General features: G+C 49.6%; 2 protein-coding genes across 2 annotated transcripts; both read right to left on the bottom strand.

Moving 5' to 3' along the window:
- Window positions 1-1,817: 1,817 nt before the first annotated feature.
- Window positions 1,818-23,527, bottom strand: LOC101323948 (interferon-induced GTP-binding protein Mx1). Its single transcript, XM_033856099.2, is given in 14 exon segments — window positions 1,818-2,874; window positions 5,220-5,361; window positions 5,771-5,893; window positions 6,240-6,318; window positions 9,094-9,292; window positions 11,066-11,085; window positions 11,087-11,202; window positions 11,850-12,004; window positions 12,752-12,815; window positions 12,817-12,891; window positions 14,112-14,303; window positions 18,650-18,775; window positions 19,797-19,874; window positions 23,381-23,527. Coding segments are annotated over 12 exon segments (1,569 nt in total). The 5' UTR covers window positions 18,755-18,775; window positions 19,797-19,874; window positions 23,381-23,527; the 3' UTR covers window positions 1,818-2,575.
- Window positions 23,528-34,335: 10,808 nt separating this feature from the next.
- On the bottom strand, window positions 34,336-55,013 carry MX2 (MX dynamin like GTPase 2). The gene is given in 16 exon segments (XM_033856098.2): window positions 34,336-36,662; window positions 37,668-37,817; window positions 37,820-37,924; window positions 38,934-38,944; window positions 39,748-39,795; window positions 39,798-39,888; window positions 40,191-40,313; window positions 43,342-43,348; window positions 43,878-44,076; window positions 45,965-46,103; window positions 47,428-47,609; window positions 49,356-49,378; window positions 49,380-49,485; window positions 50,834-51,026; window positions 51,628-51,928; window positions 54,508-55,013. Coding segments are annotated over 15 exon segments (1,794 nt in total). The 5' UTR covers window positions 51,805-51,928; window positions 54,508-55,013; the 3' UTR covers window positions 34,336-36,422.
- Window positions 55,014-59,714: the final 4,701 nt, after the last annotated feature.

Here is a 59,714-nt window from a genome sequence, read left to right as displayed (position 1 = left end):
GTGGAAACGAGTATTAAGGAAAGTGTGGAATCTGTGTTGATCGTCTTGTGGCTTCTTGCAGCTGGGGCAGGGGGAGTTCGCAGCGTGGAAAATGAATGAACTTTGATTCGCTTCTTGCTGAGCTGTTATGGAGGTCGGGGTACAGTCCTACCTTAAACTCGGGTCCCTGGCCTGTTCTCAGCTCCTTCTCTCTGGTTCTCCTGTGGTTTCCCTGACCTGGCTCTGATTTCAGAGACGTTTTCCTTATGGCCAAGGCTTCACCCTGGAACCTGACTTTTTAAAGAGACACACACACACACCCCTGGTTGAAGTCAAATCCTTTGCTGCTTTGGACGCAGAGAAGGTTATGTGGCACGGGCCAGAGCTCTTCTCCCAGCGCCCCCAGTGTTTTAAGGGCTGCAATTTAGGCTACTTCCAAAGTGACACTTAAAAGATTCACTGTTGTACCAGCTACCTCATTTTAAATGAATTAACCCCATAAACATGGGCGTTGCTGTGATTAAAGAACCTGATCTTATAATCCCCTGAAAATCCACTGATCCATTTGAATCCACTGAAGGTGAGTGGATTCAAGGTCAGTGCCCCTTTTGCTGCTTTTATGGCTACCTGGCGGATGATTTGTCCCTGGGACTGGATTCCTTTCCTCCCAAACAAAAACTGACCACGGGGCCTTTTCTGGCTGGCTGGCTGCTTTCGTCTTTGCTTTCTGCTCCAGAAGGAGAGAAATAAAGGGAGGTCTTCCATAGCATCTTAGAAAATAGTCAGGCATCCGGCAAGTCATTTGGACAAGTGCCCAGCATCTCCTATGCCCACTCCACCCCTCACAGCATTTAGTAAGCACCTGCAGACCCTGCATTCTGGAAAAATGAGGCCTCCTACTTTGGTCAGTTCAATGTGATCTGGCCCCTCTCCTTGCTCTGCTCCAGACTCAGCCCCATCCTATGGGATCAGCTGAAGCCCAGGCTTGCCTGGAGTGAGGGACCACGAGTGGGCATCACTGCTATTCTAGCACATTCTGCACACGTTGATGGACCTTCAGGCCGATGCTGTACAGCAGGCAGCAGACCCTGGAGTTGCAGGTTCTGATCCGGGTGCCGCCCCTCATGGGTGGAGATGGGAGATGTGAGAAGGAGAATGGCGGGGGCAGTTCAACCCTTTGCCTGAGCCTCTCCGCCCTCTGAGTGAAGGACTCACACAGAGTGAACTCCAGGGCTGTCTCTCCCTGAGTCCTGAGCAGGTGAGAGGAGAGACAGTGCACTTCTCCCCTATCGATGGCTGGTCGGAACAGGCCTGAGGGATTCCTGGACGTCTGTTCTTTCGGGGTAACAGGAAAGTGATTATGAGTACCTTGTGAGTCCCCAGCGGGCTTGCTCCCTGGGGAAATTCCCGTTCTCTGGAGCACGTACTATCAGCTTTCTTCCTCTACTCAGTCTAGGAATCGCCAGGAAAACCGTAGCGACAGCAAAGAAGAACGCTTGGCAACACGAACACCTCTGATTCTGGTCCCTTGTTGGTATTGGAGCAGTTACTCAGTCCAGCCACGAGGGGGCGCCAGCCTCCAAGTGTCCAGAGCATCCCCTCTCGTACATGAATTCGCATATTGTCCCAAAGCAATGAGGATCACGGAGTCCTGAGTGTCAGAAGGGCCCTGGGATGGGGGTGCGGGTACGGTGGGGGCTGGGTGGGAGGGGACAGTGTAGCTAGTTCACCCCCCTCCCCCCAACAACAAGCGGTTGTCCCACTGGGCCTGGGAGTGGACAGCTCGTGAGATAGCCACTCCCTTCCTGGCGGGCTGTCTGCGTGCGCCCCCAGCCCTGCCCAGTCCAAGGACACTCAGGACCGTGCTGTGCTCCTTCTGGCCAATTCACGGTTAACGGTCCACCTTCTCTGCCCCCCAGACCTGCATTGGCCTGTAAAACCCCGCTGGCTGGGCAGTGACTTCTCTGGACGTGGGCTTTTTACCTGTCAGCCTCATGCCAGGTGGCCAGCGGTTAAGCAGACTGGACACTTGATCAGCACACGTTATACACAACGAATGCCGATTGCTTCACATTCTGTCCCATTTCTTTAACTGGATTCCCCATTTCCCTTCAGCCTCTCATCAATAACCGACCACACTCCTCTGTTCAACTGTTCGCTGTGACCTGATCCAGCACCGAGGGAAGCGGTAGTGCCCACCGACTGCTCCAAGCGTTCCCGCCTGCTGTCACTGTCAGACTTCTCCCCCCCAGATAAAGAAGGTGTCAGAGAAATGTCTGGTCGAAACGAGTTTATTACAAATCAAAGAAATAGGCTTCTGTGTGCATTCACACACGTGGCACTAATGCCCCTAAAACGTCGGGTGTGAAAGGCCACTACAGAAACCGGAATGACCCTCTTAGGATGCTGTGTGGGCATCGGTAACTGATGAAGTGATGCAGAGAGCACAGGGCAGCCGTGGACCATCTGTGTAAATCACTTTATGCCCGAAGCCAGCGTGCCCATCACAGCTTCTTACTAGGTCGTCATCCACTAACAGCAGGGATGACGGCTACAGTCTGACTGCTAACCACTGGCGCAACTGTGAAATGATCAGCTAATGACGCGAGGCTGGCAGGGAAAGATGTCGGTCGCCGGCTCCCTGGAGACCCCGGGGCGGGGCGGAGGGCGGGTTCAGCCGGGGAACTTGGCGAGCCGAGCCCGGGTCAGCCGCTGCAGCGGCTCCCTCGGGAGCTTCCTCCTGTCGCTGGTGTCGCTGCGCTCCTTCAGCAGCCTGTCGTACTTGTCCTTGTTCTGCAGCAGCTGCAGCATCCCCTTCCGCAGCTGGCCGAACGTCTTGAGCATGAAGAACTGGATGATCGAGGGGGTGTGGCTGGAGATGCGGGTGCTGACCTCCTGGCAAGAAGGGAGGGGCAGTTCACAGGAGGGTGAGGGGCTGCGGCCGCCAGGAGACCCTGACGTCACCGAGGAGCCCCCGGCACGGACGAGACCTGGCGGGTGCAAAAGCTCCCCACCTGGGTTTCAAAGGCACCCTCGTCCTCTGTGCTCCAGGAGGCACCGCGTCGGGGGCCAACCCCAAGCCTGGGCTCCCACCAGCCTCTCCTGATCACTAAATGCTTACTTCTGATGCAAGAGGGTAAAATGTGCTCTAAAAAGGTTAATGGGCAGACTGAGTACAAAAACTCTGCCCCGAAGATTTTATAACCTTTTTTTTTTTAAATCAAAGCTAAAATTATTTAGCAGAAAAGGAGCTGGGCTATCAAAAACCACAGAAGGGAGCTCTCTGAGTTCTGGGCACGTTGAAAGCTCGTTTCGACCTTCCTTTCTCCCTCTCTGTAACTCAGCAGGACCCAGTGGGGTCCTGGGACAATATCCCCTCCTCACCCCACCCATGTCCTCTGCTTTCCTTTTGTCTCTAAAAAAAGAAAATGTATCCAAAGAATAAATTTAATCTGAGAAATGAAAAAAGGCAGCAACAAAGGAAAATAGTCAAGCCAAACAAAATAATAACAGTTTAGCCGCTAAACAAAGTCAAGGACCTTTAGTCCCTCCTCAAGGGCTACAGACAGTATTTTGCGCCATGTCCTCTGAGCTGCTTTACAGAGACTAAAACCCCCACCACATAAAAGAAGTTAATCATATGCTGCCCACAATCACGTAGCCCCCAGATCAGTTGGAACCAGAGGGTTGAGGATGTTGACGCTTGGTGACCTCACCACCAACCAATCAGAGGAATGTCCACGAGCTCATCACGTACCTCTTTAGCATGTTAACCCTTCCTCTTTTCCCTACAGAATCTCCAAACAAAACCTGGAAAATGGGGAATTGGTTCTTTGGGCCATGAGTCCACCTTCTCCCCAGGATTGCCGGCTTCCTGAGTAAAGCTGTCTCTCATTTTACCCAATACTTGTCTCTCAGTACTGGACTCTTGAGCCATGAGAAGCAGAACCTGAGTTGGGTAATGTCACCACACCCCACCTGCTAGTGCAAAGTTTCTCTTTCCTGAGATAAGTTGATCTCTCAACAAGCTGATATATACTGGTACTGTAGCAAGTTCTGCAACCTCTCCGTGCTTCACTTCCCTTCTTTATAGTATGAGCACCTGGCCTCATGGGAGGGCTGAAAAGATTACATGAGCTAAAAACAGAAGTTTATAAAGGTGCCAGGAGTGGAGCAAGCACTCAGGGTATGTGCGTGGAGGGAATCAGTGAGCTGGAGCTGGAACACATGCTCCGTGCCCCAGGATGAGGGCAGGCGAGGGATGGGACCGCCAGTGTTACCAATGCAGGGCGGGAGAGAAGGGACAGGCAGATGAAGGCATTCCAGGGGGATGCTGGGGCCAAGAAACCGACGTCTGATGTTGGAGAATGGACACCAGCTGAAAGGAAGGGCTGGTCTGTCTGACCGGCAAAACCACACACCCAAACAGCTTTTGAGAGTCTGGTATGAACATGGCTGCAAAAGTCATTTTCCCGTTGTCCTGGAGATCATCCAAATCATCCCTGGTTTTGGTGAAGTAGGAGATGGGTAACGTTCAGCCTGTGACCCGCGTGTAACAGAAGCAGGGGCGGCCAGGCAGAGCCACACAGCGGGAGGGGAGCAGCACGGGTCAGACGGGGAAGGAGAGGGAAAGCCTTTCCTGCCGGGGAGCTATCTGGTGAGCACAGTAGCCCAGTGAGCAGGGCTGGTGCAGAGTTCTTCCTGACCAAGTGGGTGTGGGGGAGCTGAGGTGGTGGGCCACACAGAAGGGCCACGTTGGCATGAGACCATCTCTTGGGAGCTGAGAGGAAATTTCTGAGTAGTGAAAATCAGCTCCCCTGGACCTCTCCGTTGTATTTTCTTTTCATCACCGCAACTGTAAGATCCATTACGAGACACGTCAGGCTTCAAGGCCTTGGTGGGTTAACCAAGATCAAACTGGGTTATTTCAGGGGCAGCACCACTGGGAACAAAAAGAGTGTGACACACATGATATGTCGACTTGCTCACTATTGAGGGAGGGCTGATTCTTCTGAGAGTCATGACTGATATGGGCCAATGAATCTGTATTTTCTCTCTAGGTGTCCTCTGAAATCAGTACTAGGTACTTGCTGGCCAGAGTTCAGGGATCTGAAACAGCACATGTGGCTTTCACGCCACTAACCCCTTCCTCTGGGCGTCCTTCACCGACTGCATCACCCAGCCCCGCGGCCCTGGACTCAGCTTGACTTGCAGGGTTTCCCATGGTGCCTTGGACTCACCTTTCCGGAAACTGTTTGCAACCACAATACTCCATCTGTAGAACTCGGTTCGCATTTTGTTAAACAGCCGAGAGTCACGCTCTCCCACGAATTCTTCCCCTTCTATTATATTAGTGATCTCTTTATTAAATGCATCAATTTTCTGCCAAGAAGAAAAACGTTAAGTATCAGCGGAGATATTCCAAATACAAGCAATGTAGTTTGGCGGTCGCATGCGTGCAGAGGGTGGGCGAGCCCTTCTCTGCTGCCTTACAGGCCCGGGTGCGAGGACAGGAGAGAAGAGGCTTTGGCAGCAGACAACCCCAAACTCCCCTCACTGCCCGGGGGTCTCGGGTGAGCGCGCTTGAGGAAGAGCCGATGCTGTGAATGGGATGGCCTGCCACTCCCTGCCCACCATCCTCCAACCCCAGCCCCTTTCTGGTGCTAAGTGGCCAGAAGGAGTCCGGATCAGCTTTAGGGGAGTGAAGAGAGACGTGCACAAGGCCCACGCACGATCCCTTTGTAGACAGTGACGTGCGACTCTCCGGCTTGGTGCCCCTGGCAACACTCACATCTATCAGAGAGAACATCTTCCCACTTGCGTCTTCCGGGATATCTGAGCCGTACTTCTGTAGCTCCTCTGTTATTCTCTGGTGACTCTCCTTTATCTGATTTTCTAACAGGGGCAGAGATTTCTGAGGAAAATAGAAAACAGTGGAAAGCCATAAATAGGAAGAGGGAATGAGTCAAGTTTGGCGATGACGGGAAAGGAAGAGTTAGTCCAGTGCTCATAAGATGCCACTTTGTAATCAGGCCAAGTGGATAGTTTATGAGCATCCCACTCAACGTGTGGTCCTCTGACAGGCAACATCCACACCACCTGGGAGAATCCCGGGCCACATCCAGACGCCCTGAATCTGAGCCGGCATCTTCACGAGATGCACAGGAGATCCACGTGTGCTGACGTTTGTTAGCCGACACGGTTAAGCTTTGTGTCTGCAGGATTCTATTCAGAGATTGGACAGCTTTGCAAGTACTTACACAGATGTGCGTGATGAGTTCAGTGGTCAGTCTTTCAGCCAGGCACGGGACCGTGGCCCTTCCTTCCTCCAGAAGATCCCTGTGAGAGAAGACAACGTACGTGTCCATCTGGGTCTAGCCAGAAAATGCAAGTCGGCTCTGCTGCTAGGGAAAGCCAAGGCAAATCCAGTTACTTCCCGCTGGATGGGATGTCCTGCATCTGGTCCCCAAGAAATGTTCAGAATTGGATTGCATAGAATTGACTGAATTTCAGTAACGTTAGGTATTTCAAAAATGGTATAGAATGATCGCTACCAGCTGATATATTGTGTCTCATGACATCTGACTATAGAAATGGTCTTTATAAAAATATACAGTCACCTCTAGATACATTTTCATAACGTGCACATACCCTTCTATATACGTGATGCACGTCAGTATCGAGCCTCGTGAAAATATACTGACACAGGTTTACGGATGAACCCTGAACTGGGGGACCCACCCTTCCCCAAGAGGAGAACTTAAACCATGGGCTGGTTGGAGGAAGGAAGCCAAGCCCTTCTCTCACTCTTTCCAAATATGTGTTTGCAGGGTGAGTTATTACATGATATTCTATATTTTAAGGGACTTTTTAGGATGAAGGGCGGCCAGGAAGCATGAGTCCACACACCTCTTTGCAAGAGTACACTCGTACCTAAGTTTCAGTGTCCACACCTGTCAATTTTTAAAATTTTAAAATATGCATAACATAAAATTCACCATTTCGGTCGTTTGTAAGCCCACATTCATTGTTATTAAGTACAATTACGTTGCTGTGCGTCCATCACCACCATCCACCTCCAGAACTATCCCATCTTCCCCAAATGAGACTCTGTCCGCATTAAACGTCTCCCCCTCCCCCTCCCCCCAGGCCCTGTCTCTATGAATATGACTCTTCTAGGGGCCTCGTACAAGTGGAATCATACAGTGTTTGTCTTTTTCTGACTGGCTTATTTCACTGAGCATAACGTCCTCAAGGTTCATCCGTGTTACAACATGTGCTAGAATTTCCCTCCTTTCTGAGGCCGAATGCTGTTCCACTGTATGGACGGACCACATTCTGTTTATCCCATTCATCTATCAATGGACACTCGGGTTGCTTCCATGCTTTAGCTAGTGTGAATAATGCTGCTATGAACACAGGTGTACAAGTGTCTCCTCTGAATTATATGTCTCTGCAGGCTTCCGGGAGCATCAAATGTGATAACGTTTACGAAGGACATGGGTCTCCACCTACGTACACATGTGTGCACACAAGGGATCTCAGTGACTGTGTCACTTTTTTCTCCACATCTTATAAGCTCCTTTTCATTGGCATCTCATTGCACAGCAGTCTAATGGTTGCCAACGCTGTGATCTCTTATTCTGGTTCATTTATATAAATCCCATGATTTTCAACATTTAGATTCCAAATTTTCACAATTAAAAACAAATCTGTGGGCTTCCCTGGTGGTGCAGTGGTTGAGAGTCTGCCTGCCGATGCAGGGGACGTGGGTTCGTGTCCTGGTCAGGGAGGATCCCACGTGCCGCGGAGCGGCTGGGCCCACGAGCCGTGGCCGCTGAGCCTGCGCGTCTGGAGCCTGTGCTCCGCAACGGGAGAGGCCACGGCAGTGAGAGGCCCACGTACCGCAAAAAACAAATCTGTAAAAAAAAATATTGTACAATATTGCTTATATGTGGAATCTAGAAAAATGGTACAGATGAACTTATTTGCAAAGCAGAAATAGAGACACAGATGTAGAGAACAAACTTATGGATACCAAGGGGGAAGGGGGGGTTGGGATGAACTGGGAGATTGGGATTGACATATTCACATTACTATGTATAAAATAGATAATGAATGAAGACCTACTGTATAGCACAGGGAACTCTACTCAATACTCTGTAATGACCTATATGGGAAAAGAATCTAAAAAAGAGTGGATATATGTATACCTGATTCACTTTGTTGTACACCTGAAACTAACACAACATTGTAAAGCAACTATACTCTAATAAAAATTTAAACAAAAAACAAACCTGTGCTGAATATCCTTTAGCCAACATTAGTGGATACATCTCTGATTACTTTCCTGGGTGGAATTCCTAGAAATGGAACTCAACCTCGGACACGCACCTATGCAGACCGGTTCGCATGTGACCTCAGCACACATTCCCAGCAGCAGAGGTGAAGGTCCACGCCCCTCCTTTCCCACCAACTCTACATCTTCTCATTGTTTCAAATCTAACCAATTTATCAGTCTTCTCTTTTTTAAAAAATGTCATTTTTGGCATTAGGGTTAGAAAGACTTTTATGCTGGGATTATAAATTCTCCGTCTATATTTTCTTCTGGGATGCTTATGGTGCCTTTCTTGTACTTAATTTTAAACTTCAACTGATATTATATTTTGGTATCCCATGTTAAGTAAGGTCACGATTTAATTTTTTCCCAAATATTAAACAATTATCTCAATGCCACTGATGGATGATCCAACAGACATAGCCCAGGGATTTGAATTGCCACATTCATCATAGACCAAATATATGTATCTGAGTCGTATTTCTGGGTTTTCTACTTTGTTTCTATCCTGTTTCACTTACGTTTATATTCCGGTTCCAGAACCATACTATTTCAGTTATTGCAAAAACCTCTGCCTTATTTTGACGTTTTAAATTTATTCTTTGCAGTACTTTGTGAATTCCTCCTTTTTTCTTCCAGGCAAATTCCATGGTCATTGTCAAGGAACAAACACACATGGACACTCTCAAAATCTGATCTCAGACAGCATCCATTTTCCCCTGTGAGGACGGAGGTCCTTAATTTTGGTTCACACTCGGAAAACACCACCCGCCTACCTGAAATGGGCGTGGTTCCCAAAGAAGTCCTGCTCCTTCTGCAGGGCCTTGGTCAGGCTCAGCTGGTGCTGGATGTCCTGCTGCCCCCGGCACTTGACGATCATGTAGCCCTTCTTCAGGTGGAAGACGAGGTTTCTCACCATGTCCACTACCTTGTCTTCGGTGCTTTTGTCCACCAGATCGGGCTTCGTCAAGATTCCTGCGACCCAGAGACTTTGGTTAGAGAATGCTCACAGCTTCGCAGAGCGAAAAGTAAGGACAGCTCCTGCCCCTGGGAAGGCAGGTCCCCTGGCCCCTGGTTTCCTCCCACCCTGCTTGAGGGCACACAATAGGGCTTGCAGAGCGAAGGTGTGAGGCTCAGCCCCTATGTTCTCCCCAAGCTCACATCACCCAGATCTCAGTTCTCACACCAAAGAGACAGTAGAGTGTAATGGCCCTTTTGTGTTCTTTCTGTCCAGTGGAGGAGTTCACTCTCAAACTTTCCTGTGCATCTGAAACACCTTAAGGTAGGTCTTAAAATGCAGAATCTCAGGCCCCATCCCAGAGATTCTGATTCAGGAGGTTTGGTGGGATCGAGGGACTTGCATTTCTAAAACTTCTGCAATTATTTCTGGTGCAGGTGGGGCCTGGCTCACACTTGGAGGAACACTGGTCCAGCCAGGACCAGCTACATCGCTTGCGGGGCCCATTACAAAATGGAAACGCAGAGCCCCTTGTTCAGACGTTGAGTATTGCAAGATGGCAGCATTAGAGCATCACACCAGGTGTGGACCCTTCCGGGTGCAGGGCCCTGTGGGACTGTCCAGCGAAGCCAGCCCAGGACTAACCCTGAGGTTTACCGTGTCCACTGGTAGCTGCTGCCCTGGCCCAGAGATTCCCATCCCAGGCACGACAGGCAGCAGGACAAGCAAAGAATGAGCACCTGCAGTTAAGGATGGTGGAGCAGAAGGTGGAAGGGACTGGGTCCTGACAGTGTCACTGAACAGCGGTCCCAAGGGAAGCAGCCTGTGCCCAGAGTTCTTGTTAGGCGTGAAAATAAATCGCCATTTGTTTCAGCCACTGTACTCGGGTTCTCTGCTATTTACAGCCAAACGCATTTTTTAAAAATAAAATTTACCATTTTAACCATTTTTAGGTGCACAGTGCACTCCCACGTTGTTGGGCAACCTTGATCACTAACCAGCTCCAAAACCTTTTACTCCTCCCAAGCTGAGACTCTGTCACCACTGAACACCCACTCTTCTTTCCCCCTTTCCCCCCGTTTGACTTCCTGTCTCTATGAACTTGACCACTATAGATCCCTCATATAAGTGGGATCACACAGTATTTGTCCTTCTGCCCTGGCTTATGTCATTAAGCATAATGTCTTCAAGATCCACCCACATTGTAGCAGGTGTCCGAACATCCTTCCTTTTTTTTTTGCGGTACGCGGACCTCTCACTGTTGTGGCCTCTCCTGTTGTGGAGCACAGGCTCCGGACGCGCAGGCTCAGCGGCCATGGCTCACGGGCACAGCTGCTCCGCGGCATGTGGGATCTTCCCGGACCGGGGCACGAACCCGTGTCCCCTGCATCGGCAGGCGGACTCTCAACCACTGCGCCACCAGGGAAGCCCTATCCTTCCTTTTTAAGGTTGAATACTATCCCATTGTATTGATACAACACATTTTGCGTATCCATTCATCTGTCTGGGACACAGGGGTTGTTCTACCTCAAATGCACTGTCAACTGACATAACTGCTTTCTGATTTTGCCTCACCTCCTGAACCCACCATGCCTCTTATAAGCAGGTAGACAAGGATTACAAGCCAACACATGGCCAACAAGAGTCAAATGTGGCCCATTTCATCTGGCCTCAAAGTGTTCTCAAAAGGTTCTCATCTTGCGTGTGTGCCAGGAAGCACCCATTGGATTCAACGGTTGCTTTTCCACTATCAAGCCACCTACTATTTTTAGATTCTTCTGTCTTCTTACCTATGGTCCTGTCCTTGGAGTTCCACCTCCTGAGCCATGCGCAGTGCCTCCACGGTGGCGATGTCCACATTAGCGGGGACTACCACCAAGTTGATGGTCTCCTGCTTAAGGATGTAATTCCTGATGAGAGACTTGATCTGTAAGAAAATGAGAGGGTATGAGAGATGAGACAGGTCCTGACCTTGTACTTGCTTCAGACCCTCCAGGTCTCAGAGGTATTTCTCCAAAGAAGCAACTATGAGAAACGAGCCCACAACACAAGCCTGGGGGCGCTTCCCAAGGCAGAGGAACTAAGTTCTCTGTAGTTCAAACAGGGAAAACTGTGAGGTCTTAACTCTTTAACTATATCCTAAGACCTCAAATCTGACAGTCACAATGAAAAACAAGATGCCAAAAGAATTGCTTGACTATTCCCTAAATCTTTAATCCACAGAGTGAGATTCACTGATCTAGGAATATCATTAGACTTGCTTCTAATGCTCTCTTATGCTCCCCACATAAAACCCCTTCCTAATACGTGCTGGTTTAGATATGGCACAAAATGTAACTATGACCCAAATGAGTCGCCACATAAAACACAAATAAAATGCATTTCCAACTTTGCCTGTTTGCCTTTTTCCACAGAAGCTTCCACCCAACTTGGTGGAGTAGATTTCGACCATCACACTCTCCAAATTCCCCACCTCCTAACACCCACTCTTCAAGCTCCGTCCTGGACTCACTGATGCTCTAATGCAGCCCCACCCCCACAAGGCCCGGGCCAGGATGGAACCTGACGTTTCACCTGATATTCAATGTTGGCTGGCTGATTGCCCACAGCGATCCTGGTGATGCCGGGAAGGTCTATCAGGGTCAGATCCGGGACATGAGGGGAGGTGACTTCCAGACTAATCAGCTCATGACTGATTCCCGTGCCTTCCCCAGCAATGGCAACCTGGGCTAGAGAAGAGGAAGGAAAAAAACAGAATAGAGCTTAGGATGGAATATCACATTACAGCGAATCCTCTGAAAGCAACTTCTACCCACTGTGATTCACGGGTGAGGCACGCAGTGAGTCCCCTACATAGGAATGAGTTCCATTCTGAAAGTGCGTTCATAAGTCCAAGCGTTAAGTTTCCCTTTTCAGATGTCTCACATCGATGATGTAATCTCTGTGGTCTGCATTTACCGAGCCCTGCCATAAATTAGCCTAAACCAGGGTTATGCAAGGACATGCACCCCACTCTTGGAGAAAAAGGACCCCCATTTCTGAATAGGGTTCAGTGATGCCCCAGTCAGCATTTTGGAATGCCTTTTTACCAGGTTAATAGGTGAAGGGGTTCCCTGGTCCCATACCCGTATACCTCTTCCATCAGATCTGTGGGATGGGGAAGCCCTTGAATAAGGGGCCGATACTCCATATTTGGAGACAAGCTTCAAAATTCACACTACGCTCAGGTACGTACTTACATACTAAACAATAAACTACTGAGGTCAGATTCTGTCCAAAGCACTGGTCTTAATGAGAGTAAAAGAAGAGAAAATACAAGAAAGCTGGGGGCCGGATGTAGGGAAGGGAGGGTTCCCAAGGGACCAGGACGGGCCCAGAAAGGGGAGAGTGGGAATGGTGACAGGCAGACCCCACCCACTTCACCTGGTTGACCAGACAGCCAAATAGGCAATGACAAACAAACACGGGACACTTACCTTCACTGATTTCCTTTTCCACCTGCGAAGCATCTGAAATCTCAGTCTCTTTGTCCCGGACACTTGACTTTGCCTTTCCACTCGTCTTCATTCACAAGTGTTTTCAGTTTCAGCACCAGAGGACATCTTGTAACAATACCTAGGAGGTCATTATCCATCAGTTCTATACGCTGCTCTTAACAGTCCTATATGGTGGTCTTAGACCAGTGGTTCTCAAATTTCTATACAATCATCTGGGGAGACTGTTAAAACTGCAGACTTTCTGGTCTCACCCTCTGACACTCCGACACATTCTATCTGGGGTGACTCACGAATGTGCATCTTGACTGTGTGTCTCAGGAGGTGTTTGGCTTGAAAGCCACTTCTTTAGACCCCCTGCTTCACTCCAGTGTTTTCCATCAGCCCAGGTGGCAAACTACAGTGGGGAGCCCCAAACTTCTGCAAATGTCTTCCATCGTCCCCCAGTGCACACACCCCACTCCTATCAGGAAGGGGGACTGCCCCCGCCAGCCCCCCTCACCACAGTCCCCTTACTGTAAACTTCTTCCAAATCCCACCCGCCTTCACATCTGACCCGTATTTCAAGACCCAGCTCAGGTGTGCCTTCTTCCCTGGAGCCCTCACTGATCCTCGGCCTGGTGGCTCAAAAAGCACCACTTGGCAGAGCACCAATCTTCACCTCCCAGATAGAGGGTCACCCCTTGGGAAGGGGCTCAGGAAGGACACCCACGTGCCCAGTGTTCAGGGCTGAGGACCCACATGCATTTACTCAGACCTTCCGCAAGTGCAGGTTATGGACCATCCACACTAAACGTGTGATGAGAGGATGTTATGAATTTGGTCTCCTCCCCCCGCCACCCGGTCAGACTCATATGTTGAAGCCCCTAATGCCCAACGTGACTATACTTGGAGATAGGGTCTATCTTTAAAGAGGTAATGAACATTAAATGAGGTCTTAAGAGTGGGGCCCTAAACAGCATGTCTGGCATCCTTCTAAAAAGAGGAAGAGATCCTAGACGTGGGTGCACATAGAGAAAAGGCCACGTGAGAACACAAGGAGAAGAGGGTCATGTGTTAGCCAAGGACACAGGCCTCAGGAGAAACCAATCCTGCTGACACCTTGATCTCGGGCTTCCAGACTCCAGAACTGCGAGAAGTAAATTTCTATTGTTTAAGCTCCTAGTCTGAGGTCCTCTGTTACTGCAGCCTGAGCTGATTAACATACAGGGCAAGTGCTTAGGCAGCTGTCCAGGGCCTGTGGGAGCTGCCCTCCTGGGGGCCTTCCCAGAGACCTCCCCTTAAACCACTGGTCCCCGGGATGCCTTGTGGCTTGCAGGAGGCTGGCCCGGCAGAGCTTATCGCTGCCTCTGGGAAGAGCGAACCCCGACAGAGCCTCCAGCACAGAGCTCTTGCCCGAGCTCTGGTCCCCAGTGACAGCGATGGTGGGCAGGGCCAGGCCCTGCTCCACGCCCAGGGCCTGCAGGGAGTCGATGAGGTCAATGCAGGGCCGCACCTTCTCCTCATACTGGTTGTACAGGTTGTTCTCAGACCCCTGGAAGAGGTAGAGTGGGAGACCTCTATCATAGCCTGCAGGTCACATGCCATCAAAGATGGACAACTTCAATCAACCTAATATATACAGGTGATTGGAGTTCTCAAAAGAGAGTGGGGGCAAAACAGAAATAAATACTTGAAGAAATAATAGCTAAATTTTTCCCAAGCTTGGTGAAAACTATTAGCCCAAAGATCCAAAAAGCTCGATGAATCCTGAGCAAAGGAAACATAAAGTAAACTACATCAAGGCACATGATAGTCAAATTGCTCAAAACCAGTGATAATGACAAAATGTTTAAAGCAGCCGGAAAATAACATGTGATAAGTACAGAAGAACAAAGTTGAGATTTACAGCACATTTCTCACTAGAAGCTATACAAGTGAGTAGACAGTGGAGCAACCTTTTTAAAGTGCTGAGAAAAACCATCAACCCAGAATTCTCTACCCAGCAAACATATCTTTTAAAATAATGAAAGTGAATAAGGACTTTTTCGGATGTACAAAAGTGAATGAATTCATCACCAGCAGACCTGCACTACAGGAAATGTTTAGGATGTCCTTCAAGCCAAAGGAAGATTATATTGAATGGACTTCTTAATCTACACCCAGGAATTTACACCAGAAATGGTGACCACTATGCTTTTTTATTACTTAATTATCTTTAAAAGACATTTGACTATTTGAACAGAAATAACAATGTATTGTGGGGTTTAAAATATTGATAAAATTAAAAATCATGATAAAATAGCATGAAGGCTGGGAGGGGAGAAATGGACACATTCTATCGTAAGGTTCTTATACATGAAGTAGTATATTAGCACTTGAAGGTAAACTTGATAAGTTAAGGACACATAATATATTCCCTAAAACAGTTTCATTTAATAAGCCAATGGAGGAGATAAAACAGAATCATAAAAAAACTTGATTAATTCAAAAGAAGGCAGGAAAAGAGGAAAGAGGAGATGAAAAACAAGGCAAATAGAAAACAAATAGCAAAATGATCTTTCCAAGCCCGATTACATTAACAATCACAGAAAATCTAAATAGTCTAAATACTCCTAAAACAGTCAAATGACTTTGAAAAAGAAGAGCAGGGTTGGAGGGCTAACATTCCCTGATTTCCATAATTACTATAAAGCTGTAGTAACCAAAACAATGGGATGCTGATGCAAAAATGGAGAAAGAGAATGGAACAGAATGCATAGTCTAGAAATAAACCAATACATTTGTGAACAACTGTTTTTTGACCAAAGTACAAGGGGAATGCAGTGGAAAAAAGGTAGCCTTTTCCTTCAACAAATGGTACTGGGATAACTAAACATCTATATGCAAAAAAAATGACCTTGAATCTATGTTTAACACCATGTACAAAAATTAACTCACAGTGGAACACAGACCCAAATGCAAACTCTAAAACTATAGAACTTCTAGAAGAAAACACAGGAGAAAATCTTTGTGACTATGGATTAGGCAAGGATTTCTTAGATATGGCCCCAAGAGTACAAAATCCATAAAAGAACCAACACATAGATTGGACGTCATCAAAATTTAAAACATCTGATCTTTAAAAGAGACTGTTAAGAGAATGGAAAGACAAGGCACAATGTTTGCAAAGCTTATATCTGACAAAGGACTTGTACCCAGAATATATATATAAAGAACGCCCAAACCTCAACAACAAGAAAACCAACAACCCCAGTGGCGAAGAAAATAAGAAAAAATCACTTTACCTTTTACCTTTTTCTAATTCCTATTTTTGTGCATGCTTTATAATATAATTAAATTTTACTGGAATAGTTGTTTTATAGCATCGTGAGAAGGTGTTCATAGTTTGGACCCGATGAGCCTTTGTGGTCGGGCTGTCCTGTGCCTTGTAGGAGGTGTAGCAGCATCCCTGGCCTCTATTCACTCGTCACTTTGAGTTGTGACAACCAAAATGTCTTCAGAGATTGCCAGGTGTTCCAAAGGGTAAAACTGCCCCCAGATGAGAACCACTGCCTTACAGAATGCCTGAGCACAACATTTCATACATGGGAAATGTTGACAAAATTCAGCAGAGAAGGGGGTACACACACTGACAGGGATGCCCTTGGCCAAACTTTAACGGGGCTCCTTTGAGCCCCCTTCTCCTCTCGGCCTCTCCTTCACCTACTGAGTCCAGACTTATCAAAGAATCGTGCTAAGCCAGTTCACCCAGAATCTCCTCAGCTTTGACAGCCAGTCAGTTCCTTCCTCACCTCCCTTGATCCTAACCTAGTTCCTCTAGGTAATTCTTCCTCCTGTCCTCCACCCTGCCCGCTGGCTATAAATCCCCACTTGTCCTTGTATCCACATTGAGCGTAATCTCTCTCCCCTATTGCAATAGTCTTGAATAAAATCTTCCTTGCCCTTTTTAAACAAGCGTCCTGAGCAATTTTTCTCTATAACAACACTTCAGAAAGGTTCGGAGCACAATTCCCCACAGAAAGACTCGTGGTGGCTGTGCACACACCTGGCTGTACCTTTACACACATCAGTGACCTCAGTCTTAGCCCTCCTTATGGGTTCTTTCTGTTTTCGTTTCTTTATACCACCCATTCATGAGAGTTTATAAAACATGAATACTAATTAGTCAAAATGCATGTACCAACCACCTGGGTTAAGAAAACACATAGTCCCTGTACTTAAGACACTCAATCTACCCCTCCCCAGGCACCTTCCTCCTAAAACCACTTCAGCCCCGGAAGGTTCTTCCATTCTCAGGTTGGTGATAACGATGTCCTTGCCTCTTCATTACAGTTTTACCACCCGTGCATCTTTCCCTAAACAATACGTGGCTTATGGTTGCCTGTTGTGGATGTTTATATAAATGGGATCATACAGTATATTTCTTCTGTGACTTGATTCTAGGGTTCACCATTGTTTATCTATTTTTAGTTTTGTTTTTTTTGGCCACGCCGTTCGGCTTGCAGGATCTCAGTTCCACAACCAGGGTTGAACCCGGACCACGGCAGTGCAAGTGCCAAGCCCTAACCACTGGACCACCAGGGGACTCCCGCACCATTGTTTTCTAGACTCAGCCATCTTGATACCTGGAACTCTAGCTCGTTCCTTTTCACTGCTGTATGGAATCCTACTGCACGAGCACACCACAATCTATGTATGCACTCCACTACTCGTGGGCACTTGTGCTGTTTCTGGTTTTGCTTAGAAAGAATGCTATATGAACGTGGAAAAATGCTTCTCAAACTTCAGCACAAAGAAGAATCACTTGGAGGGTCTGTTAGAACACAGATGGTAGGCACTGTCCCTGAAATTTCTAGTTCACTAGGTCTGGGGGAAGGATATGTGAGTGTGATCACTTCCACGTCAAACTTCCCCGGGGATGTTGATGCTGTTTCTCTGGGGACCACACTCTAAGAACCAAGGTCTACACCTAGAAGTGGAATTGCTGGGTCATAAGACACCTCCTATTCAACCTGGCCGAAAAAGGCGACGCTACATCCGAACACATGGGTCTGAGCACTGGGAGTCCCTCCTGCCCTCCACCCTGCCAGTTACAGCCAGGAGAGAGACGACAGTTATATTAGGGTGGTGGAAAGATGGGTGGACCTTCTAATTTTTCTATGTCCTCCAATGTAGTTTGTAATATTGTTTAAAACATTGTTAAACATTGATTATGAAAATGGAGCCAACTGGGAAGACGCGGAAGATCCATTGTGCTGAAACATGTGACAGCGATAAACAGAGCTCTTCCTAAGTGCCCGGCCTCTACCTCTTCTCAACAGTCACACAAGGTAAATACTATCATTATTCCGACTTCACAGATGGAAAATCGGGCTTCTAGAGGGAAGAATAACCACCCAAGATCACACAGCTGCCAGTGTCAGCACCGGAATCAAATTCAGGTTGAGCTGATTCCAGAAGCCAAGTCTGGTTCCCACCAAAAATATGTCTCGATTCTAGGAGAAAAGACACCACATGGCTTCACCGTGAGGTGGTGTCACAGTGACACCTCAGAGGTTTGAACTCGAGACTGAACCATGATGTGTGCATGTGATAACACAGGGCTCCTCGGGCCCAGTGCCTGGGGCCAATTCCTACACTAGCCCATCAGCATCTTGCCTGGTTTTTCAGACCAAAATTGCACCCCAACCAGCATCAGCTAAGGCAAAACACTGTCTGCATTTGGCTGCAAGAAGGGCCCAAACAGAATGAGTAGAGTCTTTGTATCCACGTCCTGCCCTCAGAGAGATGTGGAAGCGGGAACCTCCAGGCAGCAACGGCATCACTGTATCAGTGGGCAGCCCGCAAGTGGACACAGCTCAGGTCCACACGGAGAGTGGTTTTCAGGTATCAACTTACCGTTTCCTCATTTTTCTCCACCAGATCATCATTTCCATTTAGTAACAGATGACTGGATGCAGAAGGTGAATCGGGTTCTTTGATTTTCAAGTCAGAATGAACCATCTTCTTCCTTTATCAGGTCAGCTTAAAACCAAGTAGGTCAGGATTAACACAATTCAGAAGCTGAGTACATTCAATCATGGAACCAAACCCACCATAAGACACACTGGGACACAGTGGGAGCTCAGAAAGAAATGACAGGACAACTCCAAGGAACCAAGTGTCAAATGAGGACAGATGCTCCCAACCAGCTCAGTGGTCTTCAAGGATATGCTTCCGGATCTCCAAAGACTTTTTTAAACTCTGTATTTCCCATCATGATTGTAGGTTGAACATCAAAAATTTTTTTCACCATAAATTTAAATAGTGGCAAAGGATGAAATTTCTGATGTATCTTTAAGTTTACGTTTAAAAGTAAAATTATTATAAAATTCTTTCCAGTGTAGATGAGGGATTCTAAATATTATGATAATTTAACACCAAACCTGTGTTTTATAAAATATGAACTCCAGGGCTTCCCGGGTGGCGCAGTGGTTGAGAATCTGCCTGCCAATGCAGCAGACACGGGTTCGAGCCCTGGTCTGGGAAGATCCCACATGCCGCGGAGCAACTGGGCCCATGAGCCACAACTACTGAGCCTGCGCATCTGGAGCCTGTGCTCCGCAATAGGAGAGGCCGTGACAGTGAGAGGCCCGCGCACCGCGATGAAGAGTGGCCCCTGCTCGCTGCAACCAGAGAAAGCCCTCGCACAGAAACGAAGACCCAACGCAGCAAAAAAAAAAAAAAAAAAAAATGAACTGCAAGTCTTTTACTCTGTTCCTTTTGATCCCCGACGTCAGATTTTTGTTCCACTTCCCCCACCTAAATGGATCTTAAAGTCATTCATTTTATTTTTGAAAGCATTTAATTGGCCCCCTTATCATACTTGTCTGCACCCAGAAAATACATATGCATATATTTGAAATTCATTAAAAAATTTTTTCTGGGACCATAAGTCTCTAAATATTAAAATATACACATCTAATAATCTTAGATAAAAGTAAATGAAAATATTTCTCCTATGACTTGAAATAAATGTTATAAAAAATATAAAGCACTTACTTACCTCCAATATACCTTCCTTTTACTTGACAATGTAACGTTGACCCGTCGGCAGAAATTCGGAGCTGTTCTCCGACACCTCCTTGAAATCAGGCAAAACATACAAATTAGACCAAAACCCGGGCGAATAAATGATAGCGCTCACCAAGTTTCTTCCCCATTGCTGAGAATGGTGCAAATGAAGGGGGGAGGGATGTGCTTTGAAAGAGATTCACAGTTCCGTAAGTCCTTTTTGTAAACCTTAAATATTTAAACTCTAAGGTAGATGGATAAGGCACAGAGCCTTGCTGTCGATGTACGGCCTGAATCAACACTTTTTTTTTTTTTTGTGATGCTCTTGCTTCTTCTCAAGGGACCCTACCCCAAGGCCTATATGATTTGGGGTCCATACTGGTGCAGTTGAAAGGGCAAGTTTGCTAAAAAAAAAAGTGTACTGGGGGGAGAGGGATGCATTCTGTTCATTGTATAGTGAGAGAAAAGCAATTTTGAAAGGTGATCAATTTTAAAGAGTCCTTATGGAATCTGGCAATCTGGAAATTTATTCCCTAACCACCACCCACCCCCATGCCTTTGGAAAGACTTCGTGTGCCCAGGGGGTCCCGGGCTGGAGCTGGGGCCCCATGTTAGAGACTACAACTTCAGTTGACCTTACTGCACCCAGTCAGGTGGCATCATTAGTCCCCAGGGCTACCACCCCACGACCGTGGGTTCTTTGTGAACAAATTCCCTTCCTCTGTTTGTTTCATCAAATGGCATTCCCTGAGGGCTTCCCTGGTGGCGCAGTGGTTGAGAGTCCGCCTGCCGATGCAGGGGACACGGGTTCGTGCCCCGGTCCGGGAAGATCCCACATGCCGCGGAGCGGCTCGGCCCGTGAGCCGTGGCCGCTGAGCCTGCGCGTCCGGAGCCTGTGCTCCGCAACGGGAGAGGCCACAACAGTGAGAGGCCCGCGTACCGCAAAAAAAAAAAAAAAAAAAGACATTCCCTGAAAGCAAAATCTTGTGACTTTTGTCTGTACATCTTAATTATTTGTACCTATCTTGGATCATCTTTGAAAATCAGTTTGGATCTCAGGAGCAAAGCCATCTCAGTAATAAAAACCAGTTTTACTTATTCATCACATTCAGCATCCGGCTGCACTTGTCAAACTGAGCTGAACGCATTCACCCATTCTGGCCATGCTAGAGTCAAGCCGTGTGACCCTTAGCCCTCAGCCCCGAACTGCTCATGAAACGTCTAACCCCTACCCTGTGCCTGCAGACAAGATGGCAGGGAGCTTCGAGGCGGGCACAGCACTGGGAATCTCTCTCCTTTCCAGCTCCCAGCTCCCCAGTCCTGCACACCCACACTGGTCAGTAGTGGGGTTACTGCACCAGGCTCTTCTCTCACTCCAAAGGTTGGGGAGGGGAGGGATGGGGAGAAACTGCCCCGGTGCTGTGGGTTCTTTCCATTCTGTCTGTCCACTCAGGTTCCCCCTGTCCATGGGGGTGGCTGGCTGGCGGTACCTCCCCCTCCCCCTTAAGATCTCCCAGAGTGCGTTTGCCTATGTCTCCCAGACCCAGATGCCATTCCCCAGTGTCACTGGAGAATCCCTGCAGTGGAGGGCGGGGAGGGGATCAAAGGGTTGCCCAGGGGAGCTCTGTCCTTGTGGGAAAGCTTCCTCAGCCCAGTCTGCAGAGAGGAGCAGGGATGTGAGGGAGGATTGGCTCCCCTAAGCCCTAAATAAGGGCCACCTACCAAGCAAATTCAAGAAAACACCGGATTCAGTGTCTGCAAACTGCCCAAATAATTCAGTCCAGTTAACCCTCTCAGGACTTAGATTTGCTTTTTCTCATCAAAGTGTTTTGCCTTCCAGAAACTCACTGACATTTACATTGTTTATGATTGTAATAGGGAAGAACAAATCTGACTCCATATTAGATCTGTTTCTTTTACTTTTAACCTTTATATTCTATTCCTTTTGCTACAAGTTAATCATTAAAGAGATGTCGCCTGTAGCTTAAAGTAAATGTCATGGCCCCCAAGCCTGAATGTAAAATGAAAATACCTTTTCAGCTCACAGGAAACACTCTGACCCAGCCCACCTGTGTATGGCTGCAGGAAAGAAGAAATTAGCACACCTCCTCCAGTCAGGCTGAAATCCAGAGATATTTGCAACAATTTAAGGCCTTTCTGCTTTACCTCTTCACCTCCCCGCTCTTTGTTGTACGAAAGAAACTAGCATCCAGACCCCGGGAAGAGGGTTCTCTAGGTCATCGGTCGTCCGTCTTCTCGGACTCCCAGCTTTCCGAATAAAGTCCTTATTCCTTACGCCCAACACCTCATCTCCCAATTTACTGGCCTCTCCCAGGGCGAGCAGAAACGCGCAGACTCAGTAATTTGGTTAAAAGGTTAAAATCTTTGGTTAAAATCTTGTACTTTAGACCTAAGTCTCTCTATCAAATCAAGATGAGCTGAGTATCGGGAGGTGGGCGGAAGAGAAGTGAAGGACCTGGGGGGGGGGGGGCGGGGGGAGGGCACGTCCACAGGCCGGTGGGGAACTTCCTGGCCAGCAGCTCTGTTCTCAAGTAGAAAGATGACATGAACATTTTAGGAGTCTTCTGGGGACTTCACAGCTGAGGGGGAGGTGGGGGGAAGGGTTGACATCACTTGACCTTACTTCCGACAAAAACTTGATTTAAAATTGGACTGAATGATTCCGAGGATCCCACACGCGCAGCTCTGCGGTCACCCGCGGTGGGGTCGGGGCGAGGAGGGCTGCGGCGCAGGTCTCATCAACGCCTGGGTTTCCCGTCAGCCCCCAGGGCTGTCCTACCTACCTCCATCCTGAAGACTAAGTGTGCCGGCTCCACGCCGTCGCACCCGGCTGCACAGGCTACGAGGAAGGCAGACCCTGGGCAACTCTCCATCCCCTGGGTTAAGGGTCCTCCACGCAGGGCACTTCTGCGTATGCCCCATCTCTCGGGCCAGCCCTTGCTTCCTATAGGGCGGCTCCGGCACCCAAAACCTCCCAGCGACCCTCCGCTTCAACCTCCCTCTATTCAGAAGGATTGGTGAAGACCCCTGGTCCATGCGCTTCCAAGGAAACCCCCGGGCAGCTGACTTGTCTGGTTTGCACTCCTTAGCAGGAAATATAAACTGATATATGAAGCTTGGTCAGCCGTTTGGGGTGCGCTCGGAGGTCACGCAGCAGTGGATGTGAAATTTTTGCAGTGCGCCCCTCTTAACCGGCTCCCTCGGAGACCCTCTTTGACCCCATCCCCTCCACGTGCCCACCTTCTCAGGCAGAAAAGCCGCCAGTTTGGGGGGTGGAGGACTGTTTTTGATGCATCACGCAGGAGCCTCAGCAGCGTGTCGGTAGGAAAGTAGAATCAGCGGTGCTCTCAGCCCAGCCAACGTCGCCATTACTATTACTATCGTCATCATCATATTCATTATCATGTCAATATCACTAATAATCATGATCGTTTTTACTACTACTAGCTTGCGCAATACCCGCAGCCCGGAGCGCTCAACTCCCAGCCAGCCGCCCAAATGCCCCGAGGCCTCTGGCCGGCGGAGGGTGCCCAGACCCAGGAGCGCGACACTTACCGTCCGCGTGCAGTGACCGGCGCCAGGCGCCCGCCGCTCTTCTGCTTTAAGCACCGCGAGCGCCGCCCCTCGCTCCCCGCCCGCCGCTGGTCGCGGGCAAACGAAACCCTCACGTTCCCAGGGCTGCGGGATTAGAAACGAAACGTAATGCGTAGTGCACCAGCGCCTCCGGCGGCCCCTGCGCCCCGCGCCCCCAGCCTCCTCGAGGCCCCCCGGGTGTGTCCCCGCACCAGCAGCATGCCTGGGAGCTTGCGGGAAATGCAGATTCTCGGCGCCCACCCAGACCTGCTGCATCAGAAACTCTCGGGCGCAGGACCCAGCTACCTGAGCTTTATCCGCCCCTTCTGATGGTTCTGGCACGGTTTGAGAACCGCTGCTCTGACAGTCCCGAGTCATCCAAAGCTGAACGTAGCTTTGAACTTAGCTTTGAACTTAGCCGGTGCCTTAAACCTCTGGTCTTCTGAACAGATGCTTGATAACTGGGTGTCTTAAAACCCTGCCGTAGGTTCACTGGGAACATTCCTGCACCAAAACGGATTCTTACGCATTCTAAGCTCATGGCAGCTCCCCACCCCAATTCTTCCTCCCCCCTCAGACCCACATCATCCTCCTTTCTCAATTCTCCTTATCTTCTTCAAGCCCTCCCTGGAGTTTAGCTCATTTGCTTTCTTCAGGATGGAAGTGGGTGGAAGATGGAGGGGAGGGGTGGCAGGGTCAAGCGGACCAAAAAGTGGCCCTTCCAGTGAGGGCCCTGTGGGGGGCAGTAACCTTTCCCCTTGGAAGGAGCTGGCACCGCACCTCCCTTCCCCTTTGCTCAGCTAACGAGCCCGGACAACAAGCCTCCTCCCTACAAGGACCCCTATGATTAGGAAGAACATCCCTCACGCCACACAAAGACCCAGGACCTGCTGCCTTTCCAAGTGCTGTGGCCAGGTGTCGACTGAAAGAAAAAAAAAACACACACACACCTAAAAATTGAGAATCATGTTTTATTTGGTGGACTTACTGAGGACTTACCCCAGAAGATGGCCTCTCAGATGGCTCTGAGGGACAGCTCCAAAGAGGTCAGGGAGGAAGCAGGATGTATAGGAGTTTCTGTAACAAAAAGCAGGTAGTTGGAACGTCAAAAGATTACTGTTAATTAAAGAAAAACCAGACATCTCAAGTGAATGACTTCAGCACTTTTCTATGTATGGGAAGATGCAAGAGTCTGGGCTCATAGAAATCACTCCTTTGATAGGCACCTTAACCATCTAGGGCCAGTATCCTCTTTTTCTCCACGCTGAATCCCCTCAGAATGCACAGTCTCCGGTAGCCGCAGTAGCTGATGGTTTGAGGGCTGCAACATCCTTCGTCTACTGATAGAGCAGGGGACGTTCTTCACGCACACAGGGAAAGCTTGGATGGAACCAAACTCAATACGGTGGCACCCAAAAGCAGGGGAGGAGGCCCCACGGAGCAGCTCCCTGGCCTGACGGCTGCCGTGCTCTGCAGGGTCCACTGCTGGGGTCTGGGCAATCCCACCCAGGGTGGTCTGATGGGAGAACACACGCTTCCCCAGTAATTATCCAGGAACACTTGCCTAGCTGCTTCCCTGTCTGGGCCTCGGTTACTTCCTTGTTACAAAGAAGAGTGAAGGCTTAACTCTGAGGAATGATCTTACTTCCTGAAACCACATGAGGCTCTCCCTGTGATTCTGGTTCAGGCATGAATTCAGAAAGAGCCGCTAGCAAAAGTGAAAACTGGCTGGGGCCAAAGCCAGCGCCAGGGCCAGGGCTGGGGGCAGGTGAGTGAGTGAGGTGCCTGGGGTGCAGGATTTAAGGAGCTGCTCACTTTCAGTAGGTCAAGTGCATCCTTAATGTTGGTGCCCAGTTGCTTCACACTCCTCCCGCTCTTGCCTCCTGGCCTCCTGCTGCTTCCAATATGCACATTAGATGGCAGTTCCAAGAGCCCCGGGGCGCGTTTGGGGTATAATTGAATAATAACACAGTAATAGCTCATACGCACCAGGCCATAGTACGTGTTGGGCGCCAGCCTGAGAGACTAGCTCACCTTCACAACCACCCTGTGAGGGAAGTAAGATTGACAGGCCCATTTTACGTACGAGGAGACTGAGGCCAAGGAGTTAGATTACTGCTAGCCCCCTTGGCTAGGAAGTGGGGGAGCTAAGATTGCAATCTAGGCTTTTATTCCCAAGCCTGTGCTCTGTAGCACCTTCTCTCCATGCTAAAATCGACAAGACGCAGCTCCTGTTCTCAGGAAGCTCACAGCCTTTCACCTGAATTGCTGATGATTCTTTCCCTACTAAAGAGACATTGATGACTCTATATTCTAACAGATGAGTGTCAAACTCTTAGCCCTTGAGAATTGTCCTCCAGGCTCAGCACCCCACTTCTGCTGGCCTATCTGTCCCCCTGGGCTCCTGGAGACATTCTCCTCCCTTGCTAAGTCCCAGCGGCATGCTCCCTGTCTCTGCAGCTGCCCTAGGGAGCTCCTTCTAAGCCTGGGTCACACCTCTTCCAGCCTCCGCTTACCCTGGCTTAGCTCAGGCAAAGATGCTTCGCACCCCAGATGGATGTTCTAAATAGTGGAGCATGTAGCCACCTCCTCAATGGGGCTGTCACCTGGACAAAGTTCTCATCAAGCTTCGATCCCTCCAGTGCCTTCCACCCAGCAACAGTAGTTGCTTAGTAATCATAGGTTGAGTTTCATTGGACTGAGCACAGCCATCTCAGCCCCTGGGGATCCCACCATAGCGTGCGCCTGGCCCTACCCTCTTACTAACGTCTCTTAACTCCATTAAAACGTGTCTGGCAAAAACACAGCATCCACAGGAGAGCATATCAGGGGCCAAACAATCACACTGATCCCAGAACTCCTGCTGCCTGTGCAGTCACGGGTGCCCAGGGCTCTGCAGGTCTCTGGTCCTGGTCCTGCCCTCTCATCACCTGCATGGCCTGGCCTTGCAGAAGACAGGTGAGCTGGTGCTTATGGGAAACCAGGCCCGACAAGCTTCCAGGCATCGCTCCCCACCTGCAAACCGGTGCCTTTACTCAGACACCTGTGGGAAGCGAGCGGCACCCTGTGCAGGGATGGGAGGGGTGGAGGTATTCCAGCGAGCTCAGCTTGGCGTGCCCCATTGCCTGAATGTAGCGCCGCCTCAGTATGCAAGAGCTTCCATTTCAGGGCGCTTGTCCTCCGCCTGCGCGCTGGGCTTCTTCCCAGAAAGCAGCCTGCCTCCGTCCTTCTCCAGGCCTAGTGGACTTGCTTTCTGGGAGTCCCACGCCCCAACTCCCCTATTCCCCAGGACCATGGCCTTGTCACGCTGTCTTGGCCATTTTGAACGCCCTGTCTGCCACCAGGCCGTCAAGGGCGCGGACAAGTTCGTGATGTTTGCTGTTGTACTTGGGGTCCAGCACAGTTCCTGGTACATAGTATTTCAATAAATGTTTCTAGAATGAATGAATGAATGATGAGTCGGAGGACTGGCTCTGGCCTTGCAGACGTGGTCCTCACGTGACCTCGGAGAGTTACCCTAAGCCGCTCAGTTTCTTTCTGATCTGGCGTTTCCCAGTCAATTCAAGCTCGGTTTCGGTTTCTTTGCTCAGATAAAGTGAAGTCCAGCTGCCGCCCCCCAAGAATCCAGGGGCAGGAGAGGCGGGGGCGGAGCTCGGAGGAGGAGGGGGCGGTACCGGGTGGGGGTGGAGCGCGTTGGAGTGGAGGACGCCGCGTGAGGTGGAGGGGGCGGAGTCCGGAGCAAGGGGTGGTGCCTAGGGGGAGGGGCGGTGTGAGGGCTCCGCCCCCAGGCCGGCCAAGTTGTCGCGGCCGCACGCGGTAGGGTGCGCTGCGCTGCTGCCTGGACGTTGCATCAGGTCCGGACGCAGGTCTTCCGGAGCCCGGCGGCACGCGGGGCTGCGGGGTAACCCGGAACCACCGCGGTAATGCTCCCGTGTCTGATGCTACCAGGCCGAAGCGCAGAGCAGCGCTCCGCGGCCGAGCGCCCCATCAGTCCCGCCAGAAGCGCCAGCGTCTGGCGTCACTGCCACGTTTTGTTTTCTCTTCTGTGCTGGTGACATAGACCTGGCTTCTCAAAGGCTGGTTCCAGGACGAGCAGTGTTGGCTTCACCTTGGAGCTTGTTAGGAACACAGGGTCCGTCACTCTGCTGGAGCTGAGTGGCCCCGGGACCAGGGCCACTGGTGGCCCTGGGACCAGGCTTAGTGTACATGGGGCCATTCCAAAATCATTTTTTCCTGGATAAGGGTCAGCTGTCTGTCTGGCATTCGTCTGGTGATCAACACTTGGTGAAAGTTTGCTTTAACGATGAAGGAGACAACAGCACGTGTTCCCTGCCTTCCCAGGACCTCTCCCAGGGGGTAACAGGAAGAAGCCCAGGCCGTTCTTTCCACCAGTTCTTCAAATTCCAACCCAGGCTGCTCATTCCTCCTCTGCGTGCAGCTAAGCTCCGTGTTTCATGGAATAGAAAGTGGAGGGAGCCCAACACAGTGTCTCTGTGTCAAAGCTGTCATCTCTTGCTTATGGGGCATCTGGAGTGACCATGTCAGGTACTGGGCTAATTTCTCTACACATATGATCTCTAATATTGCAAAAATACATCAAATAGTAAATGGAGCTCAGAGAGATGGACTTGATCTCAGGTGGCCTCAGCCTGCCACGGCTTGAAGCAGGATTTTGGTTCCCTGGCCAGAGACTGAAGTCAGGCCGTGACAGTGAGGCCCCTGAATCCTAGCCACTAGACCACCACAAGGGCCAGTGGCCAGTGATAAGGCCCCTGGACCGTTGGCTTTGTAGAAATAAATTTCCACAAAGAGGTGGAAAGTAGTGAAACAAGAAAAGTGTTTATTAGGAGGAAAAAGGGTACGTGTGAATAGGCACACACTTGCGGGCTCAGAGAGAGAGTTGTGCCCTAGTGCCAGTTTGAATCCCTTACATGGGGCATTTCTTCCGGGTTTCCTCTGGCCAATCATCTTGCTTTGCCTGGCTCTGAGACCGTATTTGGTGTATCTCAGCGTCCTCCCTGTGTGCGCGTGCATCTCTTAGCCAAGATGGATTCTAGCAAAGAGGCCTATGGCTAGGGTGACATCACAGCTTTGGGATGCCATCTCCCTCCCTTTTTGACCCCCGAGGAGCCTTTCTGTGCGTGTGTAGTCAGGAAGTGTTACCGAGTCCAAGCTCGCTCTGCTCGCTGCGCACGACAGGCCAATAAATTGGGAGACAAGATGCTGAGGCAAGGAACAGGAACTTTATTCGGAAAGACGTCAGACCCAGAAGACGGTGGATTAGGGTCCCCAGAAAACCATCTTCCCGGAGTCTGGATGCCAGTTTCTTTTATAGAACAGAGAGGGGGAGGAGGTGAGGAAATAAAGTAAAAAGGCCATAAGTCTTGCAAAACATCTCCTGGTTTGGCCAGCCTCGGGGAGGGGATGTGTTCATTTCTTCTTTTCTGCAGCCATCCACAGGTGGACAGGTCAGGGCATCTCCCTGTGAGCTGAACAAAGGCACTTTGGTTTAACATTCCGGCAGAGGGGCAGGGTTCCCCGAGGCAGGCCCTTATGTATGCCTATAGCTTTCGACAGAACAAAAGCAGTGGAAAGCAAAGGGCAAAGTGAAAGAAACAGATCCAACCTGGAGTCAGATTTTGTTCTTCTCTGTTGCATTATCACTGCACCATTGATTGGAGAGAATATCCCTCCCCCAGCCCACCTCCACCCCAGTGTGGAATCTTAGGGGAAGGGAGGGGAGGGAGTGATAATGGAGCAGGTCGCTGTGGGGCTCCTGGGCACAAAAGCCTTTCTGTGTCCCCCATCTCTTGATTACAGAAAATAGGTTTCATTCAGCCTCCATGACCTTCCCTGAGTTCCAACTGGGCAGCTTCAAACTGATGCTAATCAGGGAAGGGAGGGGATGTGAGACAAGGAAGGAACAGTCAAGAGAAACAACAGTGCAGCCTTGGGGCAGGGTCCTGGTTCCCACCAAGGGATGCACACAACAATATCTTCGAGCTGTTTTGCAGGTACTGAGACCCCCACCAGGTGGGAAGAAGTTAACTGTGTGCTGCCCATAAGCATGTAGCCCCCAGACCTGTTGGAACCAGAAGGTTGGTGATGCTGACTCCCACTTACCACCAACCAATCAGAAGAAAGTCCACCAGCTGATCACGCCCACTTTGAACCATTACTATAAAACTTCTCACTACCCCCTCCAGGTTGGGATACACAGTTTTGAGGGCATTAGCGCGCTATGGCCCCTTTTGCCTGGCAAAGCAATAAACCTGTTCTTTTCTACTTCACCCAAAACTCTGTCTTCAAAAATTAATTCAGTGTTGGGGTAGAGAAGCTGGATTTGACTTCAGGAGGGATCGTGTTCAAGCACAGGCAGATCCCCAGACTTTGATCAAAGCAGATTTCCCCTGTAGGAGCAGGTCTGCAGTGCCCAGAGGCAGAGGAGAAAGGAAGGTCCCACAGGTAAGGTATGCTGTGAGAGACTTAATATACACACAGTCAATGGTCAGACCATCTATGAAAACAGAAGGCTGAAAACAGAACAGGCTGAAGCAAACCGCCCAGGAAACCAGTCCACTGTTAACAGCAGCCAACCAAGGAAGACAGCCTGCCTTAGGCCAATGTGTAGGAAGTCAGAAAGCTACCTACCAACAGTCCAGGAAGCCAAACAATAACTCTTGTAACAATTAGCCCCAAATGACCGGGTTTTTTTTTTTACCAAACCAGGTCTGTTTGCAGCAGAGAAAGAGCTTATTCACAAGACGGTCAAGCGTGGGGAAGGGAGAACAAGTCTCAGACCTGCCTCCCGGAAGGCATGGAGGTTCAGATATTTAGAGTTGGGGAAAGGTGACTGGAAGTGGGGGAAAAGGTGAGGTAATCAGTGTCTTGCGCAGGCGCATCTGGGTTACATGGGTCGGCTATGAAATTATTCAGAACCTATAAGTTGAGCGTTATGTTTTATTTGGTGGGAAGTTTTAGAACTTCACGCCTGGGAGGCAGCATTTCAAGTAACCCTGAGAGAACTGCTCCAAGGAGGTGAGGGGGCAGCTAGGATATATGGGAGTTTTGCAACAAAGGACAGGTAGTAGGAACAAATGATTACTGTTAATAAAAGAAAACTAGATACCTCAAGTTAAGGAATTTAGTGCTTTTCTATGTATGGGAAGATGCGAGAGTCTGGGCTCACTGAAATCATTCCTTTGATGTGCACCTCAGCTATTTGGGGCCAGTATCCTGTGTTTTATATCCTCAGGTCCCTCAGGGCTCACCAGCTCACCATAGGCTGTGGCTGCCATTGCTGACGACTGTGACACCCTTTGTTTACTGACACGGCAGCAAATATTCCATTTATCACTGGTTTCTGCATATTCACAACGGAGGCGCATAACATGATGGGAGGGTGGAGTTTTCCAGCCCTCTGGCCTCCAAAGGCCATATGTTGGACACCTGCACAAGCCCAGGTTTAGGGTCAGTGGTCCCAACCAGCCTTAGCTGGCTCACACTGTACGGGACCTGAGCCAAGTTCCGGTAGAACAACTGGGCTATGTGTAGCTGGGAAGGTGTGCAATCAAAGAGAAAAAGAAAGGGAGGGAGGGAGGGAGGGAGGAAGGAAGGAAGGAAACTAAAGGCTGCTTAATTGGCGAAGGCAGTTTACAAGCTGAGGGGTTTTGACAAGCTACCCCCTATCTGGTGTTCTGCAAGGCAGGCTCGAGAATTCCTGTTAGCTATCAGTTTCTGTCAAATCTAGGGGGGCATGGTTTCAATTTGGTTACTACGAAACTTCTAGGCGGTGTTTGGGGGGCTCCGAGGAGCTCTGGTTCTTCATGTCTCAGCACAGAAAGAACTCAGCCAGAGGCAGAGTGATAGGTAAGAAGTGATGTCTTAGAATAGGACACTTGTGAGGCTTACAAGCAGGTGGATGAGAGCTTTCTGCTCCCCAAGAAGTTAGTGGGCTACAGTTTTATAATCATAGGGAAAGTGGGGAGGGGGAAAAGGGCACCTTCTTCCTCATTCTTGAGTAGACGTCACGCTTCCATCATCAGCTCCACCTCCATGTCAGGTGGGGGAGTTTTCTTGTCCCTACCTGGTCAAGCCAGAACTGCCATGGCACAAGGGAAATGAGCAAAAAGGTGGTAGCATATGCTAAAAACGGTAAATCATCTCAGGTTTTAGTATAATGTCACTTTTCCCTATATATTTGTTTTTAGTGTGTGCAGAGGAGCAAGTCCTAGGAATGAATCATTAACTTACTGAGCTTACTGTGCAGGATGTGGGTCTCACGCCACCATTGTTTTATCATTTGGGGGCACGTCTCATGCTTCTGTTTCATGGTTTTGTTGCTAAACAAGCATACTTGATTTTGTGGTTAAGAAAACCTGCTTTCTTGGGCTTCCCTGGTGGTGCAATGGTTAAGAATCCACCTGCCAATGCAGCGGACACGGGTTTGAACCCTGGTCTGGGAAGATTCCACATGCCACGGAGCAACTAAGCCCGTGTACCACAACTACGGAGCCTGCGCTCTAGAGCCCACGAGCCACAACTACTGAGCCTGCGTGCCACAGCTACTGAAGCCCGTGCACCTAGAGCCCGTGCTCCGCAACAAGAGAAGCCACCGTAATGAGAAGTCCACGCACCGCAATGAAGAGTAGCCCCTGCTCGCCGCAACTAGAGAAAGCCCGCGTGCAGCATCGAAGACCCAACGCAGTCAAAAATAAATAAATTTAAAAATAAATAAATAAAATTAAAAACAAAAAAAGAAAACCTACATTCCTGATTGATCATTTACAGGGGTCTCCCAGACTTTTTTCTTTACTTATAATCCCCTAGTAGGATTAGCTATTTAAGCGCCTACTTTGTCCTTTTACTCTGTCCCTATCAAATAGAGTCCCTACTTTTTTGTCCCTACTTTTAATTTAGGACTCTAAAGAAAAAAATGTTGCCTGCCATTCCAGTTCTACAAGGATCAAGCCGTTGGTCCCCGTGCTTGCCCACCCACAGTGCACCTGAGGGGAATTCAGGATGGAGAAAAACGGGAGGCATACTGTGCTTTGGATCTACCAGCCCTTAGAGAGTTAAGATACCTACCTAAGGAAAAATTTCAAGGACCGCAGATTCTTGCATCTTCCCATACATAGAACAGCACTGAGATCATTAACTTAAGATATCTGTCCTTTGTGATTAGCAGTAATCTTTTTATGCTTGATGACATGTTTTTCCCAGCAAAAAAAGTTCACGAATATCCTGGCTCCTCCTTCACCTCTTCGGAGCAATCTCTCAGAGCAGTCTGAGCCTTCCTTTTTTTCCACTGTAAAGCTTTCCCACTCCTCTGCCTGCCGTTGAGTCTCTGACAAAATGTGAGTCCTGGTGGTGGGCCCGCTTGCTATAGCCAGCTGTGAATAAGTAACTTTGCTAGTTCTTGTGGACTAAGAATGCTGCCTGCCATCAGTAAACAAAGGATGTCACAGTCATCAGCGATTGCAGCTGCCCCAACAGTGAGCCCCGAAGGAACTCAGGATGGAAACGAGAAATACCCACCATCTAGCAGTCGTCAGACTGCAGCCATCCGACAGTGCAGCTTGTGACAGTGCACTGCACTAACAGTGCGGCTTGTGGAAACGCAGGATGAGAAAGCACAGGATGCTGGCCCCAGGTAGCTGAGGTGCGCATCAAGGGAATGATTCCAGTGAGCCTAGCCCCTTGCCTCTTCCCAAACATAGAAAAGAGCTAAATTCCTTAACTTGAGATATCTGGTTTTCTTGAATTAACAATCTTTTGACATTCCAACTACCTGCCCTTTGTTGCAAAATGTCCTGTGTATCCTGGTTTCCCCCGAACAGTTTTCTCAGCCTTTGTCTGAGATGCTGTCGCTCCAGGGTTGAAGTCCTAAGAATGTCCACCAAATAAACCATAACTCTCAACTTTTAGGTTGTGTTCTTTTTTTTTTTTCCCATCTACATTCTCATTTGGGTAGTCTTCCTTTATTTCCACATTTGTTATGAACAAACCCCAGATCCACAGTAGCATTGGAGGAGGAAACGTGTGTGTGTGTGTGTGTGTGTGTGTGTGTGTGTGTGTGTGTGTGTGTGTGAGTGAGCCTGGGATAAGAAGGAAGAGCAGGGAACATGTCTGTTTCTTTATTCCTGTGTTTTGTTCAAGGAGTATTCTCCATGGATGTAGGGGTGGGTGTGGCAATGTCCAAATCCTGTTTGCTCCGCCTCCTGCTGAGCTGGACCACATTTCCCAGCCTGCCTTGCAGTTAGGTGTGGCCACAGGCCTGATGTCTGCCCACGGAGGGTAGGAGTAGTGATGTACACTACTCCCAGGCCTAGCTCCTGGAAACCTTCCTTGCAATCCTCACCAATCTCTCTTGCCTCACCTGCTGGCCAGAAGTAGAGGGTGTGGTGGAGGATCAAAGGCCACTGAGTTGGTGGGGTCACTAGGTGGGAGGAGGCTGGTGCCCTAAGGGACAGTGTGGCTCCGAACCCTGCCAAGCCACCTTGGATCACTGTGATGTGAGCAGGAAGCACCCTTGGATTGTGTTAAGCTGTGCAGATCTTAAGGTGTTTGTCGAGAAGTTAGCTCCATGCTTTGACCTGTTGGAAAGCCAGGTGTAGTGGCTTTGTTACCGAACTCAGATTTGACTGCTCACTGCTCAGAAGTCAGTATTCAAGAGGCAAATATTGGCAGAAAGGAAAGTTGCTTTAATCGGAGCCCCAGGAAACTCATACACCTGGCTCCAAGCATCTTCCCTGGATACCTCGCACCTAGGTTTTGGGATCAGTCCTGAGATGGTAAATGAGAAGCTTTGGTTGAGGCTGTGTATGTGTACACATGAGTGGAATGTATTAAACATTTAGGGGAAGCTTTGACTATACAATTTATGAAACAAATAATAAACATCAGATTTTATTTTTCTCAGAATTGCTTGTTCACAACAGCATTTATTTTATGAAGGGATTTGATTCTTTTCTTCAGCTCTGCTACTATTTGTACATGTGACCCAATTCATAAAATGAGGGGGAAAAGACAAAAAGAAAAAAAGTATGATACCTAAAGTGAAACCAGTGTTTTGTCTTTTAAATTTTCTTCTCATAATCTTTAGGTTCAACATTACGAAAGTTCTTTAAAATCAGAGTAACTTTGTGAGACAAGGATTCCCACTTTTGCTGCTTTTATTCAACATAGTATTGGAAGTTCTAGCCAGAGAAGTTAGGCAAGATACAGAAATAAAAGGCATCCAAGTCAAAAATGAAGGAGTGAAATAATCTCTGTTCACAGATGATATGACCTTATATGTAGAAAACCATAAATAGTCCACAAAACTGTTATAACTAGTAATGAATTCAACAAAGTAGCAAGATATAAAATCAACACATAAAAATGAGTTGCATTTATGTAAACTAATGATGAACAATCTGAAAAGGAAATTAAGAAAGCAATTTCATTTACAATAGCATCAAAAAGAACAAAATACTTGGTAACTAACTAAGGAATTGAAAGACTTGTACACTGAAAACTACAAAATATTGCTTAAAGAAATTACAGAAGACACAAATAAATGGAAAAACATCCTATGTTCATGGATTGAGAGACTTAATACTGTTAAGATGCAAATACTACCCAAAGCTATCTATGGATTCAGTGCAATTTCTATCAAAATTCCAATGACATTTTTTTGCAAAGATAGAAAAACTCATCCTAAAATTCATATGGAATTTCAAGAGACCCTGAATAGCCAAAAAAAACAAACAAACAAACAAACAAAAAAAACCCATGAAGAAAAGAACAAAGCTGGAGGACTCACACTTCCTGATTTCAAAACTTACGACAAATCTACAATTATCAAAACAGTGTGGTAATGTCATAAAGACAGTCATATAGACCAATGCAATAGAACAGAGCCCAGAAACAAGTCCTTGCATATATGGTCAAATGATTTTTGACAAGAGTGCCAAGATCAATAGGGAAAGAACAGTCGTTTCAAAAAATGGTGCTGGGCAGACTGGATATGCATATGCCAAAGGACTCTTATCTAACACCATATACAAAAATTGTCAAAAAGTATCAAAGAACTAAACATAAGAACTGGCTGGAAGAGCTTTAGAATTGAGGGCTTCTCGACAGACCTAGAGGTAAAGAAAAAAAGAGCTCTTTGTTGGAGGGAAAAATTGCTGGCATGTTTGAACACCTGCTTTGGGACTCACAGTTTGTAGAAATGGTTTCACTTAACCTTCCTAAAATTCCTGTGAGGTCATTAGCTTAGTTCGAAGAAGAAAATAAAATTAACCTTAATCCTCCAATCTAGAGATGACCACTGGTGTGAAGCTCTATGCTTTTTAAAAAAATGTTTTTCCTTATTAAATTTCTCTTTAAGACTTAACACAGCAATGGAGTTCACTGCAATTAGAGAAACTACAAATTAAAAATAATATCACTCAGCCTCTTTTCTCCCGGGGGGCTGGGAAACACCATCGCAGCAAATGATGGGAAGAAGGTGGCATGGCATGACTGAATTTGTCAGAAAGTGACCAGCTAAGGGACACCATTCCAAACAACCAAAGTCTGGATTTAAGCCATAGCCTCAGGTAATCTCCATCATTCATTGGTTCAATGAGATATTTATTAAGTGGCTACTATGCTCCAGGCACCATGCGAGATTCTGGAAATACAAAAGCATATGAACTGACCTTACCTTTCTGAGGTCTCATAGTCTAATGCAGAGGGGTGAAAAATTAACAAAGAATGACAGCAGTATTTAAGAATGCTGTACCTGGGGGCTCTGGGGCCCAAGGGCTGGAGAGCGCCCTCTTTACAGAGGACAAGGAAGACCTCCCGGTGGAGGTGACAGCTCTGTGGGTCGCGGGACTTCAGATATAAACTCTGGTGCTGAGTGCAGCACAGTGAAGATGGACACAGACGGCAACAGAAAAGTCTGGCCCCCAATGAGACACCACTTCCTGTACCAACTCCCTTACAGTCACGCGCATAGCAAAACCCAGCAGCGCTGGTGTTCTTTTGGGATTTACCACTTTAACTGGGGGAATTCGTAGAGAGCGCGCCGTGCCTGAGCCAGCCGGTAACTTTTCTCCCTAAGGAATCTCCTCTGGGCTGTCGTGTCACTCTGTTCTTGAAGCAGCCAGGAATAGTACTGTTTTTCCTGTAGTATCTGCATCGTGGCTTTCTGTAAGTAATCACCATGCTCTTGGAGCATAAAATACTGAATTATGAATGGGATCGGGTTGGCGAGACGTTTGCCGGTTTCCTGGAAGAGGGGATAAGAAGGGTCAGCTGGAGGGGTCTGGGCCCAAGGCCTGTGGCTGCAGAGAAAAGTTCTTGGATGCATGCACGGTCTACTTGCTGAGTCCTGGTGTCCCGTCCACCTCCACGCCAGCGGTCAGTACCAAACCAAGGGAAGGATCGATTTGGGTGGCCCAATTTTCCCTGCCCAGGTATTCCCTCTGGCATGAAGAACCCACCTGTAGGCTAGCAAACCCATACCACGTTCTAGACATCCCAGCCTTTCTGGGAGCTCCTCCCCCACCCCCGCTTCTCCTCCCAGAAGGGACCTCCCAGCTGTGAACCCTGGGTCCCATCTGGGAGCCGATCGGGACCTGTGTCAGCGCTCGCCTCATTCCCTCCTTTCCTCAGCATCTCCAGTTTGCCTGACAGCTGGACCCCACACCTGGGTAACTCTACTTTCTATTATCGAGAAAGGGCTTCAGGAGTTGGGCTTCTTTGCAGTTTAAAAGCTACCTCCTTCTCTATGCGCCCTAATACTTTAGTCCACGGATGGAGTGTTAGAAACCACGAAGCCGACTGGGTTGCAAAATCTAGGGAAAGCCTTTTTCATTCCCACTTTGTGGACCTCGCAAGTTTGAGGCACTTCAGGAGCCAAGAGCCTTCTGAACTATGAAGGGAAGCTAAACCATAACCAGTCAAGTTAGCGCTTTGCTGTATTCTGATAATAGTAATTTTGTACTTTATGCATAGCACAAAATACAAAGAACTTTGGAGATGGAATTAATTTTGAGTACATTCTCTGCTCCATGAGAAACCTGATTTGGGGGCAAATTAAAAGTGCTTTGGGAAGGTTACTATAAAACTATAATGAGATAATATATGAGTAGTTTTTCACAGCCAAAGGGCTTGGTACACAGCAGTGTGGTCTCTCCCCTCCTTGCTCAGCTAAGCAGCTGTCAACGGGGTTACCCCGCTCTCTGCTCGGCCGGGACCGCAGTGCACTGTCCCTGTACCCCTACATGCTCACCGAGAAACACGCATTCAGGTGGACCCAAATCTCCACAGTGGAGGAAAATGAAGGCGGATCATTTAAAAGGGGCGATTTCGACTGAAGATTCTGTGGAGGCGTTCCCACTGGGTTAAAGATCTCTTCTCAGACTCTGTTCAGAACCACACGCTGTGAATCTGATCTTGACAATAAATCAATTGCTCCATCCTGAACTGAAGCCGGGTCAGATTTTCTGCTGTTTCCGCTTGTTTTGCTTTTATGTCTTCAATCTTCTTCTGGTTGAATAAGAAAGAGAAACACATTACTTCTCTTTTTCTCCCTCCACCCCCCGCCACGTTGCTTAAACAGCCTAGGAAGTACTATTATGTTGAACACGGAGTTAAAAATAATCCGAGGTCAAAGAAGGCCTGCGACTTAAATGGCGATTTTCAGGAGCTCCCCCTTCACCCTCTACTGCTGTCCTCACCTGTTCTATCCTGTGACTCTGCCCCTTGCCTGTGCCAGGCTCGCCTTCTCTACTGCCGGTCTGTGTGTGTGTTTGTTTAGTATACTTGCTGCCAAAGGGAGCACACGCCTGTTCCTTTTCTCTGCCCCGACCTCCATCGCCTCCCACACCCCCGTCTTTCTGGTTCCTCCATTATGGTTTATTCTACATTTTCACGCCCATCACTCTTGTCTCTGTAGTTGGCTTGAATCCAAGCATTCAAGAATGTCTCCAGGGCTAATGAGCACAGTGGGATAACAGCTCCCTATCTGTGTTTCCCAGAAATCCTGCGACTCCCATGTCACCTACACGGTCAAAGGCATCCCGGGAAAGGGAGAGAGGACATAGTGGAATGGGTTCACTTCTTGGCTTTTGAGTTTCAAATGGACTTTTGTGCATTGAAGGCAGAGACAGTAATTTGAGAGAAGAGAGAAACTGTGAGCTTCACAAGGGCAGGTTTTCCTTCTTTTTTAGGCGTGTATGTGGCCAAAACCACGTATGTGACAACACCCCACCCCCACCTTGCAGATTTGGGGCCTGAGGCTAGAAGCGGGCTATGCACCACTTCCCAAGAGGAGTTTCACGGGAGGACACAAGACCCTTGGTTCTGATGTGGCTCAGGAGAACAGGGTACAGACCCCGGGGGAGTGCGTCTGGGTGGGTGTCGTGTAGCCGTGCCCAGACCTTAGTCATCCCAGGACGGCACAGGGGGCAGAGGCCCTTGGACTTTCTCGGCCACAGAGCGGCCTGTGTTTGCAGCAGAGCGCTCTGAGCCCTGGCAGGGCTGGGGAAGCGCCCACGAGGGCCAGCCCTGTAGTCGGGAGCATGGAGCGTCCAGGGGACCAACCACGAAGGCCCAGGAAGGACGCATACATCTTGCAGGCTGCCAGCCTGGAGGAATGGTGATCAAGGACCAGGCACGTCACCTAACCCGGGGCTCAGACACAGCCCCTGGGATAGCTGGAGACGTGTGATTTGTTTTCCACCAACTGGCCAAGGAGGTGTTTCAGTTGAGAGTCATCAACCCAAGAAAGAAGTTGAATGTTTATAATTGGGAGGGAAAAAATCTGATTAATTAAATGAAAATAGAAACTCAGGAATTCTTATGGCACGTACAGCTCTCCCAAGAATACACCCAGACTACAGCTGGAGGACGCCTACCATGGAAGGAATAGTGCTGTTTTTATCACGTGCCAAAACAAAGACGCACACACACACGCACGCACGCACCACGGGCACACACCCTATTGGCATTTGGGCTGAAGCAGAATGGAAGTTGGAATTCTGCCAGGGGAAGCAAGGAGTTTCTTGTCAAAGCATTGACCTCTCTGGTCTTGGATTAGGGGTGAAGAGGAGGGAAGAGCCGGGGTAAGTGAAATTGCCTCGCCTCGGAACAAAGGAGCAGAAGAAAGCTGGAAGTAGGTGGTGGAATCGTCTTCTATTGAATTGGTGAGGTCAGCGCACCACACTGGTGGGTGGGAAGCTGTTACAGATACTAAGGGGTCCCTCGTGTGGGCACAGTCAGCTCTTCGCACACTTTTCATGTGCCGGAAGTAGCTTCTGGTCTTGGTAAACATGATGCTGCTTTTGCGGGAACCCTGTCCCCAGACTTACCTTTTTGGGTATTGGCTGCAAGTATGAGTATCCAGTGTTTAAACTCCTTCTGATTTTGTTATATAAGCGGGACTCTTTCTCCTTTACAATTTCTTCTCCTTCTATTAACTTTTCAATGTCCTGATTAAACACCTTAATTTTCTGAAAAATGAGATAAAAGCATCATTCTGGGCTGTAATCATATCACAGAGCTGGGATCTGGGACAGCTGAGTGTGGTGTGGGACCCGGGCTTTCAAAGGGGTCCAATGACCCACCAGCCACTTCATCCCCCAGGTGAGACCCAGAGAGGGCAGGGCAGGGCTCCCGCAAGCCACAGACGGGGAAGCTCGCATATAGGGAGGGCCACCACAAGATGTGCAGGGCCACCAGGAAGGATGCGACCATCTAAGGAGAAGCCAGTTTCTGTGCCCGAGGGTCACACGGGGTCCCCGGTAATCTTCACCTCAATCAGAAAGAACATTTTATAGGCTTCGTTGCTGGGGAGGTTATCTCCACACTGGCGCAGCTCCTCTGTCGCCCTCTGGTGACTCTCCTTTATTTGATTCTCTAACAAAGGGAGCAATTTCTGAACAACAGAAGAGCAAACAATGAAAGGCTGCAGCTTGATGAAATTAGCTGACAAATTTTTTGGGTGTACGGGCAGAGTCTCATTTGAGAGCATTTGAGGGGATCCGGAATTTCTATTATTGTGTGAAGCTTGTTGAGATGGACCCCTGTTAAGAGCTCAAGAAGGGCTTTGGATGCAATGCTATGCACTACAGCTTCAACCATCTGGTGTCAAGAACTTTGCAGTTCTGTCAAGTGACCAGAGCGGGGAGGAATCAGATGGGGGCCAGTTTTTGTTTTTGTTTTTTTGCTGTGTTTGGCTCAGTGCTTTTCATTGAGAGAAGAAGTATCCTTGTGCTGACTTTAAAAAATGCACAACATGAACAATGTGAGTGAAGTTTTATTTGGGGCAAAATGAGGACTATAGCCCGGGAGACAGCATCTCAGAGAGCTCTGAGAAACTGCCCCAAAGAGTTAGGGGGGTTGGTCAGTACCTATGTGGTTTTGGTGAAGGGAGAGTCCATGCAATCAACAACATGTTTTTTGCAGAAGGTTCTGCTCGTCTCGTGAAGGTTACTGCTAGTCACGAGGAGCAGACGTCACCATGAAGGATTTTAGTGCTTTTCTAGATATGAGGAGATACAAGAATTGGGCTCATAAAGTCTTCTGAGACTATCTAACCATCTGAAGACCTGTTCTGCGAGTTTTTCCCAGAGCACAGAGTGCCTTATTCCTGATCTCCACCCTGAACTCCTTTCAGGAGGTGTTGAAGGTCGGCAACTACAACGGCTCATGATTTAATCCTTGTAGAGGCAGATGGCAAGTACCAGTTTGTAGCTGATGCTTGAATATAATGGAAGACTTCTTTAGCAAAATGTTATGTTGGTGCTCATTTGAGCATTACAAACTGAGAAATGGTGCTTTGGTAGAAGCTATGTCTGTGTGTCGCTGTCAGGCTGGGTACAGTCCTAAGCAGTCAACGTTGCTAACAACAATTTAACAAACAGGAAGAGCAGGAAGGATGCAGAGAGGCACCAAGGAGGGTTATCTTTGGGCCAAGCATCATTCCAAGCCCTTCACGTCGCAGTGAAGCCCTGCACCACGGTACAAAGCATGTGTCTTCATTGCCTCTTTTTCACAAGAGAGGAACCTTAGGCTCAGAGAGCCAAATTGCTTGATATCATTGCTGAGCTGGTAAGCAGTAGAGTTCCACTTTGCATCCCGTTCACTACCTTTACAGCCCAAGCAGGTAAACACTACAGGTAAAGACACCTGTGTGAATGACGCTGGTGCAGCCAGCCAGGCAGGATGAGCTCACTGAAATTTAGATGCAGTTTGTGGATAAGGGTACCAAGAAGTTGATAAGGTCTAAGCCTCTCTCTCTCTCTCTCTCTCTCTCTCCAGTTTGTATTTGTATCTCTAGGCAGAAATGTATTAATTTTTTCCCTGATATTTCAAATTATCATAATTGAGTCTTGATATAAATTTTTTAAATTAATTTAAAATAGTACAAAACTTAAATTCAAAATTGTAAATGAAATATTTAAATGTTGAGAACTATGTTATGAAAAAATTATCAAAATGCAAAGTGTTTTTGCAGAAAGGATGTTTTTCTCAATTAGACACTTCACATCTTTTAGGATGGTATTATCAAAAAAACAAAAGACAAGTGTTGGCAAAGATGTGGAGAAATTGGAGCCCTTGTATACTGTTGATGGGAATTCAAAATGGTGCAGCCACTATGGAAAGCAGTAAGAAAGTATCTTAAAAAATTAAAAATGGGACTACCATATGATCCAGCAATCTCACTTCTGGGCATTTATTCAAAAGAATTGAAATCAAGATCTCAAAGAGATATTAGCACTCCTGTGTTCATTGTAGCACCATTCACAATAGCCAAGATGTGGAAACACGTAAATGTTCATGGAAAGGTAAATGGATAAACACTGTGGTAGATATATGCAATAGAATATAATTCAGCCTTTAAAAAGAAGGAAAGTTTGCAACATGTGACAACATGAGTGAACCTTGAGAACATTATGCTAAGTGAAATAAGCCTGTCCCAGAAAGACAAACACTACATAATTCCGTTCACGTGAGCTATCTAAAACTCGCGCAATCAGGGAGTGGGCATGGTGGTTGCCAGGTGTTGGGGGGAGGAAGAAATGAGGACTTGCTAACCAAAGGGCAAAAAGTTTCTGTTATGAAAGATAAGTAAGCTCCAGAGCTCTGCTGAAAAATATGGTGCCGATAGTTAACAGTACTGCATTGTTCACTTAGACTTTTGTTAGGAGGGTGGACCTCACGATAAATGTTCTTTCCACAATAAAATTAAATTAAAAAAAAATGTTTACACGGTGCTTACTAAGCGCCTATGATTCTAAGGGCTTTACAAATATTTAATCATTGAACAACCAACTTTAAAGAAAGGCAAATGCACCAGAAGGTTAAGTAGCTCGCCCAGGGTCACGTACCAGGTGGTCTGGTTGCTAAGTGTTTGCTGTTAACAGAAATTCACGAAGGACCCAGTAGGATCATTTTTCTAGTGCTACTGTGAGTGCCTTTCCTGCAAGGGCTGAGTCCCAGCGTGTGGGCACACAAGGATTAAATCTCAGATGTTCAACAACAAAGCACTTCAGCACACTTTTTTATCCAAGACTTAACTTCCCCAGACACCTTGAACAGTGGTTTTCAAAGTGTGGTCCCTGGGTCAGCAACGTCGACTTTAACTGGGAACTTGAGACATAAATTTTGGGACCACACCCCAGACCTCAGAAACTCCCGGACAGGGCACAGCCAGCTGGATTTTAACAAACTCTCTCGCAGATTCCGCTGCTCCCTCGGGGTTGAGAACCATGGGTGTGATTATTACAGAATCTTCTCTCTGTTTGGTGAGCAGAGTTTTCTCTCCCTGGGACCCCTAACACTACTGAAAAATGATCTGTTTCTTCCATTCAGGGCAGGAGCAGAGAGGAACAAGGAACCAGGGTGGTATGTATAGAGCGCTGGCCAGAACATGTGCGTGTGGCATATTATTTAATCCTAACCGCAATCCTGTGAAGAATTAGCAGGATGAGAAAGCAAAAACTCAGCGAGGCTGAGTCATCTCCCAAGGGCACAGAGCAAGTAGCAAACCTGGTCTGCAAAAATTCACCATCTTCCCACCGTCTCTCCTTAAAGCAAGAGTGACCTCTATATCTTATTACCCTTCTCCCCCTGGATTTGCTGTTCAGGAACAGCAAGTTCCTAAATAAAGTGAAAGGAAAAGAGTACCCCATTCAACGGGAAACATCCCAGTGTTTTGCAAGATTTTGTGGGACTCAAATGAGAAAGCAAGTGAAAACATTTTGAGAAAACGAAGTGTGCTCTGCCTTGTGAAATATATACCCTATTACAATTTTTCATCAGAGTCCAAGAAGAAATGGTTTCTTTAAGTAAGCCAATAACTTTAACACCGAAATAAAGACGAGGGTAGGTTATGCTCATTGTATAATTTTTATATATAATTTGGTAGTCATCTAGGCCAATTCCGGTAGGCGGGGCTGCTTTCCATGGAGTCCAAGGTTGTCCTAAAGAACCTTACCTGAAGTGCGGATGTGTTTGAAAGAACATCATTTCCTCCTTGGTTGCTTCGGCCAAGCTCAGCTTGTTTGTGACCTCCTGCTGACCCCGACACTTCACTATCATATAACCTCTCTTGAGATGGTATGTGAGGTCCTGCATGACTTTCAGGACACCTTTCTCAGCGCCCTTGTCCACTAGATCTGGTTTGGTCAGGATTCCTGTGAGGTGATTAGAGAAGGGCACTGGAGAGGTTGTTCTCTACTCAAATATATGGAATGCTGCTAGGCTACGGGATCTTTTATTGGCCATGATCAGCAAAGCCTCCTGCAGCCCTGATGGCCCAGTGCCTGACAGCCCGTTCATTCATTCATCCCATCGTCACTCCTCTTACTTGTACTTTTCTTCACTCACCCATTCACTCAGCTCATGAACTGCCTTGTGTAATTCATGTAACAAATGTCTCTTGGGTGGTTGCTGGGTGCCAGACACTTAGGCAACATACATCATCAGAACCGACCCACTCCATCACCATGCTTCCCAAAACACGTCATCCCCTACTGTAAGGAGGGCCTGTGCCCTCTCTCTAATGTCTCCTGTCGCAGACTCACTCTGCCTCTTCTGGTGGGTACCCCCTTCGACGTCCTCCCTCCTTCCTCTCTCATGTTCCTGCCCTCACTCCTTCCTGCTCACATTGGACCAGAAGCTTTGATTTCCAAGTGACTGTGTTCTTGATGGACACTTGGTTTGCTTCCACATTTAGGCTGTTGTGAATAAGGCTGCTGTGCACGTGAGTGTATATTGCATTTCCTTTTTAAACCTAGCACACCGTTCTCTATTTCTGTACTTGACCCTAGAATGCATGGAAAGTTTGCATTGATGTTATAATGCTGTTTGGAATATACTGAGGTCAGACTGTGTATACTCTATGGTTATAGTACTTAGCTGAATTTATAACAATAATAGCTAATACTGAGCAAGAACTTTTGGTTATTAGAGTGTGTGGCTAATGAGAAGAACAGAAAACTATTACTGGTGTTATTCAATTGCTATGGAGACACTGATATCCAAATAGATCAATCTACTGAACAGATGATATTGTCTTCTGTGGTCGTCAATAAGACATCCCTAATGACTTCTAACTGCACAATGACTCATGACCCCAAACCTGAGTTTTTTCTCTGGTTCAATGTGCTCTAGACACCTGTAGAAGTCAGCAGCTAACAGGGCACAAGTGTAGTCTGGCATATAATAACACATTACACTTGAGCTGTATTCCCTTAGCGTTATTTTTATCCTAACTGGAAAACTAGGCATTTGTTGAGGAAAAAGTGGAAAAGGCAATGATATACTGAGTATCCATTTAGTAGAGGAAAATGACTTGCAAATTTTCAGGAAGGCAAACTCAACGGGTAGGTGAAGTGATTGGGAGAGAAGTGATATTGAATAATAATATTAAAAATTTTTAAATAGCAGCTATTATTTTCCCAAGGATATGTAGCCAGTAAGTGGTAGAACAAGGATTCAAACCCAGGATTAAACCAAGTCCCCTATAATGCCTTCCAGAGTGACTTTTTTTTAAAAAAAAAGAAATTTAAGGGAACCCATCTGCCCCAGGAAGCATTCTGCTTGAATATAAATTCTGCAGACACCTGTGCTCCAAGGTAAGCCTGGAAGTATGTTCCCTGAGCATGTTCATACAGGACCTGGGAAAGTCTTTTCCATGCACCAGGGACTCACAAGAACTTTACCTGTGGAACTGCAGAGCTGATGGGTCACTTTCTCCTTTCTGGACCACTGTGGGAGAACAAATAAGGCATTTCTCCTCCCCCATCCAGAATGGTTCAAGAATGCAAATAAGCGATGATAGGAAGGAGGGCAAAGAACCTCCAAATGTTGGCCACACATCTAACCCTGACTGTCAGTGAGGGTGACCCATCTGCTGTGCTCGACTCCACCCCGAGCCCATGGAGCTTCCCTGAGAACCGCACTTGGATCTAAGGCAGGATGTGGGTGCCTGTAACAGAGCTACCTTCCAGGACCTTCTAAATATATGAGGGGTCTCCCCCTGGCTTCCTGTCCTCTAGAAGCTTGGTTCTTTCTTCTTACCTATGGTCCTGTCTCCATCGGGGTCCACCTCCTGAGCCATGCTCAGTGCCTCCGTGGTGGCGATGTCCACGTTGCAGGGGACCACCACGAAGCTGATTGTCTGCTGCCTCTGGATGTACTTTTTGATAAGTGCCTTGATCTGATGCCAAGGAATAACAAAGGAGGAACACGTCTCTGGTCACCCAAGAGCACGGCTAGACATCTCAGAGCATGACCCAGTTTTTACACTTCTGGGCTTTGACTTAGCCTGTCCCCTTCCTCTGGAATGTCCACCCATTGCCCTTATTGAGCTCTCTGTTGATGTCCTACTTATCCTCCAAAGCTCATCACTGATGTTTCTTCTTTTTCAAAGACTCCCTGATTCCTATGGCTAGATGAGACCCCTCCTTCATCGACAGATCTTCCCTGTGACACTCCTGAGATTATGGCAGGAAGAAGCAGCGTGCTCTGACCCCAGGCAAGCATCTTTCTCATACCCTAGGAAGTCCCACCTGTTTGCTGAATGAAGTGGGGTAAGAAGTGTGGAATTAGTCCCTTAACGCAGTAAGGAAAATGACCTAACTACACTGCTCCTAGAGAGACAGAGAATGGTGATTTGGATATAGGAAGAAAGAGTAATTTAACTGCCCAACACAGTGGAGCTAGCAGAGACCTCATCCAGAAAGGACTGACACAATCCTAGTTGGGCTATTGTTGAGTTCCCAACACCGGAAGTGCCTCCCGTCAAAGGGAGGAGGGCAGTTAAGTGACCCCAGTCCTAGGGCAGGAGGGTATCACCTTCTCCCCATCCTCCACCTTGTCCCTTTACACCCTGGACCCCAAGCCCGCTCCTGAGACCATCCTTGTCTCCTTGGCCTCTGTGTGAGCTGGCTGGCAAAGGATTGACACGGCTGCTCTTGGGGTGAACCCAGCCCAAAGATCATGTGTGACTCTGGCATCCCAGTGACGACTGTGTCCTCAGGCAACCTTAGGGGGCAAGGTCTTTGGCAAAGAAGCCCAGGGCTCAGTGGCTGTCGGTTTGTACTGGGTCACTGCTGGTCTGCAGTTCTCATTCCTGTGCGTTGTGCCTTTCTGCCCCTGATCAGAGATAACAGTCTGAGTTCCGATTGACTTACGTAGCGTTAGTTTAAAAAACTGTTGCCAAAATTGGCAGATCCCCTGTAAAAATCCAATTTCTGGCTTCTTTTAAATATCGGGATAGTGGTAACACTGGGCCAACATTCTCACAGGACAACATTGGGCAGGGTGTCAATACCTATACACCTCCAGTGCCACGGAGTCAACTTCTCCTGTTTCCATGACCTTTCAGGCCCTTGTCAGAATCTGAGTTATGAGGCCCCAGCCCTAGATGGTCCTACCCCAGCCTCCTCCCCAGCTACTCAGAGTGAGGGCTGGGAAGGTGCACCAGAGCCCTTGGGGCTGCCGGCAGAGACCTCAGAAGTCTCCCGAACTTAGCGTGGGACCCATTCCCGAGTTCCAGAAAGGCGCATCTGCAGTCCGACATCATGGGGCTGGTTTCCCACGGCCACCCTGGTGATGCCGGGAAGATCAAGGAGGGTCAGATCTAGAACCTGAGGGGAGGTGATCTCCAGACCAATGAGCTCGTGGCTAATGCCAACTCCATTCCCAGCTACGGCATCCTGGGCTACAGAGACCGAGAGGAGAAAAACCGAGAGTCCAAATGAACAACCCAACTTAGCAGAAGCAGTGAAACCTGTGGGCAGCTACATATTTCAGCTATATTTGGGGACAGCCCTGATGTGAGAAATAGGCAGGGAACTTAGGGCACAGCCCTGATTAATTGCCTGATTCTCTAGAGATAGAAGTTGGGGTGGGGGGATGACAGCCAGGCTGTTCCTCTGTAAACTTTTCCTGCCTTAATTATCATTCAGGGTCACGACCTAAGATACGAGTTTGTAACTTTGTACTGAAGTGTACCATACAGTACCGGAGAGTACCCATTGTCTTAAGCAGGTGGCTTGGTGAGTTTCACAGGCTGGACCCTGTATTAGTGCTTATAGCCGAGGGCTCTTCCTTTTCATTACCATGTGTTATTCCACCCTGTGCCTCGATCCAGTCTACTGTTGATGGACAGTGGGTGGTTTCCAATGGGGGGCGGGGGTGGCGATCACAAGGGTGCTGCTATGAAAATTCTGGAAGCTGACTTTTGGTGCACCTTTTGGCTGGGGGTGTACTCAGGACTGGAGTTTGGGGGCATCATGGGGTGGGCACACCTCCAGCCTGAGTGGACATTGTGCCAGTTTTCCGAAGTGGTTACAGCAACGTGCCCTCCCATCAGCAGTGGAGCAGCGTTCCAAGACACTATTCTAAAGAAGCTCATTATACATCCTTACACAGAACGTTCACCCAAGCTGGCACCCATGGTGCCGTCCTAGTCTTGCCCGCAGAGCTCATGGCTAGAGAGAGTCTGGGCAGATCTGGACAGGGCTGCAGGATGTGCCGGGCACGAGGCAGCCCAGGACAGGCATGGCCGGCACAGAGGGTGCAGAACTTTTATTATCGGAAGCTAGGAAACTTGCCAATCGAGGGTCTCAAGAAGTTTCTGTTCTGAGGTGTGGATGCTAGAATTGGGGCAGTACGTCTCTATTTGGGGAGGGATCCCTCTGGTGAACCAGCTGAGACAACAGGCTTCTCGGGGTGCTGAGCCCACAGAGTCATGTAAAAACCCCAGCCTGAGATGCTAAGTTTATTGCTTAGTAAGGAAGAAGCCCAGCTCCCTGGAACGGGAGCTGTGGCTGTAGAGTTTCCTGTTATGATCAGGGTTGATTTCCGCCTGCCCGGCTGCGCCCAGCTTGAGAGCAGGAAGGGGGAGAAGCCCGGGGGAGGGGTGGGCATGCTCAGGGACCTAGGGGGCAGGGTTGCGAGGGGGTGACCTCCAGGGTCCCCTCTGAGCAGGTACAGAAGTGGATTCCAGGAGCAACTGAGGCTTTTGCTCATTCTATGCTTACCGAAGGCTAATCTCAACTGTTAGCTATGCTTCCAGAAATGATGGGTGGGTGGGGTCAGCGATGGGGGAAGCTGCCTTGGATGGGGACAGGGACGTGGCCACAGGCAAGCAGCCACATTAGGTTGGAGCAGCTCCTTGGGACACACATACCCGGCAGTGACCAGGGTAGCTGGGGCCAGGGGTCCTGTAGGGGACACTTCCCAGAGGAGGGGCAGGTAAACTGAGACCCAAAGAAAGAGTAGGAATTAGGCAGGCATGGACGAGGGACGGCATGTGAGGGACGGCATTTGAGGCAGGGACACTGGCACGTGGAAAAGCCTGGAAAGGAGAGACGGGTGCCTGCTGTGGAGCTGGAGAGGCCCCAATGACCGATGATGACTGGGGCTAGAAGGAGCCGACCTGTAGCCGCCCGCGGGGCCCTACCTTTACGTATTTCCCTCTCCACCCGAGGGGTCTTGCACCTGGAGCTCCGTCTTCCGGCAGCTGATTCTCCCTGTCCACTTGCACTCCTGCTTTGTCAGTTTCAGCACCCGCGGACACCTGGTTATGATTCCTGAGACTTTCCCAGACATCCTGTTTCCCTTAAAAAGAAGCGTTCACACGTGCCCTTGGCTCTTATTCTCCCCGGTGTCCCCCAGAGGCCTCATCTGAAATCTCTAGGGCCTAGGTACAGAAATCTCCAAGCCCCATCACTTTCCCCCGGGCCCTAGAAAGGCCTGGGGCATGGTCCGGGTGGAAGCCCAGGGCCCGGACAGGCAGGCTGTGAAGCGGTGAGATCCGCCTGACCCTGTCCGGCCCCTCCAAGCCTCTCCCGTTCGGGTGTGGAGGTAGCACACAGCACTGTCCCACAAGGCAGGTATGTCCAGGGCTACCTGCCTGCCTCACAAGACTGCCACGGCCACACTGGCCTCCAGACTCTCTGCTCTGTTGTTTCTCTTCCCAAAATGCTGAACCCAGGGCGGAGGGGAGGAGCCCTGTCCCCACTCTGACTCCATCACATGTCAGGCACTGGGGCTGGTGGGAATCTCACAGGAGACTCTGGAGTAAAGGACCAGCTGCCTGTAGTCAGGAGGAGGCACAGGCCGGGGCGCTCTTCCTGGGGGCTGTGCAGGGTCCTGGCAGCCCTCCGGCATCCCCACTCCCTCCGCTGTGCCCAGGGGGCAGCCCTGGCCCCCTGGGTTCTGGTTGGGTTTGGCCGATGGGCAGTGCTGGCAGGAGATGGGAATGAGGGAGGGAACCAGGATAGGGGAACCTCTACCCACTACAGGATGCCATCTCTTTCCTTGTTTTTTTCCTTTATAATTATTTTATTAAATCAGAAATGTACAACAGCTTTTTAACTCTACACACACTTTAAAAATGTTTAAAGGAAACAGGGACTTCCCTGGCGGTCCAGTGGTTAAGACTGCACTTCCATCGCAGGGAGTGTGGGTTCAATCCCCGGTTGGGGAACTAGATCCTGCATGCTGCACAGCATGGCCAAACAAACAGATGTTTTTAAAGGAAACATTGTGTCTTATCACACCATGATCCTGGCTAATAGCTTCTCAAAGCGTTGAGAAAATTCTTCAAAAAGACTTCACATGTTACCTGAAACTCACAAATTAACAAGATCAAAGAAGAAATGCTTCTACAAGGTTAGAAAGATGACTAGAAAGAAACCGACTGATACAGGCTCAGCGATGACTACTGACAGGTGAAAGAGGACTCAGAAACTAGGGGCAGCAGGAACACCCAGGGCCCTGCCCCCCGGCCCCCCGGCCCACACCACGCACTCCAGACGCAGCCGTCCAGGGCCTGTGGGAGCTGCCCTCCCGGGGGCCTTCCCAGCGACCTCTCCTGAGCCCACTGGTCCCCGGGATGCCTTGTGGCTTGCAGGAGGCTGGCCCGGCAGAGCTTACCGCTGCCTCTGGGAAGGGCGACCCCCTATAGCGCCTCCAGCACGGAGCTCTTGCCCGAGCTCTGGTCCCCAGTGACAGCGATGGCGGGCAGGGCCAGGCCCTGCTCCACGCCCAGAGCCCGCAGGGAGTCGATGAGGTCAATGCAGGGCCGCACCTTCTCCTCGTACTGGTTGTACAGGTTGTTCTCAAGCCCCTGGAAGAGACACAACAGACTGCCCGGTCTTGGCCTCCGATGGGGCTCCCACCACCTTCGGGAATTTGTGGCCGAATTAGAAACAGGAGGGATGAGAGGTGGATCGGGATGTGCCTGTAGGGAGGCCCCTGTGCTCTCGTCCTGTGGAGGATTTGCTTCTGCTGCTGGGGGGAATATTTGGCTAGGGTTGGAGATGGAGATGGAGACAGGCAGAGACAGGCCATCTGGCGCCAGGGGGCAGGCGTTCCCAGCTGGAGGGGGGAGAGGAATGGGCCCACGGCTGCTGAGCTGGGGTGGGGTGGGGAAGGCAGTCTGGCAGTGATGACAGCGTTAGTCATAGCTGGAGGCAAAGCTCCCAGGAAGGAGACCCCAGCACAGGGAACGGAGCCCCCAGATTCATGTCCAGGAAGGCCATTGCTGCCCCCAGAGACTGTATCTGTCCCTGGTGCTTGTTGGAAGTGCCCAGGAGAGAGGCGGACACTAGTTGTGCACCTGGGGCTGGACCAGACTCGCAGGTTTTATTTCCCGCCTTTACCCGCCCCCACAACCCCCGGGGGCTGCTGGGATGCACCCTTCCTGGCCATACCTGCAACCGACTTACCTTTGACGTCTGCCCGTCCCTGTTTCCTCCTGGCTGCTGGTGGTTCAAATTCAGCAGATTGAAGCCCTTGGCGAGGAAAACCGGGTCCTTTCCTCTCCCCTGCCAGTTTGGGGGGTACATCATCTGCCCAGGTGCTGCGCTCGGTGGCAGTAGTGGCTGCTGCTGGAAGGAATTCATTTCTTCTTTGGGACAGTGTTGGGAGGAAACTGAGCTGCATGTAGGGCTTAGGCACCAGCTGTCTCCTGGGAAGCTGGTGGGTGCGGTCACCACTGCTCAGCACCTCCGATATTCCTGGCAAGCTCTACAAAGACACAAGTTGGGAACGTGGCCAAACGTTCCCCAGCAGACCTCCCCAGGGCTGCATTTTTTCCGGCTCTGCCTCGCCCAGCCCCGTACAACCCACCCTCTGCACACAGGGGAGGCCAGGAGCCCAGCAGAGGCCCCGTCTGCAAGAGGGGCAGATGGCAACACACAGGCGCAGAGCACAAGAGGGGTCTCCATGGGCCCCCAGGGCCTGGGGACGAGTGAACTCCACGCTTCCACAGGAGAGTTTGAATGTCCCGCTGTTACTTCTGATGGGCTCCATGTCACCTGAGGTTCAGGACTGGACAGGAGACTGACCGTAAGGTGCAGAGAGATGACAGGCAGCCCGTCCTGGGTCCGTCTGAAGCCAATCTCTGCCCTGCCATCATTGTTTCTCACACAGACTAGGTCAGGCTGCTGGGGGGCCTGGGAGAAATGGTTGATTGGGTCTCTTGCTTCTCCACGGGGCCTGTAATCAGGTCGTCTGCACCCTAGAAAGAGCTGGCGGTATTGAGTGCCGGCCTCACCTAGCGCTGCTCTAAGATGCTCATTTCATTTTCACAACAACCCTACGTGTTAGCTGCCAATCTTCATTTCTCCAGGTCAAGAAGCTGAAGCGCAGAGGTCCAGTTACTGGCCTAAGTCAGGGCCCAGAGGCCAGCCAGCGGCTCTGGGTCATGAACCCTTTCCTGCTGTGACCTCCACCGGGAGCAGAGTGGATACAGCGAGTGGAATGGTTCCCCCCCGCCCCACCAAATGCATGTCCACCTGGACATGTGGATGTGACCTTATTTGGAAAAAGGTCACTTGCAGATGTAACTGATAAGAATTTGGAGATGAGGGTGGGCCCGAAATCCAAGAAGAGACAGGCAGAGAGGATTTGAGACCCAGAGACCCACGGCCAGAGGGCGACAGAGACAGAGATTGGAGGGAGGCTACCCCAAGCCGAGGAACCCCAAGGGGGGCAGGAACCCCAGAAGCTGGGATAGAGGCCTGGAAGGGATCCTCCCTCACACTTCCAGGAGGAACTAATTCTGCCGATGCCTCGACCTGGAACTTCCGGCCTCCGGAACCAGGAGAGAATAAATGTCTTGTTTTTTGCGTCCGAGTTTGGGGAATTTTTTATGCCAGCCCCAGGGCACTAACCAGTGGGGAGGATTGGAGTCTTGAGGTGGCCCCTCCCCCGTAGCTGGCCTTTGGGGCGTCCACTGGTACCCCGTGCCCAGCTGTGGTCCTGCAGTCCAGCCCTCCGTCCGTCCCCTCTCCTCGACAGCGGCCCCTGTGCACACACTGTGGCCCTTTTCCTTCTAAACTCCTGGTCTCATCGTGTCACTGCCCTTTCTAAAAACCTCTGTCATGTTTTCTTTCAGAACAGAGCTCCTAAAACATTTGGTCGTAACCTACTTTTCATATTTCATAGCACCTCTGAATGCCGGGCCGAACAGTTTGTCTTCCTCAGTCTGCACATACGCACATTCACAACCTTGTGTGTGCCACTGACCTGTTTTTAAAAATGAGGGTGATTTGTTCATTCATTCAACAAGTATGCTTTGAGGACCGATATGGGCTGAATCACGTCCCCAAGTTCCTGTGTTGGAGTCCTATCCCCCAGGACCTGAGTGTGTCTGTACTGGAGATATGGCCTTTAAAGGGGAGATTGAGGTAAAAAGAAGCCACTAGGGTGGGTCCTAATCCAATCTGACTGTCTTTATGAAAAGAGGGGATTAGGACCCAGAGGTGCACAGAGGAAAGAGCTCGTGAAGACACGGGGAGAAGACGGCCGTCTACACACCCAGGAGAGAGGCCTCAGGAGAAACCAACCCTAATGACCCATTGATCTTGGACTCTTGGCCTCCAGACTGTGAGAAAATAAATTTCTGTTGTTTAAGTCACCCAGCCTGTGACACTTTGTTATGGTGTCCTGAGCAATCTAATACAAGGACCTACTATGTGCCAGGTAGTTCCTGCCATGGGGGTACAGTGGTGATCAAGACAGATAAAGTCCCTGCTTCTAGTATATACATTCTGTCAGGGACACCCCACAAACAAATAAGACAACCGACAATGATATAACCCCAGGTGACCATGAAGTGTCTGGAAGAAAGGTAGTGGCCTATAGAGCCAGGGGTCAGCTGTCAGGGGGTAGGGAGTCTGTTTGAGGGTGTGTCCGTGTACAGGAAATGAAGGAGCAGAGGAGCAAACATTTGAGGACCTGGGAGGAGCCTGGCAGAGGAAACATAAGTGCAAATGTCCTGAGGTCAGTATGAGCTCAGGGAACTGGGAGAAGCACCATTTTCTCCTGGGGGGCTCAGAAAGCCCAGCCCAGGGGCACCTCCTTTCTTGGGAGGGGGCTGGCCTCTCTGCCTCGTCCTGTCTGGGCTGTGCCCTGGCCTTTCCTGGCATTGTTAGGGCATTGTTAGGGCTGGACCTGACACTTGGGTGTGGGCTGGAAGAAGGCACTCTTCTGAGTGGGCAGCCCCACTGACCCAGAGACTGTAAGCGAAGGGGGATCCCCAGGTTTGGCCCTGCTCCCCGGGGAGCCCTGCGGAGGCTGTCAAGTGGAAGGAGCGCCCTTACCTCTGTGTTCAAATCCTAAGCCAGCACTTCTGTTCCCTCTTGTGGATGAAGGGCAGTGGGATCGCTCCGCACAAACTCACGAGTGAATTGGTTGGAAGGCCAGCCTCACAGCCAACCTGTCGGCCGATCCCAATGTTTGGGGCTGCGTGGGAACGATGCAGACACTACCTGGCCAGGAACCGCTGGCGCCTAGCCCTCGGAGCGCCCCGTGGCGTAAGCTAGCTTTAGAGGAAAGGGCTCTCAGACAGCCCCTCCCTCTGGTTGGGGACCAAAAATAAATCTGGATTTTTTCCAGCTGTTCTGTATCTTCCTGTTCTTCTGAATTTCTCTCAGTCCCCGTGGTTTAGCCTTTGATGTGTTCCGCATCTCACAGTCTCCCACGCTACCATATCCCCCAGTGAAATTCTTCGTTTTACAAAACACCTAGCCTTCCAGCAAGTATCAAGAGAAAATATGATCTCATGCAAAACATCTCTGCTTTTTTTTTTTTCATTAATAAAATTGCCCTAAAGGACGTATCCAGTGGAGTTCCCTGGTGGTCTAGTAGTTAGGATTCGGTGCTTTCACTGCTGTGTCCCAGGTTCAATCCCCAGTCGGGGAACAGAGATGAGTGGTGCGGCCCACCCTCTCCCCCCAAAAAAACCCATATCCAGGGATTTATTTAATCTCCTTAATATAAGGAACTTATAGTAAAATTATATTAACTTGCTTAATATAAAAACTCAGGAGATTACTTTGCAGAGGGCCCAGCTGGAGGAATTTGCGCTCCTGGTGGATCGAGTGCTTCTTTTTGTCAAAGAGGGAAAGAGACCCTCTGCCCCACGCAGCCCTGGCCTTGGGAGTGTGGAGGATCAGGCCGAGCTGTGGGCGGTCCTAGCTGCCGCAGGCTTGGCTTTGCGCCTCGGCTCCTGTCCCCAAGGCCTTAACAAAGATTATTCTCGTGTTATGGTTTGACTGTGGCACTTCAGAGCGGGGCATGAAAGAGCTAGTCTCGGGGAGCCTGTACGTCCTCTGCCTTTCTGGGGGGAGGGGTGGGAGTTGGAGCATCCAGGGTGGTGGGGGGAAGAGGCTGCAGCGGAAGAGGCAGTGGTTCCGCAGAGCGGCTGGGAGGTGTGGCATGAAGGAGCATCGGTGTCAGGGCTTCTGTGTGGCAGGATGGGGCGGCAGGATCATATCAAGTGAGGGGCCCCAAGCTCGCTTTAATGATATAAAGATAAGAGGCTGGGCTTCCCGGTGGCACAGTGGTTGAGAGTCCACCTGCCGACACAGGGGACGCGGGTTCGTGCCCGGTCCGGGAAGATCCCGCATGCCGCGGAGCGGCTGGGCCCATGAGCCATGGCCGCTGAGCCTGCGCGTCCGGAGCCTGTGCTCCGCAACGGGAGAGGCCACAACAGTGAGAGGCCCGTGTACCGAGAAAAAAAAAAAAGAAGCTAAGAGGCTGGGGCTTCCCCGGTGACGCAGTGGTTGAGTGCCTGCCTGCCGATGCAGGGGACACGGGTTCGTGCCCCGGTCCGGGAAGATCCCACATGCCGCGGAGCAGCTAGGCCCGTGAGCCATGGCCGCTGAGCCTGCGCGTCCAGAGCCTGTGCTCCGCAACGGGAGAGGCCACAACAGTGAGAGGCCCGCGTACCGAAAAAAAAAAAAAAAAGAGGCTGAAGGCATAAGAGCAGCTGTGGGCAGGAGAGAGATGGCCCGTGCCACACGAGTGTCACTGAGATCACCTGCAGAGAGGCGGTCTCCTGCCTTCCCTCTCACGGGGCAGGACCCAAAGCACTCTAGAGGAACCCTGCCTGTCCCTACTTCCCACCTAGATCCGTGCAGGGGCAATGGGCTGTGTCCACTTACGAGAGCGTGACCAGCAGCCCAGGGGAAGAAGCAGCCCAGGAGTGGGCAAAGGAGGAGGTGGACGGAGGGAGCACTGAAGGGGCAGGAGAGAATCGTTGTGAGTCATCCGTGGCCCCTTTGTGTGTCCTCCATCACCTGCAAGGATGGAGGCTGTGCTGATCTCCGTCCCGGCAGAGGACAGTTTATTACAAAAGGATGTAACTCAGTCCCGCCAGAGGGAAGGTGCTCACGGGCAGAGCTGGGGTTGTGGCTCAACCTGAGGACAAGTCAGGAAGCCCAGAGCCGTCCGCCGGCCTGGCCGCACACACCAGCACAGCCGTGCAGCCTGCGCTCAGTCTCCCACCTCCCCCCAGACTGGACTGTCGCCTCGTTTCTGACCATCTTCCGGTCCACCCAGCCCTGGAATAGCTGGGAGAGCGAATTCATCCCAACATGGACAGCTGGGACCATGGGGACGGTGCCCCCTCTGTTGAAGACGCCCCCAAATTGTGCTGAGACGACTAACATCACAGATAAGACCCATGAGGGATGAACAGGTGAAAAAAGGGACTTAGCCGGGCTGCAAAACTGTGTTCCCAAACTGGGGGCCCAGGCATCTTGGGGAACCTCAGCAAACTGGCAGGTACACTTGGGGTCATCAGAACTTCCCAGGATACACAGGGATGTCTGTTGGCCACCACGTTACCTACGATTACTGAGTTCTTTGGACCTAACTCATGAATCAACAGAACTATTCGGCGTGTCTTTTGGTCGGGGCACCATGAACCTATTACTGAGACAGTCAGGGTGCCCGGGACGGAGAAAACTTGGGAACATCTGCTGTGAGAGCGAAGGGGAGATTCTGAAGCATTGTGAGGGTGGGTGTGGGTGGAAACTGCCTGAGGGAGGAGTCAGGGATGGCGACGGGGTGACGGGACAGCTGGCCAGACACATGGACAGGCGGGCTGGGCAGGGCTGGGCAGGGAGAGAGGCCAGGCGCAGGCTCAGGTGAAGTTCTCAGGGGCTCGGCGACCACACGGGTGTCTCCTTTGCGCTTTTCACGTGTGCGTGGAGTCTCACGTGCTGTCGGATTTCATTTCCGTTTTCCCTATTTTTCTAGAAGATGGGAAGTGAGGTTCAGACAAGTTAAGCACCTAGACACCGTCCCATGGCTAGAAACCCACAGACTCAGGATTCTCACGAATAGTGTGTTACTTCGATAATGAGGAAAGAGTAACGCCATTCCGATTTTGAAACCTCAAGGCAGAGCGTTACCGTTAGTCATGGGTAGAGTTAAGAAATGCGATCTTGAAGACCAGCCCCTCCTCCCTGGCCCTCTTCCTTTGGACTGTTTTTGCTTCTCCTGTGTTTCCAGCTTTCTACATGCTTCAGTCAGTCCCAGAGGAGTCGCTGCTCCCAGGGGCCTGGATCCCAGCTCCCTGTGACCAACCGCCGCCCCTGGGTCTGGCCTCCAGGACCTGCACTGGCCCTGGATTCTGCTGGGAAAGTTCCACGGCTGGGCAGGCTCACGCGCGCATCGTGGGGAACCCTGCGATTCATTTAAAACTTTCTCCTTTGACAGATTTGTGCTGAATCTGTATGACCCCTCACCTGGACCCGTGGGGATATCTCATCTCCCTTCCTAGTAAATAGAAATTAATTTCTCCTAAAAGCAGAATACAGCAACAAAAATCTGGTTCACTGAGATTTTGCCACAGTTTCCAGGAAAGAGGAAGAAAGATGTCGTTACGCTCGGATCCAAGTCTAAACCTTCCCTGGCTTAGTCCCTGGCTCCGTGTGAGCAGGCAGGAAAGAGCTCCGTGTCTGATTGTCCTGCAAAGTCAGACAATCAGACATGCAGAATGGGTCATGGGTCACGGCTGACCATGTGGCCTGGATTATTTCTTCCTGCTGGCTGTGTGACCTCAGCATCCTGAGATATTTTCCTCAGATAGTGCCAAGGAGTGCTGACAAGGACCAGAAGCTGGAATAGGCAAGGGAGGGTTCTGTTCAGGGTCTCAGGGAGGAACCAACACTGCTGAGGCCTTGATCTCAGGCTTCCAGCCTCCAGACCTGGGAGAGAATACACTTCTCTTATTTAAGCCCTCCAGTCTGGGGTACTTTGCCACGGCAGCCCTAGGACACTCACATACCTTTCTTAGCTGGGCAGACTTGACATCAATACCTGTCTCTCTCCAAGTAAAACTTTGAAGGCATAACCATGTACCAGTACCTGCTACAAGGGGAATCAGCAAACGCTAGAAATCAGGTGTCCTTGCCCTTCAGAAGAGCCAGCGTTCCAGGACACCACTGAGGGTGGCCACCACTGCCATGCGCAAGACGGCTCCTGACGCTCTGAGGCCAGGCTCTGGGGCTTCAATTCTGATGCCGGTTCCAGGGCGTGTGTTTTTCTACATCACCAAGCAGTTAACTCAATTCTGACACTATTTACCAGGACATGGTATCAGGTGTCACAGGGCTATCAGAAGGGGCTCAGCCCTACTCAACAGCTCCCACCCCATCCTGCTGTCAGCTACAAATTGTCACTTGCCACCTGCCTCCGCACGGATGAGGTCACCCTCCGCTGCAGTCGCTGAAGGTCAACACCCCCTGAAAGGAGCTCAGGGTGGAGATCAGGAAGGAGGCCCTCTGTGCGCTGGGAAAAACTGACAGAACAGGTCTTCAAATAGTTAGAGATTTGCAGGAGAAGATTGTATGAGCCCAATGCTTGCATCTCCTCGTATCTAGAAAAGCACTACAATCATTAACGGTGACCTCTGCTCTCCCTGACTAGCAGTCAGCCTCTGTCAGAATGTGCACTTGACTGCACGTACCCCCTTCACTAAGATCATATGTGACACTGACCTTCCCTCCTACCTCTTTGGAGCAGTTTCTCAGAGTTATCTGAGATGCTGTCTCCCAGGCAGTAGTCCTCATTCTGCCCCCAACAAAACTTAACTCACAACTCTCACGTTGTGCATTTTTTTTCCCAGTCGACACTGCCCACTTCAGATGCCAATGGCTAGCAGGTACAGGTTGTCACCTGTGCTTCTGAGCAACCGGCTATAGCTCAATCGGAGGTTCCAATGACTCCGTCCTTGGAGCTGAATAATTTGCTAGAGCGGCTCACAGGGAAACGTTTTACTTACTAGATCACAGGCTTATTATAAAAGGATTTAACTCAAGAAGAGCCGGATGGGAAGACCCAGAGGGCCGGCGTGGGACGCGTGGGGAGCTTACACACTCCCCGTGAGCGCCACTCTCCCAAATCACATGCTCCCCAGAAGCTCTCCAAACCCGCTTGGGTTTTAAGGAGGCTTCATTCCATAGACATGATTGATGAAATCATTGGCCATCAGTGACTCAACTCAACTTCCTGCCCC

This window comes from Tursiops truncatus, chromosome 4 (assembly GCF_011762595.2).
Source record: "Tursiops truncatus isolate mTurTru1 chromosome 4, mTurTru1.mat.Y, whole genome shotgun sequence".
Taxonomy (NCBI): Eukaryota; Metazoa; Chordata; class Mammalia; order Artiodactyla; family Delphinidae; genus Tursiops; species Tursiops truncatus.
This window is presented reverse-complemented; position numbering and strand designations above follow the sequence as displayed.